Raw genomic sequence first — 72089 nt, 5'->3', positions numbered from 1 at the left:
GCCTCATACTCCGCTACTCTGCACTAATTTAACTTAGGTTGCCCTCTTCTCCTTAATTTCCCAGTCCATCATTATTTCCATTTATTTTGGATGAAAGTTGAACTATGAATCACTAAGGCCAGTCTCAATGCATAGTTTCATGACACAGTTACCAAGACTATAAACTAGGTAACTGAGCCATATGAGTTTCATGGAGATGAAACTCCTCTCTCATCTGATGAAACTTCTTCATTTAATGACCCTGCCAAGTCAGCAATTTTGCTTATGTGGCGTCCTATTTAATGTGCATGACACTCTCATAAAACATGCATTGAGACTGGCCTAAGTGACACGACAAACTTATTGTCATATTAAACAGTTTTTCTTTCCGAATAGTCCACACCACTCTATTAATTTGAGTTTATCAGCTAAAATCAGCCTTATTTTTCAAATATAAAATAATATTTTTCTCCCACGACAAATCAGAATCAGTATCAGCCAAAAAATAGCCACGTGAGGAATTTATTGGCAATCATGATTGTGACAACCAATTAACTCACCCATCTTTTTTTATGAGGAAATTAACTCACCAATCTATATAGCAGTTGCAAACACAAAAAAAAAATCGTGTGGAAGTAGCAAACACAAGTGAGGGCGAGGCAAGCATGCTCGAATCGGTGGACTGGACCTGATGATGCGTTTGTGGGCCGGAAATTATATGGAGGGGAGGAGAAGGGTAATTCGGATTCATGGGCCACAACTAGGCCAGCGACCGACGGACTGCAACTCTCGCATGCATCGCTCACAACCCATTGGTACGTCTTCGTCGTGTGATTCGTCGTCTTGCCGCGCGCGCTCTATATCAACATCCGCCATTTTTTTAGCAAAATAAGAGTATTATTCGCTTGTGTTTGCGTCTGCAAGATAAATATTCGCTTGACCTTAACAGCAATAGTGTTTTAGCAAAATAAGAGTATTATTCTCTTAAAAACAAATCAATATTAATATCAACATCGGCCATTTTTCCAACAAGCCGACCAGGGCGAATCTACTCACGGGCGGACCTACGTTATGGTCACTGGGTGCGACCGCACCCACGACAATATACGAGATCCTTGGTAGTATACGATTTTTTACCGTATACGCACCCCCCCAGCTGAAATTGCTGCACCCACAGCCCAACCTAAAAAAGCTCATGGCTGTTTCATCATTGCAAAATGGCAGCCCACACAGCCCAGCAGCTCGTGTACACAATCTGATATGCAGGCAGCCGCCGGCCGCGTAGACGCTTCCTCGACTCATCGACTGCCGCGGCGTCCCTTTGCACTTCCGCTTCCGTCTTCTCATCTTCTTTGATCTGAATCTCCATTGACGCGAGCATCCAGCCATCTAACGAAGTGACGATCGTGGTTGCCGCTAAACGTCGCAAGCAGACAAGCAGCCGTCTGCAGTCAGCAGATTGCAATTTGCATCTCGCAAGCAGAAGCAAGCAAGTAGCAGTACGTATCTCTTCTTTTCATGTCCATCTTTCAGTAAACATCTTCAAGTGATTTTAATTTGTTAATTCCTGTCTTTTTCTTTTGGATGCTAGGAAAATCATGGATAGGTTTTTGAAAAGAAAAGTACCAGATATTAATTTTGAAGAAGAGATCAAATATGATCCAGGCTTAAGGAAGGAAATTGATTCGTACCATCCAAATCATAGAGAGACTGCGAGAAGGAAATATTTGGAGAATGGACCATGCCAACCTCGCACGTGCATTTTTCCCTCTACACAGATTGGAGAAAAAGACAATCCAAGAAGGTTTCAACCAGAATGGTTTGATGAATTTGGACGTTGGCTTGAATATAGTGAATCAAAAGATTGAGCACGGATTGTATTTTGGCAACACCAACAATCTATTATTGTTATTATTGCGGGATTCGCTTAGTATATTTTGATAAATGGTAAGCACAAATATTTTTTTACCGCTACTTTATTGTTGATGTGCATCAATATTGCTTGTTTTAAACTACGTGTGAAAAATTATGGCTATGTTAACATAAAGTTGCATTATTGTTCTGTCGTTAGACAGTAAGCCGCACCCCTCTCCATAATTCTCTAGGTCCGCCACTGAATCTACTTGGGAACTCATTTGAGGGAACGAACTTGGCAAGGATTCAAGTGCGCGAGGATCCGAGTGTGTCGACTGTTGAGATCGAGAACACGGTCATCAAGCGAGCAGTCTTATTATACTCCACTCCTAAACGATCCTACATTACATATCTCAATAAGTCAAACTTTTTTAGATTTAATCAAATATATAAAAAAGATACTAAAATTTATAATGCATAAGCATTATTAGATTGATAGTAGAATAATTTTTCATAATCTAATAAGTATATTAAGTGATATAAATGTTGATGTGCAGTTATTTTAGTTTTTTAAAACAGAAAAAAAACTTCACACCTGTTAGATATTCCCTCCATCCAACAAATATTTGCAGGTTTGGGATTAAAATTTTTCCCGAAATATGTGAACACTTTAACGGACTGTAACAGACAGAAGAGCACAATATATTTGTAGACCTATGAACCAGTCGGAAACCAACGAAAGATTACATGGTACAGATGCTCTCTCGTCCACTCATTCTCCACCCCATTTTCATATACAGGCTCTCCCGATGCTTCTCATCCACTCACGGAGATGCCTCAGACCCTATTTGTTTCTGGGCGATTTTTTAAATTCTCATCACATTGAATATTTAGACATATGCATGAAGTGCTAAATATATTCTATTTATAAAACTAATAACACAACTAGAGAATAATTTGTGAGACGAACCATTTGAGCCTAATTAGTCTATGATTGGACACTAATTATCAAATAAAACGAAAATTCTACCATACCTGTTAAATTTTAACACCCCTTAGCACAACTCACACCTGTGCAATGCCCTTGTCTTGGTTTTTGTGCTCATTTCTAGAAGTGTACTCTATTCTCTATAAATAAATACACATCTCGTTTCTTGAGAGTCAAATATTTTTAAGTTTGATTAAGTGTATACAAAAATATACTAATATTTATCATAGGTAATATAGTATTATTAGATTGAGCATAAAATATAATTTCATAATTACTTATTTACAAATACAAATGTTGATATTATTTGATATATTTCTAGTCAAACTTAAAAAAGTTTGATTTTTAAAAAGCGAGACGTGTATTTATTTGTGCAGAGAGAGAGTAAATATTTGTTGGACGAAGGGAATAGACAGGTAGTGGCAGTGGGCTGTTCTCTTCCTCCTCGGAGGCTCGATCAGTCATTTTGGTGGACCTGCTAAAAAAAGTTGTTTTGGTAGACCTGGGTGACCTAGCTAGTAGGAGTACTTTGTTTCTTCACATACAAGCATCTAATGAATGGCCCAGCAAAACATTGAAACCAATTCTGCATCAAGAGATACATGGGCCTTGTTTAGTTTCCCAAAAATTTTGCAAAACTTTTCAAATTCCCCGTCACATCGAATCTTTAGACGTATGCATGGAATATTAAATATAGATGAAAATTAAAACTAATTACATAGTTTGGTCGAAATTGACGAGACAAATCTTTTGAGCCTAGTTAGTCTATAATTAGACAATATTTGTCAAATACAAACGAAAGTGCTACTATTTATATTTCGCAAAAAAATTTGGAAGTAAACAAGGCCATGGTTGGGCTCTGTTATATGGCATTTCATAATGACTATATGTGGGCCATCCATTTGCTTTAACATGAGGTAGTAGGTCAAACATATATTTATTAAGTTTTAGATATATTATAAAGTCTTTATCACAGCTAATGTGTCACTTATCTTAGAAATGTTTACAACAAGGACATGGCTAATGCATAGTCTGCTGATGCAATTAGGATGTGAAATGCACACCTTCCTCCTCGTGCGTTCACCCCTATTTTCTTCGCCCGATGCCATCGGTTAGCGCCTGCCTCAATTTTTTTCCATCGGTTCTTTCTCTACAAACTCAGTTTTCACGATCCATCTCGACTTTGTGTGTGTGTGTGTGATTGTTTGTTTATTTTTATATGTATAAGGACTCTTTTGCATATTGTATATGTACACATATTTGACTTCAACCCCTTGTGTTGATCAATAAGAGCATATTTCATCCAAACAGTCGTAAGATCAGAAAGAAGGAAGAAGATGTGACATGCTTATCGGCGATAAAGTTTCCACTAGAGGGGGTGGCAACTACTTCGCTGTCATTGCTGATGCTTTTGCTCTGCTGCACTGGACGCTCTCTCTCCATCGTTTCTCTCTCTATGCCCCCATTGGCGCCACCGGATGACACATGCCAGAGTAGCTAGCTTGGCCATCCTTGTTTACTTGAGGTGGTGAAAAGTTTTTGGTTATTATAGCATTTTTATTTTAATTGTCAACTATTGTCTAAGCATGGACTAACTAGTCTTAAAAGATTCATCTCATAAATTATACACAAACTGTGTAATTAGTTATTTTTAACTATATTTAATGTTCTATGCATGTGCCGTAAGATTTGATGTGACGGAGAACCTTAAAAAGTTTTTGGGTTTTGGGGTGAACTAAACAAGGCCCAAGTCGCAACTCACTGCATGGAACTGAAACCAAACAACTCTGCTTGACTAGAGAGCAAGCAGAGTACTCCTATGATGGTTATCTCTATTTTCCTAGTGTGCATTCTCATCATATTGCAACAGTTTAACAAAGAGAACCGCTTCATGGGTATTGACAGATATGTGGCACCAAAGATATATGATTTGCAAATATATTGAGATAGCCAAGGCCTATTATCATGAAATTCCTTGCACACATTACGATCTATGGAAGGTCATTAAAACTGACAAACAATGACACAAGTAAAATTAAATAGTATTTCACAAACAAAAACTGAATCAATAACCTTGTTCTTATGCCATATTATGATACAGTATAACATACCTACAAGTTGAGTACTTATCAGAAGGGTACATGTTTTATATTTTAGGAGTTGTCATAGTCTCTTTTGGTATTAGTATTTCAGTTTCAAGAAATCGGTATATCGATGGTTTATGCAATACTAATTTCATGCTAGTTCTTCATCTTTGCAAAGTTGTTGTTTCTTTGATTGGGAAAATAATTCAAAACCCACACGTGAATCTAGAACGAACAAAGCTTTAGCTCACTGATGTGAAGCTCTACCTTGTTTCCATACCTGATGTGCGGGGTTAACTATGATAGTGCGGTGGAATCAAGAATCATAAGACAAAGCAAATGAGAAAGAAAAGGAGGGCAACATGATTACCGATGAGAAGATGGAGGGATCGATGTTATAGGAGATTGCCAAATCATTGTCATGTCCGAGTCATGACAGCACGACAAGGGTGGACCAGTACATAAGGAGTGGGGCACATGCCCTCACTCAAATTCTTGGTTTCTAAAAAATGTCTTTTTCTAGTTGTAAAGGTCCATAGTAGGATGTTGTCGTTAAAAGTTTATGTGAGTTCCAACTATAAAGAGCTTCATGGCCTAGGACCTCACGATCCAGAACATAGCAGACCCAAAGAGTCTGCAGTCGATGGCCCTCATGTCAAAATCAACCTTCTCCATGGTCTATCAGTGCTCGATCGAGGGGTATCAGGACACCCTTGATGCTGACACCATAGACTAGATGTATCTGGAGACAAATATCCACATCACTGTTGACTTTTTGTTCGGACATGCTAGAGCCATCTCTTGGGTTGTCAGCTTATGGTTCACGGCTCCATATTCGGCGCAAGAAAGCCCAATGTGGTCACCGCACAAGGGCGTAATAACAGCTCCATATTCTGCCCAAGCAAGCCTAATGTGGTCACCGCAGGGGCGGAACAACCCCATGGACAGATTTAGGTTAACGTTCTAGAATTGTTCGATCACTATCAAAAAGTCCATAAATTGAAGTCCCTATAACCCACACAAGGAAGGGGCACATGCCCCCACTCAAAATTTGTGGTTCTAAAAGAAAATATTTCCTTTCATGTAGTTGTAGAGGTCCACTAGTAATATGTCGTCACTCAAATATTATACTAGTTCCACCCTGCTTCCGCACTGCCACTCGGGTTTGTCTTGCCCTCGACGACCGAGATTGGTGCTGACAGGAAAGGCTAAGGTAGACTAGGATATATGGAAACCGTGCGGGGTTTAACCAAATGCATGTGTTCTACTGGGCTAAGATTTTATTGAGGATGGGTGCATCCCTATGGGCCACGCGATAAGGCATTGCGTCGGGCCAACCCGAGTGGAGATCGAGAATACGATCGTCAAGTGAGCAGTCTTGTTATACTCTATGAGTCCTAAATAATCCTACCTTACATATCTCGATAAGTCAAACATTTTTAGATTTAATCAAATATATAAAAAATACTAAAATTTATAATGCATAAGCATTATTAGATTGATAGTAGAATATTTATTCGTAATTGTTGGCTATTTTAAACGCAAACAGAAAAATCCGCAAGCGCACGGATACCGATGTAGCTTGCACCCGGGAGTATTCCAGAATATCGATTTTCCACAGGGAACGCGAGTGTACTAATTAAGATCCAAGATCGCCCAAGGATAACTATATAATTATTTTTGGTGGGAAGAGAGAAAGTTTCCTGAGAGTTCTCTAGTTGATCTAAGAATCAAGAATTAATTCAAAGATTATTTATTTCGGGACATCAGAGCACTAACCACAGAAAGAGATGAGAAGGGGGCTAGAAAGGTCTGACTACGGTCCTACAGACACCGATCCGAACGAGGTGGAATACGTTGACCGTTAGGGCTGTCACTACCCTAGGGCTACCACAACAATCCGCAGGATTGGGTGCAATTCTAGGTAATTGCAAGACTAAACACCACGTCTAATCTATTAATTACTACTCTAATGTTGCAAAGATTAGAGCACTTGATGCAAGCGGGGATCCAATAAATAACTTGAATGTAAATAAAAGTAATTAAAGAACTCAGGATTATGAATTGAAGAACCTGGAGAACGATGAAGAACGAACCAGTTGCTGTAAAAGTACAATGTTGAGGAAGATCCGACAGATCCGGCTCCTCCTCCTCCGCTCTCCTCTTCTCTCTCCCTATTTTCTAGATTACAACTAGAACTAACTAGAACTAGAACTAGAAGAACTAGAACTAGAACTAGATGAACTAGAACTAGAACTAGAACTAGATGAACTAGAGGTAGAACTAGATGAACTAGAGGGATCCTCTCTACTTGGATGAAGAATTGAAAACCCTAACTTTGATTCTGTAGAAGAGGTATGATCTCCAGGGACTAGGGGGCCTTGCTTATATAGTCTTTTCAGGTGAATCTGGGCTGTCGGATCAAACCGACATTAATCGCACGGTTTTCCTTGATCCTTTAGGTCGGTGGAGCGTAATCCGCGAAACGGGTCCGAATTGGACACTGAAGGTCGGCGGGCGCCCAAAGGAGTAGGGCGGGCGCCCTGTCCCTGAGCCCTCTCGGCTTCCCGTTCGTTGCCGTGGCTTCTGGAGTCTTCTAGATGATAGAAAATTGCCCGGTACGTTAATATCTCTATGTAAACCCGACGTGTGGGCCTTTCCTCCGTATTTCCTGATAACCCCCTGCAGAAATAGACAAACACCAAAACTCGTGGAATTCTGTCAGATAAAACCGTAAGTCTGGGTGTTGGTTGCATATAGGTCCTTTTCCATAATTAATTGACGGTTAAATGTGAGCATTAAGGACCGTCAACAAGCTCCCCCAAGCTTAACCTTTGCTCGTCCCTGAGCAAAGATGAACTCAAGAGTTTCTGCAGTGGTTTCATGCCTTAAAGATATACATGCGTTCAAACAAGATCTCATCTCTGGGTTAGGGTAAACTGTTAAGATTTAAACTTACTCATATTACCTTCCACCATGGGGCTTGCAACCGTCACTTGTGTCTTGAGCAGTTAAAAGATAGAACGGTCTAGTCAAGCGCCATGTCTCTTGTTCTTCGATTAACTATAGCCCTGGAGTTTTTGCAGATTTTCAAATAAAACTCAGAGATTCCTTGTATGACTCTCTCTAGTCTCTCTTTTGTGGTATTTTTGGATCCTTACCAAGGCAGTAATGGTGTATGCCTTCTCTCAAAGTATGTGGTATTTTAGGTATGAGGCATAATGGCATTGCCTTCTCTCTCACCCTACTCTAATAAGGTTTTGATATCTGGAGCTCATAGGTGGGAGACAGCTAATACATACTTACAAGACATTTATTGCATAGTCAAACCATGGATCCAGAAGAACAAGTCAATAAGTCAAATCAAGATGTGCATGTGTGGCGAATGAAGGGTGTATGGTGATGATGGTGATAACAATGGTGAAAGTCTAATTCTACTTGTGCTCTATTGAGGGATACATACTTTTCTTGCTCTTTTGAAACTTTTTGAGGAGAATGAGATGCTCTATATTTTCTTTTTCTTTTCTCTCAGGTGGGTATCTTGTACCCCTAATTCTACTGTCGGACACTTGTTCATTTTTACCTCTCGTCTCACTTTTTATTTTCTTTCGAGGTTCCGGGCACTTGCCCCTTTTTATTTCCTCGTATCTTTTTTAGAGCACTCATCTCTTGAAATAATGTAGCAAGTGGTAGTAACCAAGATAACTTGAGCATTTATTTTACAGGGAAAAACAGAAATATTTTTGGCTATTCTCTCCCGGATTAGGAGTGAAATATTTTTGGGTGATGGATGTATATGGATGCGTACTTCCGGAGTAGAAGCAACATGTGTGAGTGAACGTGCAAGTGAATCTTGATTTAACCATATGACAAGCTCCTAAGGGTTTACACAGCTTGACCACACTCAATGCTCATAAGTAGTAAAAAGTAAATGAATGGTTCATAGTCTAATAAGCATGTATATATGGTTGTGGTAGGAATTTAAACTCTCATCATACAGGAACTCATCATGTGATATTTTAAAGAGTTTCAAAGATAAAATTCTCCAGAATTCTAGCATCTCTAGGAACAGATAAACAGCAGCTCAACCTTCCCATATCATATCCGTTAACAACTTAGACTTTAGATCAAGTACTCTTCCCACAAGTTCAGGTTTAGAGCAAATCTTAATTAATAACAATCATGCCTAAACTTGAGAGAGATTTCAATTTTGAGAACTAGTCATGGCAGAGCAACTATTCATCATTTCCATATGAGAGCTTATCACGAGGGTTCATAGCAAATTTTATTTATTTATTTATTTAGCAAACTAAGCAAATATATATATATATAAGCACAAAATCTTTATTTGAGTTTTTATGATTATGCATCTTTTTATTATTTGAGTAAAGTATAAACATGAGTAGAACACTTAGCTGGATAAATGGGGGTGCTCTCCCTCAAGCTAGATTTTGACGTAATTTCTCCTGATGTAGCTAGCAAGTGGCGGAGGTGTATTTAAATGTACTTATAGATTTTATGCCATGAGCATACTCACATGGGGCTTACTATTTTTAATATTTTTATTTTCTTTTCAAGATGATATGAACCTGATTAACTAAGCAAACTATTTTAAATAATTGAAAAGAAAAGGATAACTATCAAGTTTACCTCTTGGCAAGGCGTTCGGTGTTTTTAAGTCCTCCGAACGGGACTCTCTGTTTTCTCAGTCGTCCTGGGATTCGTTGGATGGCGTAGTCGGTGGTTCCGGCGGCCCTGCTCTTTATGTATAACTATCTTCTCTCTACACACCTGACTCGGTGCTACGGTCTCCTCAGGACAGTTCTGTTCAAGTTGTATGTCTTCAGACCTTACCACTTCTCTTTCGTAGTCTGCCCATCCGTCCTTGATGATTTGCCTCCTCTGGTTGTGGTTGCGTCGTCTTCTTCTTGTCCTGACCTGCTTAGAGTTTTCAACTATATAGTTAGGGTCAGTAAAATAGCGGCGTACCTTCTCAGAGGGGAAGTGCATGTGGACTTCTCCGGTTCTAATGTAGATGATTGCTTTAACGGTGCTGAGGAACGGTTCTTCCAAGGATGATGGGTGGATCGTACTCGTCTTCTCTCATGTCAATAACGTTCAACCTTTCGGAATATCTGATCTGCTATCTGGAGCTGAATGTATGTCGGTTTTAGGGGCATGGTTACGAACAATAGGTGACTGCGGCCATTATGTTGACGCCTGACCCGGTGTCGCAAAGCGTCTTTAGGAAGTTGTATCCATTAATGGAGCACTGGATGCTTGGCATACCTGGGTCATCCTTTTTGGTCAGAAACAGTGACTTAAGTCGACGATCTTGACCTCCTTGAACTGCAGTGACCATTTTAGCTGACTCGGTCCACATTTGCTTGTTCTTGTTCCTCCTATTGGTCCTCTTCCTTGGTTCATGTCGGGATTGCTGTGAGATTTGTGCAATCTTGTTCTTGAAGAAAAACGTTTCCTTCTTCCCCTTGATGTAGAAACTGATCTTGGCAGTACTAGCATAGATGACAGCTCCTGAGGTGTTCAGGAATGGCCTCCCTAGGATGATGGGTGCCCTCTCATCAGAACCGGTCTCTATCACCACGAAGTCTGCTGGGGCGTACAAGGTACCAACTCGGACGCAGAGGTTCTTCAATATTCCCTTTGGGAAACTTAGCGTACGATCTGCAAGCTGCAAACACATGGTTGTTTCTAGTAAAGGATGTGTAAAGAATTTTTCATAAAGTACCCTGAGCATAATGTTGACGCTGGAGCCAAAGTCGCAGAGTGCTTCTGGGAAGTTCACCATGCTGATAGAGATCGGGATAACGGGGCGTCCTGGATCGCCTCTCTTGATTTTGTTGAGGACGGTTGTAGTAGTAGTTGTTATTGTTGATGTAGTTTACGTCCTCAAGCATCTCAGGGCAGTGATTGCCTGAGTGTCCAGTATCTCCAGTGTGTTTGTACTCGTAGATCCAGGTTCTTCACTTGGTGGAGTCTGGGAGTTGTAAAACTCCTTCATATTTTGCTTCAAAGTGTACCTGCTCATAGAGACAAGGCAGAGATCAAGTGCATGGGCCCTGTTGGTGGAAAACACCAACAGAACCAAAAGTGTATTTGTTCTTCTCTAACCTTAAGCATAGTGAGCAAGACAAAGTTGATGGATAATAAGATCATGAGTGTAACATTTAAAACATTTGTCAGATCAGATTGCTCAACCTAATGGAAAGATAATCTATCTATAGTTATGTTGCTTTTTATATATATCTTCCAAAGATTGAGCGTGCAACATTTTAGCTCATAAGATTAGGAGTGTGGGATAACAAAGGTGGAAGGCCTAAACATGTTGAATTGATTGAGTTGGTTAATCTAGAGTTGTAAATCATACATGTATGTCTCTTTTATTCATGTGAACGCCAGAACCAATGAGAAGCTTATAAAAAGTGATAGTCAAGTACCTTAAGATGTTACCTTACTTGAAGAGTGATGGTACAATATCACCTTGTGGAAGCTTTCCTTTCTTAGCGGTTGTGCATCGTGTTTGTGGCACCCTCCATGGATCATCTCTTGTGTGCTATGCCTTCCTTGTGTAAATTGTTAACCTTCATGCGTCTCTCTCTTTGTCTCCAATGTGAGTTTATCTCAGGACTTCCCAGGTCGATATTGAATGTTTTCCTGTAGGGGTTAGTCCAACAAAATATCCAGTATCTACTATAGCATACTATCGGCTCAAAGATCAACCTAGACACCATGTCTAATTTGATTTAGGAGGGCATTTTAACCTAAGCATCATGCTTAATTTAAACTCCCTTGGAAGTAAGATCATCAGCCCTAAACTAAGCACCATGCTTAATTAAGAGATAAATGAAACTACTCCAAACCTAGACATATACTAAAGCAAATAAAGGTAGCATGAGAGCATTTATAGAGATCTACTCAAGTGGAGATGAAGTAGTGTGATTAGTATTTAACAAATTGAGCATGTCTCAAAGGTAGGGACAACCAACATAGCAACATGGCAAAGGATGTTTTTAATGTAAAGTACTCCCCCAAGCTTGAATTTTGCAAAATTCAAGTTTGGATGAATTTAATTCAATATTGTATGATGATTGGTTGGACATACCTTGTGCTTGTCATTCATCCGATCTTCTTGCTCCAATCCTGTAAAGGTTAGTGACAAGAATACCCGAAGGAATTTTTTTACAATTATCCTTATATGCTCAACACACAAGGTAATGTTGCAAATAATTAAAAGCTCATGTTATGATCTGATCAGTGCTTATTTTAGGACACTAAGCTTGTCCTTGGGAAACCATCAATTTATGTCGGCGAAGTGGTTTCCCCTCCAACGCTGACCTAAATCAAGATCAACTCAACGAGATCTGCAACATTTATTATAGACATATGCATCGACAACCGTCCTTTTAAAGTTTTTATAAATAGAAAGGAAGAGGGGCTTGGAGATCTCGAATGTGGTGATGTTGGAGAGACCAATGGATTGTGAAGATATTACATATGAGCATGGAGTAAATGAAGTGGCTATGAAATAAATTTCATGCTCATTAATGTTTGGAGTGAAATCCATGTGGTGTGGTGAAAGTGGTAATGTGAGTGTGGTAAAAAAAGAAAAAGAAAAAGGATACACGGGCGACTTGGTTCGAAACTAGCACAGCTACCGCTCCTCGGCAACGGCGCCAGAAAGCTTGTTGGGTATTTTAAACGCAAACAGAAAAATCCGCAAGCGCACGGATACCGATGTAGCATTCACCCGGGAGTATTCCAGAGTATCGATTTTCCACAGGGAACGTGAGTGTACTAATTAAGATCCAAGATCGCCCAAGGATAACTATATAATTATTTTTGGTGGGATGAGAGGAAGTTTCCTGAGAGTTCTCTAGTTGATCTAAGAATCAAGAATTACTTCAAAGATTATTTATTTTGGGACATCAGATCACTAACCACAGAAAGAGATGAGAAGGGGCTACGAAGGTCTGACTACGGTCCTACAGACACCGATCCGAACGAGGTGGAATACGTTTACCGTTAGGGCTGTCACTACCCTAGGGCTACCACAACAATCCGCAGGATTGGGTGCAATTCCAGGTAATTGCAAGACTAAACACCACGTCTAATCTATTAATTACTACTCTAATGTTGTAAAGATTAGAGCACTTGGTGCAAGCGGTAATCCAATAAATAACTTGAATGTAAATAAAAGTAATTAAAGAACTCAGGATTATGAATTGAAGAACCTGGAGAACGATGAAGAACGAACCAGTTGCTGCAAAAGTACAATGTTGAGGAAGATCCGACAGATCCGGCTCCTCCTCCTCCGCTCTCCTCTTCTCTCTCCCTATTTTCTAGATTACAACTAGAACTAACTAGAACTAGAACTAGAAGAACTAGAACTAGAACTAGATGAACTAGAACTAGAACTAGATGAACTAGAGTTAGAACTAGATGAACTAGAGGGATCCTCTCTACTTGGATGAAGAATTGAAACCATAACTTTGATTCTGTAGAAGAGGTATGATCTCCAGGGGCCAGGGGGCTTTGCTTATATAGTCTTTTCATGTGAATCTGGGCCGTCGGATCAAAACGACATTAATCGCATGGTTTTCCTTGATCCTTTAGGTCGGTGGAGCGTAATCCACGAAACGGGTCCGAATTGGACACTGAAGGTGGGCGGGCGCCCTGTCCCTGAGCCCTCTCGGCTTCCCGTTCGTTCCGTGGCTTCTGGAGTCTTCTAGATTATAGAAAATTGCCCAGTACGTTAATATCTCTATGTAAACCCGACGTGTGGGCCTTTCCTTCGTATTTCCTGATAACCCCCTGCAGAAATAGACAAACACCAAAACTCGTGGAATTCTGTCAGATAAAACCCTAAGTGTGGGTGTTTGTTGCATATAGGTCCTTTTCCATGATTAATTGACGGTTAAATGTGAGCATTAAGGACCGTCAACAGTAATCTAATAAGTATATTAAGTGATATAAATGTTGATGTGTAGTTATTTTAGTTTTTTTAAACAGAAAAAACTTCATAGTTGTTAGATATTCTCTCCATCCAACAAATATTTGCCTATTTAGGATTAAAAAAATCCTGAAATATGTGAATACTTTGATGGACTGCAATAGCCACAAGAGCACAATATACTTGCAAACCTGTGAACCAGCGGGAAACTAACGAAAGGTTACATGATAAAGATGCTCTCTCATCCACTCATTCTCCACCCCTTTTCATGCACAGTCTCTCGAGATGCTTCTCATCCACTCACGCAGATGCCTCAGCACAGCCCACACCTGTGCATGCCCTTGTCTTGGTTTTTGTTCTCATTTGAAGTGTACTCTCTCTCTTTTCACTAATAAATACACATCTCATTTCTCGAAGAGTCAAACATTTTTAAGTTTAACAAAGTATATACAAAAATATACTAATATTTATCATATATAATATAGTATTATTAGATTGAGCATGAAATATACTTCCATAATTACTTATTCACAAATACAAATGTTGATATTATTTGATATATTTTTAGTGAAATTTAAAAAAAATAACTTCTTAAAAAATGAGATGTGCATTTATTTGTGGACGGAGAGAGTAAATATTTCTTGCGCGAAGGGAGTAGACAGGTAGTGGCCGTGGGCTGTTCTCTTCCTCCTTGGAGGCTCGGTCAGTCGTTTTGGTGGACCTGCTAAAAAAGTCGTTTTGGTGGACTGGGCCTAAGTACTCCCTCCATCCCATGAATACTTGCTCATAAACCAAAGTGCAGTACGAAATTATTGAAATGCCCTTCTAAATATCAGCCCCGATAATTCTGCAGCTCTCTGTCCCTGGCCACCGTGGGACGTCGAGGCATCCTGCCACCATCGACGACGGCCGCAACTAGGCCCGTGTGGCGGCATGGCGAGGTCCAACCACTACGTGATGGCGGCGCTGAACCTGTGCACAGCGGCTACACCCGAGACGGCGGCGAGCTTGTGGCAACTACAGGAAGACGTGCTGCGGGCGCGGATTGATACGAAGGAATGGCTTGGCGGCTTGTGGTATCGCTGCGAATCCAACAGAAGAGACGAGAAAGCAGGCGATGTTGTATACGAGGAGATCGGGGAGTTCGACCTGGGTCCGTCAATGGCGGCGGCGGTGGGTGGTGCCATTGGAGTGGGAGAGCGGCCACACAAAGGGAAGAGGCGATGGCGGGTGTGTGTGTGTGTGCTCCTCAGTTGCTTTTACATGGTAGAGAGGGGAGGAGGGGTCGGACTGCGGAGCTCAGGCGGCCAAGATGGCACCATAGGGTTTAATGAGAGCACCAGCACCTTCGATCCAGGACTGCGGAATGAGTCGATGAGGAACATAAGCCTCGAGAACCATCCAGACTCTGGGTATATGTTTTTCTATTTTTTCTAATACTAAAAAATGGATGAATGAGTGGTCAGGAATCGTTGGGGGTATTGTGACTGTCAGTATAGTGGCCAACATTCTAGGAAACATTTTAAACTCGAGATGTGCAAATATTTACGGGACGGAGGAAGTATACGTGCGCGTGTGGCGGCATGCCGGCCTCGGCATCGGCATCGGCACCGAGGAGACGAGGTGGCGGCCATACTCGGATTCATGCCCCGCGGAAACTACTAGGATTAATTACTGGATTATTCTTGCTAAAAAACATACTGGATTGATAGAGCTGCAACAGCAAGCATGAAGCATCTTCTCATCGATGCAGATTTCGTATCTGTTTCAAACTCATGACGTTTCCTTTGAAAAAAAGGCTGCAAGCAAGTACAGCACTACAGCTGATGGGCTCCGATATAGGGGGTGACCTAGCTAGTAGGAGTACTTCGTTTCTTCACATACATGCAGGCATCTAATGCATGGCCAAACATATCATTGAAACCAATTCTGCATCAAGAGATACATGGTTGGACTCTCTTATACGGCATTTCACAATGACTATATGTGGGCCATCCATTTACTTTAACATGAGGTAGTAGGTCAAACATATATTTATTCAATTTTAGATATATTATAAAGTCTTTATCACATGTGTCACTTATTTTAGAACAGAATATTTACAACATGGACGTGGCTAATGCACGGTCTGCTGTGCAATTAGCATGTGAAATGCACACCTTCTTTCTCCTCGTGTGCCCACCCCCATTTTTCTCGCCCGCCGCAACCGGCGACTCCCTCAGTTTTCTGCGATTGGTTCTTTCTCTAACTATTGTGTGTGTTAGAGATGTGTGTTTGTATGTGTGATTGTTTGTTTATATTTATATATATAAAGACTCTTCTGCATATTGTATATGTACACATATTTGACTTCAAGTCCTTCTATTGAGTAAGAACACATTTCATCCTAACAGCCGTAAGATCAGAAAGATGAAATAAGATGTGACATGCTTATCAGTGATAGAGTTTCCACCAGAGGGGGTGGCCACTGCTTCACTGTCGTTGCTGATGCTCTGCTCTGCTGCACTGGACGCTCTCTCTCCATCGTCTCTCTCGGCCCCCATTGGCGCCACCGGATGACACATGCCAGAGCAGCTAGCTTGACCATTAATTAACTTCCAAGTCGCAACTCACTTCAAGGAACTGAAACCAAACGACTCTGCTTGCCTAGGAGAGCCTAGGAGAGCAAGCAGAGTACTCCTATACCGGTTATCTCTTCCTTTGGTGTAAATACCTAGTTGAAAATACTAGTGCATTCTCATCATATTGAAATAGTTTAACAGATACAGAACAGCTTCATAGGTATTGACAAAGATGTGGCACCAAAGATATATGATTTGCAAATATATTGAGATAGCCAGGGCGGCCTATTATCATGAAATTCCTTGCACACATTCCGATCTATGGCAGGTCCTTAAAACTGACACAGTATGACACAAGTAAAATTAAAAAAGTGTGCCACAAACAAAAACTGAATCAATAACCCTGTGCTTATGCCATATTATGATATAGTATACCATATCTACAAGTTGAGTACTTATAAGAGGGGGTACACGTTTTATACTTTAGGAGTTGTCACAGTCTATTTTGGCATTAGTATTTCAGTTTCAAGAAATCGGTATATTGATGGTTTATGCAATACTAATTTCATGTTAGTTCATCATCTTTGCAAAGTTGTTGATTAGTTGATTGGGAAAATAATTCAAAACCCACCCGTGAATCCACAACGAACAAAACTTTAGCTCACGGGTGTGAAGCACTACCTTGTTTGCATCTCCGATGTGCGGGGTTGACTGTGGTAGTGCGGTGGAATAAAAAATCACAGGACAAAGCAAACGGGAAACAAAAGGAGAGCGACGTGATTACTGGTGAGAACATGACCGGAGGGATCAACATTATAGGAAAGAGTACCAAATCATTGTCATGTCCAAGTCATGACGCCACGACAAGGGTGGACCTAGTGCATAAGGAGGGGGCACATGCCCTCACTTGAAATTTTGGTTTCTAAAGAAAATGTCTTTTTTGTAGTTGTAAAGGTCCATAGTAGGATGCTACCACTAAAATTTTATGCTAGTTCCAACTATAAATGGCTTCATGGCCTAGGATCTCACAATCCAAAACACAGCAGGCCCAGAGGGTCTGTAGGCAGTGGCCCTCATGACAAGATCAACCTTTTTCATGGTCTAGCGGTGCTCGATCGAGGGTTATCAGGGATACCCTTGATGCTGACACTGGAGACCAGATGTATCTAGAGATGGACATTGACATCACTATCGACTTTGTGTTTAGACATGCTAGGCCATCTTATTGGGTTGCCTGCTTCTGGTTCACAGCTCCATATTCGGCGCAAGCAAGCCCAACGTGATCACCACTCAGGGACACAACAACAACTTCATATTCAGTGCAAACAAGCCCAACGTGGTCACCACATAGGGGCACAACAACCCATGGGTAGATTCAAGTTAACATTCCTGAATTATTCGATCGCTATAAAAAAAGTCCATAATTGAAGCCCTTGAAACCCATTACACAAGGAAGGGGGTACGTGCCCCCACTCAAATTTGTGGTTTCTAAAGAAAATATTTCCTTTCATGTCGTCACTCGAATATTATGCTAGTTCCACCCTGTTTCAGCACCGCCACTTGGGTCTCATCTTTAGCTATGTTTTGCCCTCCACAACCACGTCTTGCCCTCCAATGCTAGGGTCGATGGTGACGGGGAAAGGCTGAAGTTGGCTAGGATATATAGAAACTATGCAGGGTGTAACCAAATGCATGTTTTCTGTTGGGCTTGGATTTTATCGAGTCTAGGTGCATCCCCGTGGGTCGGGCGATAAACCTAGCTAGGGAGGGAGGAACCAAACAAAGCATGGATGAGGCATTGCACCAGGCTAGCCCAGTGGGTCGTCACTTTGCTATGTCTTGGTTTTTGAGAAGAAGTAGCATACAAAGAGGTTGTGGGCAGCAAGCAACAAGAGCGAGGGCATAGGCGGAGACTACCGCGGTGCCGGTGGAGTCACGGGACAGGTAGCTTTCTCCAAATTGTAGGGATCCAATTCATATTTTGGTTCCTTATAGTTTTTTACCTAAGAATGTTTTGACGCTACATCATTCACAAATTGTTCTATGGAGTGATTTGCTAATTTCTCTTGAGCTCGAGGAGCAGTAGCAAAATGTTGTATTTTCATACCGCTCAACACATTGACCTCCACAACTTATATTTTTTGGCAAGTCCAATTTTAGTCTTTTCAAACAATGGCTACATTGTTGATTGCCATAGCTGATCAACTCTCTTTGGTAGTGCATCCATAAAGTCATATTGACTTTTTTATACGTAGAAACTGTTGTCATGTAATGGAAGCTATGCATTAGGAAAACTAAGTTCAACAAAACTTTATTGCTCCCTCTGTCTCTCCTTTAGAAACTACTCATAGAAATCATGGGTTGGGACTTGGGACTGCACTCGACAAGATTAGTTTTCCCTCGGTCGCCTCTCGTGCTTGCCATCGACTTGTGCGACCGAGTGAAAGGTCCAAATGGCTAGAGGGGCGGTGAATAGCCTATTTAAATTTTCTACAAACTTCAACTAGACAAGTTGATTAGTAAAACAAAGGCGAAGCTATTCTAGCACTAGCACAACTAAGCTATGCAAGCCACCTAAACAAGTCTAGTACAAGGCTAAACACTAAAGCACTACAACAAGAGAAGGCTAGTTACACTCCTAAATAAGAAGACTAAACTAAACAAGCTAAACAACTAGCAAGGTATACAAGTGAGTAAAGGAGTGGAGAGTGATTGTTATACCAACGTTGTAGAGTAGAGATATAACCAACCAATCTCTCACAATTACAAGAGAATCCTCGGCAAGAGATGACACAAGATTTTTTACCGAGGTTCACTTGCTTCCCCGCAAGCTACTCCTCGTTGTGGCGATACACCCACTTGATGGATCACGAGCTAATTGGCAATCCAAAGCCAAACCCTCAGCGGGTGCCGCACATCCACTCACAAGATGGGGATCCTCCAAGCCACGAGCAATCCACTAGAGTAGCCAATTGCGATCTCCCATGGGGAAGGCTCAAGAACCCCTCACAAAACACTTAGCGAGGCTCGAAATAATCTCCAATCACGAGCTCAACACCACCGCTGCTCCAAGCCGTTTAGGGCGTCGGGAAACACCCAAGAGTAACAAGAAATCCGCAGCAAACTCAAGAATCAAGTGCCACTAAATGCAACTCTCAAAGCAATGCACTTGAATCTCACTCAATGTCACTAGGATGAGCAATCTAGCAAGGAGATGAGTGGAGGGTGTATTCTCTAGCTCAATGTATGTCTCAAGTAATCAAATGTGCAAGAGTTAGCCTCCCAAAGCCGACCACCTTCTATTTATAAGCCCCTCAAAGAAACTAGCCGTTGGCTGTTTTCACTGGGCTGAAAACGGGGGCACCGGACGCTACTAAGTGAGCACCGGACGCTCGACCCCCTGCGTCCAGTGCACTGGAGTTGGCCACGTGTCCGTCCTGAAATTCGCGTGTCAGTTTCTAACGGCTACCTGCAACACACCGGACGCTCTGCAAGTCCACACCAGACGCGTCCGGTGCACACCGGACTCATGCACAGAGAGTTTGTCAAACTCGCGACCTCACCGGACGCTGGGCACCGGACGGTCCGGTGCTCACCGAACTCGTGCGCAGAGAGGGTTGCAAAAACCCCTCACACCGGACGCTAACCACCGGACGCTCTCAGAGTGCGTCCGGTGCTCAACCCTAGCAGGGTCAAGCACACCGGACTCTGAGGCCAGCGTCCGGTGCCTCTGCACTCAGCGTCCGGTGAGTGTTTCTCAGAGAGAAAAACACTCCCGTGACTTCTCCAAATTTCCCACTGGCGCAATAGAAAATATACACTTAATTTTCTCAAAAGCGTTGAATCCCGCCTTGCAAACTCGGCGGGAGGGAGAGAAGAACCCACACCCCTCTCAACCCTAGGAACTCCACCTCCTTTGTAAATGTGCTAACACCAACAAGTGTCCACCACCAAGGTGCAAGTGTGTTAGCTTTTCACAAACATTTTCACCAAAGGAGTTAAGTTAGCACTTTACTAGATCCTAATGCATATGCTCAAGATATGGACCTAGTAGCACTTGATTCGAGAGATGACTGTGATTTCCCTTCTTGATAGTCGGCTATCTATCCTAAACCCGGTCAATCACTTCTCTACTCATCTTAGACCGACAAAAGTAAAACCCTATGTTTATACCTTTGCCTTGATAACTTTGCTCCTCGTCTATCACCATGATCTCCACTTCATGCTTCATCCCTTTGTGATAGTGTGGCCACCTTTCCATGCCACCATGCTCCTTCATCACATGTGTTGCTATGCCTAACTCAAGTCACTTAAACACAAGGCATTAGCAACTTGGTGTCATTAATTACCAAAACCAAACTTGGGCTTTCACCGAGCGAAGAAAGACACGGTGGTTAGGGTTTGAGCACCGCCACTCCCAGTTGTGTGCGCAGCCCATCACCATCTCCCTCTATCCCACAAGTCCCTTCGTACGACACACTCCATCGATCTAGTCATCCACCGGGAAAGGAGGGTCAAAGGAGGGTCTTCAAACTCTCATCCAAGATGTGAGGATGGCAGAGGTCTCTACCCCACTTAACAATAATCCTACTCGACTTGGCAATGACCTTAAAGGCATCACTATCTTGCAGGTTTGCTGCTGATGGTGCATCCTCCGGGTATAATTTCTCCATTGAGTGATGATAAAGAAGAAAACATGGAAACCAAGGGTAGGCAAGGATGGTGTAAGGCAAAAGACAACAAGATTATTATTGATCTAAAAAGATAGGTAGATAGGAGATGACACTACCCCACTTAACACAAATTGTGCTAATCCTCAAGATGTTACTTCCAAGCGTCCTTGGAAACACAAGAACAAAGATGACACACAGGCAACACATCAAGCAAGACAAGCACTCATCACATCATCGACTCCACATGTGCTTCTTTAACAATGGTGGTCATCCTAAAGGACAGATTAGAGATGATGAAAGGCTACCAAACTTTTGAATGAGATAAGATCAGAAAACTTTTGTAAAATAATAAAAAACAAAAACCAAGGGAGTAAGAAGTAATAGCTCAAAGGAAGCTATCAAGTGGGAGATACAGCGAGACAAGGATTCAGAAATAGTCAAAATCAAAGAGTCAAGGGATAAGAAAATAGTTTTATAGTAAAATATTATTTAGAAATTGATCAGTGTTATCTAGGCATATATCCTACAGTCAACACTGCTCTGATAACATTCAAGAGTCATCATATGTGTATCCAGAAAGCCCACACATACGACAATAGAATAGAAAATATTATAAAATAATATTATAAAGCAGAATATACTTATATTAACACTTACAACTATCAGAGTATCGTGGAATGTGTAGTAAACTTGTCTTCAAGCTCCATACTTGTTAAGGACGGCTGACTGGGGCCGTATGCCAAGCAGTTTGGATAAACCTTCTAGAAACTCCACAGCATCTTCGTTCTTCTTTTGAGCAGCACTTTACTACACATTGGGGATGTGGGGAAATAGCAAGAGTGAGTTCATGTCGAACTCAACAAGTACAAGCAGAAAGTATAATGGTATGCAAGGCTTAATCAAAGAAAAAGCCGACACCATTTAACTGTATGAGCTTTTAAGTTGACAAACTTGTATTACCACTCTTTTATCAAAACAACCTATTACTAGTTATGAGTGAAGCATCCCAACCCTTAATTAGAATGTAGTTCAATTAACAAAATTATTAACCATCATCATTATTATTAGTATCATCACCGAGATAGCAACCAGTAATTACTATGAGAATAAAAACCATGCAGCAACCAGTAAAATAAAACTATATATAATAATGAAAAAACTAAATGCATCATGGCACTAGACATTGATTCAAATACGTTCTTCTACTTGAAGATGTTTTGACTTTTCTAAATATATAGACTTTGTTTATGCAATTAGATATACACTATGTTGAGATATATAGTAAAAATAATTGTATTTAGAAAAACCAAAATGTTATATAATTTAGAACGAAGGAGTAACAAGAGTCTCCATAGTTTAAGCTTGGGGTTAGAATTTAATACTAAAGGCACACACGGAAGTGTTATGCAGAGCTAAGTTTATGATAACCGGTGTATTGTTTTGGAAACATAATGAACGAGCATGAGAATACAGGATTTGTTATATTTCAGATGCCTGAAATATAATATTTTTCAGGCAATAGTAATAACTAGTAATAATATTCTCTCATGTGATCAATATAGCAACTACTACTAGCATATTTATACACTCAAGATGAATCGCCTGAATGTTCAGGCGACTGAGAGGGAGGAAACATATGAGGGGTTTGCTATATTTCAGATGCCTGATATATAATATTTTTCACGCAACAGTAATCTCAAAAAAATATTTTCTTTGGCTGCAGCCTGCAGGTACTGCACACTGATTTTTTTAATAATACTTATTAAGTCTTTTATTATTATATAAGATTTTAGCCCCTTCATGACTCATGAGGCATGAGCACACATGTTTATGGACTATGATATATAATTTACATCAAGTGTGGGCGTGTTCAACGTGACAGAGTTAGAAACGTCGTCAAGGAACAATTTTGCAAGCCTTCATCTTGTCGATCCAATTATCGAAGGATTTAGCGGTGTTCCTGAAGCCGAGGAATCCGTGCTCCTTGCTCTTGTTCATGCTGTCAAGAAACTCCCACTTGGCACAGAACAAGGCGTCGACGAACCACCAGTTGGCGACCTCATGCAGCTGCGTCGGCACGAGCTGGCTCTCCTCGACGATCTCCGCCCACACGGGCTCCTTCCCGGCCATGGCGTCCACGAGCTTGACCCGGTTCTCCTCCCCTCGATACCCAGCCCACTCCACCCCGAAACGCCCGGCGAGGATCGGCCACAGCTGCCTCCACCTGAAGACATCCCCGTTGCTGCAGTTGAAGGCCTCGTTCTTGGCCATGCCCATGGGGTGGTCGACGACGGCCGCCCATACCTGCTGCTCGGCGACGAGGTCGGCGTCGGAGGCGTTGCTGAACCCCTCCCATGCGCCGAGGGACCCCGGCCACTGCAGCGGGACGCCGTCCTTGCGGCAGATGGCGGCGTACACGCAGAGGCTGCACACCACGTTCATGGCGCTCCGCGGGGAGAAGCCGAAGACGAGGCTGGGGCGGTGCACGGACCAGGTCACGGCCCCGGCGCCGGCGGCGACCGCGTCGAGGAGGACGTCCTCTTGGTCGTAGTAGAAGTTGGGCCAGTCGAGGCGCGGCATGTCCTCGGTGTACGGCGGGTCGTGGGCGGTGGTCCGCCGCCCGAACGACGCCGGCGGGCCCATGTAGTGCTTGGTCCCGGTCTGCAGGCAGACATGGCGGAGCCTGGGGCAGTTGGGGACCACGGCGGCGAGGACACTGCGGAGCATGGCGGAGTTGGCCTCCCGGTTCTTGGCTTCGTCGACCGTGCTGGGCGCCGACAACGCGGCGTAGAAGACGTGGGTGATGTCGGTGAGCGGCGTGAGGGTCTTGGCGACGGCGGCGGAGTCGGTGAGGTCGACCTGTAGGTGGGTGACGACGGAGGAGGAGGAGGACGGCGGGTGCCGGTACTGCCACCACGGAGGGAGTGGGCGGCGGGAGAGCGCGTAGACCTTCCATGGCCCGCCGGGGGTGTCCGGGAGCGGGAGGATGTCGACGAGGGAGGCGCCCACTATGCCGGTGCAGCCGACGACGAGGGCCACGCTCTGGAACGGACGTCGCTCCGTCGTCGCCGTCGCGTGCTCGTCCTGGCGCCTCCGGGTGGCGCCGATGGCTCCCCTCCACCACCAGCTCATGCTCATCTCGATCGGCGCCGGCCGGCCGGCCTGGATAGTGTAAACGTCGTCTCCGGTTTGCTATGTGGGGAGCTTGAGAGGCTTGAGCTGGTGGCGCCCTCGGATGTCCTACCAGTCGTTGACTCCGATGGCCGCTGATGCTGACTGAGAACCTACCACTCGATCGACCCGCTGAGCAATCAGGTGAAAGAAACAAGCACGGCAAAGCGCTCAGGGTGAAGGTGAATCATTGCTCTGCTCCAACCGCAATATAGTGGCACTAGCGTCTTTGCACTGGCTTGAATCCACATCAGGCTTCCTTCCTGAGGTCTTGTTTAGTTTAAAAAATTTACAAAATAAACACTGTAGCACTTTTATTTCTATTTGATAAATATTGTCTAATCATAGACTAACTAGGATCAAAAAAATTGTCTCGCAAATTACAGGTAAAATGTGCAATTAATTATTATTTTTATCTATATTTAATGTTTTATGTATGTGGCGTAAGATTCGACGTAACGAGAATCTGAAATTTTTTGCAAAATTTGGTGGAAACTAAACAAGGCCCAAAAGTGTTACTTTCTTCATTTCAAATTATAAAATATTTTAGCCTTATTAGATACATAATTATTATATACTTAAATATATACTATATCTAAATATATAGTAAAACAGATGTATCTAAGAAAGACAAAATATTTATTATTTAGAATGAGAGAATACTATCGACCAATTTGTGAATTGTGATGTCCTTTGTTGCTTCTTGCCTGTTGAATATCCACCCATTTGCATGTGCTCCTTCCAAATGTGTCATACAATCGACGGTGGTGGTGGGGGCAGTGAACTTGCAGTCTCGGTCGGTATTTGTTCATGGTGTCGAGGACGAGCTGTAGGGTGGCACCCATGACTCCCCGAATGTGCTGGAGTCTCAGGTATAGTGGTGGTGAGGGAGGCTTGAAGTCCAAGATCTGCAACGAGATATCTTAGGCCTTGTTTAGTTCCCAAAAATTTTGCAAAATTTTTCAGATTTCCCGTCACATCGAATCTTTAGATGTATGCATGAAGTATTAAATATAGATAAAAATAAAAACTAATTGCACAGTTTGGTCGAAATTGACGAGACGAATCTTTTGAGCCTAGTTAGTCCATGATTGGACAATATTTGTCAAATACAAACGAAATTGCTACAGTGCTCATTTTGCCAAAAATTTTGGAACTAAACAAGGCCTTAGTGCGAGTAGAGAGGGGAATTGTGGACAAGAAGAAGAAGAGTAGAGCAAGAGTGGGAAGGTTGAAGATGACACTCTGGCCAGTTTTTGTATCGGAACAGTATTTCCTCTATCCTAAATTATAAGGTATATGTGTAGACATAATATTTTAGAAACAATATATAATATATAACTAGCTGTGTAATAGAATCTATAAATCTAGAAAAAAAAAACAAAGCTCTTATAATTTGATGAAACTGAGGGAGTATTTGGTAATTCGTAGATGTCGCGCTCTCTCTCAGCGTACATGTATACTTACATCACTTGGATCAGAGAATGGTGGGTTGGGCCGATGGACCCTTGCAGCCTGGCGCGGACGGGGCTCTTCACTGACGGAAGTGGGCCGTAAGTCTCGGGCAGCGGCATCAGGTCGCTGACATCGGGCCTGGAAGTGGGCCGTAAGTAGAGCCTACGAGGACTGAACTCGTGCGGGTTTGTCGGCCCAACTCGGCTTCACGCGCAGCCTCTCGCGGCCACAGCCCGCAAGAAAAAGGTCCATTTCCTTTCGCTCCTCCAGGTCCAGGCTCCCGCAGACGCTTCGCGACGGCCGCGCCGTAGCTCCTCCTGCTCTGCTGCTTCTGCTTGCGTTTCCCTCGTGTGCGGCACGCCAAGCCAGCCAGCGATCCTTCCAGAATGCTCCTCCGCTGCGGCCGCCGCGCCGCGCTCCTCCTCGCCGCAGCCGCCGCACTCTCGCGCGGCCGCGACCCCGACACGGCCGTCTACGCCTCGGTCTCCCCGCCACAGACGCTCCGCCAGGCCCTCCCAACCGCCGCCCCCGCCGCCGAGGGGCTCCGCTCCGGCGCCCGCCTCTTCTCCCCGTGGCTGCTCCCGTATCCGTACCAAGGTCCGTTTTCACCCCCACCCCCCCCCCCCCCCCCCCCCCCCCTTCTTCTTCTTCTTCTTGTACAGCCTAGGCAGTCGGTGAGACGGTCGGTCTTTTGCCTGGCCGCGTGGCGGAGTCGCGAGTCGCTGTTGCCCGTCCAATGGGTTTTGGGTTCGGGGATTTTCGAATGTCACTCGTTTGGGCCTGGGATTGCGTCTCGGCTGGCCCTCCTCCATCTGATTGTCTGGGATGGTGTGGTGAGTGTCTGGATTCAGGTACAATATACTGCGTACGGCACTATGCGCATTGGCGGGTCTTGTTAGTTCAATTCAGTAGAGGAACCTGTGGCTGGAGCTGGACACTGAACTTTTCAGCCGTACTGAACTACTGATAGTAAGTGGACCAACTTATGTCGAGACGAACAAGCTTTGCAAGGGCATGTCATGAAAAGTTGCATGTGTTTGTTGGATCATGTAGATAGGTGGCAATTTCTAATTATCATATATCAGCGTGCTTGCAGTTGCAGGGTCTTAGTTTGAGTCCGTATGATGAACTTCAATTTACCTATGTGCATCATAGTTACAGTTGACAGTTAAGGATGACTGACAAAGATATGATTGGGAATGTTTGTAGTTACAACCTTTGATATGTTCTTAATAACTCTGAAGTGCATTTTTGCTATACCTGAAACTGCAGTTGCCTTGTTAATTGTTACCTTCGTCTTGGTAAGTTAGAGCTCTGTGTGTTGAAGATCTTACTGTGTAAAAATGTGTTTCTAGGGTTTCCAATACTAAATACCTTCGCGTCTGCATCGGTTTCACCTGCTAACGACAGAGACCAAGGTTCTGACGGAAGCTCGTGTGATTCAAGATGCTGCCCAGGGTGTCTAGGCAGGAATTCGATTGCCAAGGCGGCATCTGCAGTTGGTCCTGCTGTTGTAAACATTTCTTCTATGCATGGTGAGAACACTCTTGTCTAATGGAAAACTGTTAAATTCCTCACCAGTGTTGTAGCTGTGTGCACTCACCTTTTTTGTAGATATGCATGGATGGGTGCAAGAGCAGAGCATCGGATCTGGAACTATAATAGATCCAGATGGGACGATATTGACATGTGCACATGTTGTTGCAGATTTTCAAAGCACAAAAGCAATTGTGAGGAGAAAGGTTACTAACTTGGCACTATCTTATCTGTACGTACTCCTTACATGCTGACTGTGTAAATACCATCAACCACTTATGGTTGGTCATGTGGACAATGTGAAGCGTGCATTTGGATTCTTGTTTGAAGAACCATTTGTGTCAATTTGGTAGCTCGTTCTTTGCTAAATTTCAGACACTAGTTCTGATTTCTGAAGGGTTGATTTAACTCCACATAAGTAAGTTTTGATACTTTTGTATTTATCCTTGGAGAGAAGAGTTTGGCAGTAGTGGATGCTAATACTTCTGTATTTCGTACCTAGTCAGGACAGTTTTGGTCTTTATTTGTTTCAAAATTGTCTCTTGACTTTGTAATTGAGTTAACTTAATGTCCTTAATCCTTTCACCTTTCATTTAAGCTGAGATTGACCAACAAAAGTTTATCTACTAAGTACTAGGGTGAATGTTCTAAACTTAGTGACCCAATCCTCCAAGCTACAGCAGCATGGATAATTACAAAACTTGCTACAGATCTGTCATGTGGGGACGGCAGTATAGCCGGCGCCCCAAGGGGCAGAAGGCTGCCAAAGGTCCAGAAGTATGAAAGGGCCTAATACTGTTTAGAGTATGAATGAGAGATCAAGGTGTGAATGAGAGATTGAGGTGTGAATGTGAATCAAGGGTGATCAGCCGGCTGGGCTATCTCCTATATATATGTAAGCCAGACCCTCGATTATGATTAACAAAGAATGAAGTAATCTCTAGTCTTCTCATCTAGTTCTATTCTCTAATCTCACCTTTGCTGGGCAGCCAGGCAACAATCCTGGCGCCTCCCCTACCTGGTTCTAGCTACAACCTGAGAAGCACAGGCCCTGCTGAGCTAAGCAAGGAGGCTTGTGACAACCTGGTATCGGGATTCCGGCGATCCTCCGGCCACCGATCATCTTCCTCCGCTGCCGCTCTGCCTTCTCCTCCTCCTTCACCCGCCCCCTCCACCGCATCCTCCGATTCAGCCATGTCTGAGCCTTCCAACGCAGACCTGGCCAAGATGATTGAGACGATGGCCAAGAACATGGAGACGATGCAGCAGCAGATCGTTACGCTGCAAGCCTCTCAGCAGCAGCACTCATCGTCGAGTTCTGGGCCGCACGGGTTTGCCGAGCACCACGGCGCTCGTCCCCCTCGGTTCCAGAAGATCACTGATTATGATTTCGTCACTAAACTTTTTCCTTCATCATCTTTCTCATAGAAGGTTGAATATTGTTACAGGTTAGTGTGACTTTACAAGATGGTCGTGAATTTGAAGGTGTTGTCCTTAATGCTGACCGTGTGTCCGACATCGCCGTTGTGAAGATTAAATCTGCGACCCCTTTACCGGCTGCCAGGCTTGGATCGTCATCTCGACTTCAGCCAGGTGATTGGGTTGTTGCTGTGGGCTGTCCACTTTCTCTTCAGAACACAGTTACCGCTGGTATTGTCAGGTTAAGACCTAATTATTTTTATTCAATTTACTCTCATGAGTTATCATTAATACTAGTAGTTTTTGAAAAATTGCATGCATACATTTTCTTGTTGACTAAAATTGTCTATGTTGACTTTTGATTTTCTTTGTTGTAGCTGTGTTGACCGGAAAAGCAGTGATCTGGGTCTTGGAGGATTGCGAAGGGAGTATCTGCAAACAGATTGCGCTATTAATAAGGCAAGACCGTTGGTTTTGTGTTGCTAACATGTGAAATTAGTGTAAAAGTATCTTGCATTTGCTATGAGTTTACTAGTTCTTCTTAAATGTTTTGGCCATATGACTATGCCTCATCAGTTGTCACCTCACCTCATCATGTCCCGAGAAAATGCAGAAGATTATGTAGATTCTAGTCAAAATTAACATTGAAATGTCAGTGTAGCATGCGTTTTACTTGCAATGCATATACACATTGTTTATGGTTCTCAGTTTTGTTGGATTCTGTCTTCCTTCTCAATATATATCTGTTGAATAAACTATGCAGGGAAATTCTGGAGGCCCTCTTGTGAACCTTGATGGTGAGATTATTGGAGTTAATGTGATGAAAGTTTGGAATGCTGATGGTTTGAGCTTTGCAGTACCGATTGACTCTGTCATTAAAATAGTAGAGAACTTTAAGAAAAATGGGTATGCCTTACTCTTACGCATAGCATAATACTGCTTGCAATTTATTATATCATGGTATCGCTGTCTTTTAGCTTTCTCTTTGGAATTTCTTTCTATCGTTTTGTATGATGTGTGCTCTTGGATTGAGCTAGTGATTTGAAGTTCAAAACATGTAATAAAGTACTTCTGTGAATAAAATCAAACAATAAAAAATGCAATACCATTAGTGTTTCCAAGCTTCATTTTATATGATAAAAGGATAATAATACTTCATTAGATCCTTCAATCATAAGTATATGTACATCTAGGTTTGTCCCAAGTATTTTTTTTTTTTTTGTTAAAAAATTGTGATCAACATATAAAATTTTATACAAATTGACTACTCAAGATTGACAATGTTAGATCCATTATAAAAATCCTTTCATAATCTATAATTATTTCCATTATGATACTATATTTTTTATACATATTGCTAGTCAAAGTGTCACACTGAAGGCCATATCAATGTCCTAATGGAAACTTATGTTTGTAATTGGAGAAAGCAAGTTATCTGTGGGAATAAGACTGTGTGTACCAACCTTTTTTAGTAGATTTATTTTGGATGACTTACACTATCCATGTTTGTTTACCTGCGTGTCTGGGAGCCGCTTATGCTTGTGTCCAATATACAATGCAGGAGAGTTGTAAGGCCATGGCTTGGTTTAAAGATGCTTGACCTGAATCCCATGATCATTGCACAGCTCAAAGAAAAATCAAGTACTTTTCCAGATGTAAGAAAAGGGGTGCTTGTTCCTATGGTAAGCTATTATTATTTGCACTTACGAAATAACACACCTTGTACTATGTGTTATAAGTGACTGTGTGAGTATGAGTATATGTTTGGCACATTTCACTTTTGTCATACTGATTCTGATAATACCTTCTCAATGCTGGGTCTGCTGACAGTCTGTGGGTTCTCAATCAGGTTACACCAGCATCTCCAGCTGAACAAGCAGGATTTCGTCCTGGGGATGTGGTTGTTGAATTTGGTGGCAAACCAGTTGAGAGCATCAAAGAGGTAATTAAGATAACTACTAGTGCTGTGTGCTATATGATGGTTTTAGTTGTTGGTTTGAAGTTGTATTGTGGTTTTTTGGGCCCAGTTTCCATTGGAAAAAACTGGTCCGTCACTTGCCTTTGTTTTTTCTTTGTCTAATAAAATCCACGGGAAAGCTTTTGCCATCCTTTCAAAAAAAAAAAATGTGCGCCATATGATTTAATATACTTGAAGGATTCCTTTTCTTTTCCCTGAAAGTAGTTATCATATTAAGTTGTAATATCTACTTTCAATTTCGACATGAAAAAATACCTGGTTAGAGCCAATTGCTAGTAGTGGTACATTTGTTTTTCCAATTTCAATATTCCTTTTCTTCCAAACCCTCAAATGAAGAGGAAGATTATATTCTTTTTCTTTATTTGTACAAACATGATAATAAAGTGTTCGCTGCAGATCATTGATATCATGGGGGACAAGGTCGGAGTACCATTTAAAGTTCTTGTCAAAAGAGCGAGCAATGTGACAGTGACCTTAACTGTGATACCAGAGGAGGCAGATGCCAGCAGATGACCTAAACTAATCTCTGCTGGGAAAGCTGAGCTAAATCCTAATGGTAGGATTCTCCATTGTAACTCCAATTTTCTTAAGATAATAGATGCCATGGACACCCATAGACATACTTTCTGTTGAGTTCTGTATGTAGCCAGAGGATGATAGGTGACAGGACCACCCAAAGAAAGGAACGAAAATATATGGGAAATATATATTAGCGCCATGTTCAGTCATGGTACGTGTTGGGTTTTTTTTCTGTAGCATGTATTTACAATCAATAACGGTAGGTTTTCATTTTATTTCTTTGAATTGGATAACGCCTGTCAGGTTCAAGAATACCAATTCCTTGATTTTCTTCAAAGAGGGGTTACTATGTTTTGCCATTCTATGCAATACTTATCAGCCGGAACAAGAGTTTCTCTCTCACAACAAACCAACATCAGCCGGACTCCGCATAGTAAAGTGATTGAAGCGCAAACTAGATAAGATCACAATTCCATTTCCAAACTGTAATTTTCAATCCACTGTCTATGATGTGAAGATTTTGTGGAATCTATTAGGTCAGGGAAATCTTGCACTCGACACTAAAGGAGACTTTCAACGGCCAAATGATCATCAGCGTGTATGTCTGTCTGTTTGGGGGGCAATGTTGTACGGAGTACGTCTGCTCGTTGGTCTGCTGGGATTTTCAGGTCGATCATTGCTGTGTGTGTGGTGGGCACACTACGACGGATCCGCTGTCTTGTGCAGCACCCAAAACCCTAGGTCCATTTCCATTGGTTGTTGGATGACAACATCATGGCTTTTTTTTTTTGTTGGGACGTCCCTCTCGTGCTTCATCATTGGGGAGGAAATATTGTTCTCTGGTAGACGTACGTACACTTTTGTCTACCTGTATGAGTGTATGGTGTACCAACAGCTGATCAGCTCCCGTCTGCGTCTCGCAGGGAATCTTTTCCAGACTTATTAAATACACGGTATTGAAAATATTAATATTGTGCTGTTTTTTTGAGCTAATAATGCAGTGCTATTGGTGGACCTGTGTGCGTAGTTTTATGTAGAGTTGTGGGCCCGTACTGTGTGTGCTGTACACGTAAACGAGAGATCTGTATAGTACAGAATCAGGAAGTTTATGTTGGTTTTTTGAATAATAATATGATAATAATGGGTGCATACTGTCATGCTACTAAAGCGTCTAAATCAAGCAAATTGAAAAAGAGCCTGTAGTTGAGCTCTGACATGTTGGTGTATGATTGGCAGCAATCATGGAGAGAAAATACTCTATATTTTTCCCCTGTAAGGAGAAAATTGAATACTCATCATGGTTGTAACTGAGATGAACTGACACTGGCGTTTTCCTTTTAAAAGTTTGTCCTTTTGATGAAAAATGAACTTATTTTGAGCGCATTTTCTATAGAGCAGACGCTTGAGATTTCGGCCGCTGCTCAGGCGACGTGACACCCGCCTCGCTCACACGAGGCTCCTCCTCTCTCCCCTCTAGCGGTGACAGCTCCTCCCCACTCTCCTGACGAAGCTCCACCCCACACGGCTCCTCCCTTTGTCCCCTTCGGCGGTGGCGGCGCCAACAAGGTAGCCCTCCTCCTCCTCCTTCCAGTTCTACGAGTTAGGGTACCAATGAGCTTCCCCCCCCCCCCCCCCCCCCCCCTCCTCCCCCGCCCCATCTCTCTCTCAACTCCGATGGACTTAGAAAAAGGATGTGTTTCGGGGAGGCAGGCACACCAGGTGGTGGGAACAATGGATTTTTAGGTTGTTCCGAAGCACTAATTTTGATTGCATATGTACGTAACTGCAGTGGAAACAGTGGCCAGTGGAAGCACACGACTTTGTACACATTGCGGAATGACGTGCCTAGCTAAAAAATGGACAAAAATACGTTACGAAAAGGACATGTATAAACAGTTGAGCTCTTAGCTGTGATGGAGTAGGAGTATATACAAAACTAGTAGTACGTAGACAGCTAACAGAGGGAATAGTGAAAATACCAAATATTAGCTGTATTGTTTGTTCTCCTATATCCAATAAAAGTAGGTGTTTCTGCAATTGGAGTTGGACTGTTGGAGGGGTGAATGGTTCCCATGAGTAGAAGAGCCTGCAGAAGAATTCCGGTGAAGGCAGCACGGTAGGGAGTTGGGGCCCACGTGTGTGCGAGCTAGGAAAGCGAGATGGTTTGCCGTTTGCGTATCAGCAAAAGGGGCCACCGCCTGTGCGTTTTTGGCGGCGGAACGGAACCGTCTGCCGACGCGCCGGCGGCCGGGCAAGGGCTAGCAGCACTTTCATTTTTATTTGACAAAAATTGTCTAATTATAGACTAACTATACTTAAAAAATTTGTCTCGTAAATTACAAGTAAACTGTGCAATTAGTTATCTTTTTTATCTATATTTAATGTTTCATGTATGTGTCGCAATATTTGATGTGACGAAGAATCTTGAAAAATTTTGGAAACTCAACAAGGCCCAAATGTGCAGTGTGTCCGGCGAGGAAGAAGGACACGAGGGCATCTTTCCCCTTGCTTTTTTTTTATTTTTGCAGGTAGTCGGTCTTGTTTAGTTCTTAAAAATTTTATAAAATTTTTTAGATTTTTTATCACATCAAATCTCGCGGCACATGCATAGAATATTAAATATAGATAAAAATTAATAAATTGTACAGTTTATCTGTAATTTACAAGACGTATTTTTTTAGCCTAATTAGTTTATGATTAAAAAGTATTTATCAAATATAAACAAAAATATTATAAAGTCTATTTTTAAAAAAAAATATAACTAAACACGACCATAGTAACGAAATCCATTCCAGGGAAGGAACACGGGAAAGGCCAGGGGGCGGCGGAGGAGCACAAGAAAAGGACTGGGACTGATGCGGTGGAGCTGGGGGCTGGGGACCTCTGGTCGGGATCGGGGTGAGGAGCGATGGCGACGCGGACGGACGTGCTGGGCGCTGAAACCGGCGGTGCCGGTGCGGTGCGGGAGCAGAATCTAGCATCGCACGTCACGGCCACCTAGCGCTACGCATATACCACCTGCCCCTTTCGTGCTTTGTTTAGTTTATTAGAGCATCTCCAACAATTAACAAATTTTGTTTGTCAAATTTCGAGTTATAGCAACTTGGTAAATAATTTGTCAAGTAGGAAAAAATAACCAATTGTTTGCCATTTGGGCTTGCTAAATTAAAAAAAAGACCCACATCCTAACTAAATTTTCCAACTACCCTGAGCCGGCGCCTGGTCCCTTTCTCCGTTGCGTACGTTCGCTACTGAAGCCGCCGCCATCCAATCATCCAACAACGCGTTGAGTTGCCTGAAGCCGCCGCCGTTTGTTTCATCAATTGCGGCAAGGGTGGAACCCCATCGCATCCATCATCCTGTATGGTGAACAAGGTAAAATCTGCACTTCTTTCCCTCCTTGGTCTATCGAGTATGTAGCAACACCTTTCGTCCCTTCAACATGTCATCTGTGCATGTGTTCCTGACTATGGAGTTTTTTTTATAAACCTTGTCCATTAGGAATCATGCCTAGAAAGAGATCCCGAGTGCAAAGACAGTTGGATGATTCATCATCCGATGATGATGCTAGTCTTATAGTATCGGCTGCTCAAATTCTTCTGACTGCTAGCAATGAAAAAGGACCACATGGTGGCTCAGTCAAAGGTCATCGAGTTGTTTTTCGTGACAGACAAGGCGGTCATGATAGGATGTATCAAGATTATTTGGCTGAGAATCCAACATACGGTCCCGAATTATTCCGTAGAAGGTTCTTGCACTTCAATTTCAGATTAGTTGTTTTTTAATCAAATATTATTTGTGTTTCCAAACTTTTTTTTTTGTTCAGGTACAGGATGTCTAGGAATCTTTTCTTACGCATAATGAACGCTGTTGAAGAGCATGATGAGTATTTTGTCCAAAAACGAAATGCTGCGAATGTACTTGGCTTGAGTTGCTTCCAAAAAGTCACTGCCGCAATGCGTATGCTGAGTTATGGAATAGCTGCTGATATGACAGATGAGTACGTACACATTGCTGAAAGTACAACGCTCGATAGCGTGCGTCACTTTGTTCGTGCAGTTGTTGAAGTGTTTGGAGATGAATACCTCCGACATCCCAATGAGGCGGACACAGCACGCTTGCTTGCAATGGGTGCGAAAAAAGGATTTCCAGGAATGCTAGGGTCCATTGATTGTATGCATTGGGCGTGGAAGAATTGTCCATATGACAAACAGGGTCAGTACAAGGGTCATGTGGATAAGCCCACTATCATTTTGGAAGCTGTAGCTTCGGATGACCTTTGGATATGGCATGCTTTCTTTGGAATGTCCGGCTCTCATAATGACATTAATGTTCTTCATAGATCTCCTTTGTTTGACAATCTCGTGGAAGGTAGAGCTCCAGCAGTGAACTTTTCTGTAAATGGCCACGACTACAACATGGGTTATTATCTTTCAGATGGCATCTACCCCCCTTGGGCTACTTTCATCCAGTCTATCAGTCGGCCTGTGGGCAACAAGAGGCAATACTTTGCCAAAGCGCAAGAAGCAGCACGGAAGATGGTGGAGAGGGCTTTCTGCGTTCTACAATCTAGGTTCGCCATTGTTCGTGGTGGGGCACGGTTTTGGGACATTGATACATTAGCAGTAATCATGAGGGCTTGTGTTATCATGCATAATATGATCGTCGAAGATGAAGGATTCGTGGTAGACCATAACGAGGAATTTGAAAATCAGGGTGACAATGTGGAGATAGGTCGTGGCCGGCGAACTCGCACGCTTGATGAATATATTCAAGCACATCAGCAGATCAGAAACAAAGACACACATATGCAGTTGAAAGAAGATCTCATCGAACACCTTTGGAACCATCACCCAGATTTATATTCGTACAATATTTGAATATTATTATGATTTTATTTGCTGTCAATTTATTTTGGAACCATAGCCTGATTTTACTTGCACCTCTTCTGGACTGTACTGCGTTTCTTGTTGAGTCATTGGACTGGTCAAGTCATTGAAACTTTGAACATGGTCATCATCTCCATTGAAAAGAATCCCAGACAAGAACTCCTCTCTCTGATTCTCCATTGAGTCTAACAAAAATGAAAAACCACCAGTGGTCAGACAAACTGGAATTAACCTGGAATTAAAATTAAACTAGAATTAATAAAAAGCTAGAATTAACCTGGAATTAAAATTAAACTAACTGAAACTAAACAACAATGGTACTGTCAACATTGAATAAATTTCTGATTGAATGGGACTTCTTCTAAACCTCATAGCACCAGTGGTCAGAGCATGTATTGTTCTTAAATGGGGCTGTAGCATGCCAAAAATAGGATACCAACCAAAAAACTGAGAAGAAGCACTGCAAAATTCTTCAGTGTAAACTCAAAATATCTGGCAGATGTAAATTGCTGATTGTATACTCCTTACAAATAGAAAATATGCACATTTTATCAGGCTTGCTATGCTACTTCCCGACCTATCATCAAAATTTTTACTGCATGTTTCAGAATTGTGGAAAATGAACTTTTCAAGCAAGATTGGCAATCAAGAAAGAAGAAGCAGATATTCCAGTATATTGTTCTCAAATGGTCCTTGGTTCTTCTTACTGGCTTGTGTACTGGACTTGTTGGCTTCTTCAATAACCTTGCAGTTGAAAACATTGCTGGGTTCAAACTGTTGCTTACAAGTGTTCAGGCCACCCAGTAAAATTATAAACTTAGGTTCTTTCGTTTTATACTTTGTTTCTCTTGAATCGGTAATATGTGCTATTCAGATACCCATCACCATACTTCAATGAAAATTGCAGGCATAGACCCATGTATTCATCCCATGTCGGAATACCAGCTAATGTAGATCCAATTTTTGTGGCCTCTGTTGAGCCACTCTTACTCAAGTACCAGGTAAGAAATCACACTTGAAAACTGAAACTTAACTACATCAGGCTGGTATGAAAAGAAATGGCCAGCTGATCTGAATATGCTAACCATAGTATCATGTGCAGTGATTCTGTGGGTTGTAGTAGCACAAACAAATTCAGAATGCCACCAGCTGCAGGCTCAGACGAGACATCATTTGTGATCTATGGTGATATGGGGAAGGCTCCGCTGGACCCATCAGTGGAACACTACATTCAGGTAGACCAAAATGTTGCCTTGAAAAACAGAATCGCTTAACTCTGGGTTTTGTGTTCAGTAGTAACTCTCACGGCAAGCGTTTTGCAGCCTGGATCGATTTCTTTGGCCAAGGCAGTGGCTAAAGAAATTCAGACAGGAAAGGTCGATTCAGTCTTCCACATAGGAGACATAAGCTATTGGTACTCACGAAAGGGTCGCCAGAAGCCCCCTGCCCAGCGCCTCGCCCCCTGCCCAGCTCCCTCCGCCTGCTTTGGGGTCGCCAGAACCGCCACGCCCACATCATCGGCCGCGCCGGGGTCGCAGGGGCAGCTGGGGCCTCCGCCCGCACCGGGATGCCCGGGACCAGAGCGAGCGGGGCCGCCGTGCCTGTGCTGGGTTCCAGGGGCCTCGCTGGTGGCTGGCGCCCGTGCCGACGCTCGCTCGGCGGACGAGCCCGAGAAGGTTCCTGAGGTTTCGGTTTGAGAAAGAAGCCGCCGCATCCGTCGATCTCGTCGGAGGCGGCAACGGCGAAGAAGGCGAGCAGGAGGGAGAAGACGAAGGGAAGACGGTGGAGATGAATCCCTCGACGAAATCCCCTGCCCAGCGCCCCGCCCCCTACCCAGCTCCCTCCGTCGAAGCTCCATCCCTCGACGAAGCCGCCGCATCCGTCGATCCCGCACGGCGCCTCCTGCCCCCTCCCCTCCATCCCCACGGCGCCTCCTGCCCCCTCCTCCTCCCCCGATTCCGCCCCTAGCTACGCCCCCAGACTGAGACTTGGAAGATTTTAGGGACATACCAGCGTCGACGGAGCCCTGCCGGAGACGGAGCGACGAGATCGACGAAGCAGGGATATTTCCGACCCACGCGGGAACGAAACGAGAAATTGCCGCGAGCGCCGATGGCGAAGGCTTTCCGCGCGCGGAAAGCTACACGCGCGGCTCCACAATTTGGCAAACGCCCAGATTTAGCAAATCCATATAGCAAACTGTTGGAGATTGTTTTGTTGTAATTTTTGCCAAATTTTTAGGATGGCAAGTCATTTGGCCAATCGTTGGAGATGCTCTTACTCCAAAAACCAAATTTTTTTTTAAGATTTCTCGTATAAAGCATTAGATATAGATAAAAAAACTTTGTAAGACGAATTTTTTAAACCTAATTACTTTATAATTGAACAATGTTTGTCAAATAAAAACAAAAGTGCTACAGTGTCAAAATCAAAAAAAATTACATCTAAACAAGGCCTTTTGAAGAAAGTTTGAGCGGAACGGATTTTACAATGAAATACTCCCTCCGGTCCTAAATAATTATCATTTATGTTTTTCGAGAAACAACTTTAATTATATATATATATATATATATTAAAAATTGAATATTTATGGTATATAATTAGTATTATTAAAAAGATCTTTGAATCTAGTTTTTTAATAAATTTATTCAAAAATATAAATGTTGTACGTATTTTCAACAAATCGAGTTAAATTTGTGGCACACATACCCAAAATCCAAAAACTTTTCAAAACTTCTCGTCACATCTAATCTTACAGTAGAGCATTAAATACAAATAAAAAATAACTAATTATATATTTTTTTAATTTGCGAGATGAATCTTTTAAGCCTAATTAGTCTATGATTGGACAATAATTAGCAAATATGAATGAATATGCTACAATACTTAAGGTGTGTTTGGTTGGAGGTGTTAAAGTTTAACGGTATTATAGCATTTTCATTTTATTTAATAATTAATGTTTAACTATGGACTAATTAAGCTTAAAAGATTTTTCTCGTAAAGTACTCTCTAGCTATGTTTTAGTTTTATAAATAGTCAATGGACGTGTTTAGATCCAAAATCTTTTTGGATTTTGATACTGTAGTACTTTCATTTGTATTTGACAAACATTGTCTAATCATAGATTAATTAAGTTTAAAAGATTCGTCTCGCAATTTATAGGTAAATCGTGCAATTAGTTATTTTTTAATATATATTTAATGTTCTATGCATATGCCACAAGATTCGATGTGACGGTTTAAAATTTTTTAGGTTTTTGAGTGTATCTAAACAAGCTCTATATTTAGTATTTTATGCATGTGTCTAAATATTTGATATGATAGGAGTTAAAATTTAATAAAGATAACCAAATGGAACCTTAAATCAAAAACATTTGGATCTACACAAGGCCTCACCAGTGGCTGTGCCTGTGTGATTTTTTTATTCCCTCCATCTCCACGGCAAGGATTGGACAGCTCCACAAGTTCATCATGCCATCCAAGCCTATATGTTCCAGAACGAACAAAATCCTCCTCGGACATCGCCTCAGTTTGCTCAATCTCTAGGTAATCACCTTTCAGTTTTGCAGACTCACCTCCAACAGCCACCAGGGCACTTCTGTCCCTACCCTGCAGGCCTCCAAGGCTCAAGATGTTATGTTGATGCTGCGGTGGTTTCCGATAACCAGAACACAAACACTAACATTGCAGGTCTAGGCATCTTTATCCTAAACTTTCAGGTTTAGCCACTTCAAGCCATCTATGTCAAAGCGCAACTACAAGATTGCCATCCGTTCTCATGGGTGAAGCGGCAGCCCTAGCGTTTGGAGCAACTATTGTCAAAGCTCTACAAATTCAATACTGCAATTTTCTTTCAGATTCCCAACAGCTGGTGCATTTCCTCTATCAGGAGCATCAACAGAACCCACCCCAGTGGAGAATCAAACCTTTTACGTAGGTTTTCTCCAACATTGCAGCCACTCGAACTCAAAATACAACAGCTGACACTTTAGCAAAACAAGCCAGAAACTCCATGCTCACAGTTCAAAACTGTAATTGTACCGGGCCTCTCTGTGGCCCCTTTTGCATTTTGTTTCAGGCTCTACTTCAAGTAGACCTCAACTCTGTATCCATTTTTGCAGCATCTTGCTGCGGGCAATAAATTTTCTTGTATTGTAAAAAAAAAAATCTCCACGCGAAGCGGAACTGGATTCTGCGAACCCAACATATGATGAAGAGACCGTACGAGAGTATTGAGTACCCGCTGCCACGTTTGCCGTTTGTCAGGGTCGCTTTAAATTATGCCTTGGCATCCAGTGGCACAGGCAGGCGGGCCCCTTGCGATGTTATTAGCCGATGGCATCTATCTATGCCTATGACGATGTCACGGGATACGTGCAGTTTAAATATTTTTTTCTTTAACTAGATTTATAAAAAATACAGATAATATTTATATCTTTAAATAAATTTATTATGACAGTATATTTAACTATCTATTTAATAATACTAATTATATATTATAAATATTAGTATTTTTTATACATAGTTCATCAAAGTTAAAAAAAACTGATTTTAAAAAAAGCAAGAATAACTTCTATTTTGGGATAGAGGTAGTATAACTGAGGCCTTTGTTTAATTTGTGGATGACATTTTTTTGATGTCACAATGTTTCATGTGATGTTGGAAAGGGTGTTCAGATACTAAATAAAAAATTAATTACATAACTCATCTGGAAACCACAAGACGAATTTATTAAGTCTAATTAATCTATTATTAACATATGTGTATTACTATAACAATTATGGATTAGACTTAAAAGATTCGCCTCGCGGTTTCTATGCAAACTGTATAATTAGTTATTTTTTATATATATTTAATGCTTCATATATGTGTCAAAATATTTTATCAGACGGGATGAAAATTTTTTAGGTGCAAACTAAACACGCCCTGAGATATGTTTCCGGGCTGCCGTTGCAAATTTCACGATAAATTCAGATAAAATTTACTTTGTTCTTAAGAGCATGTGTTCGCACTCTCTCATATATTAAATTCACATTAAAAATAAGCAAATACATACTCTCTATGATTATCTAAATTATCGTTGTTGGTGTGCGTACCACAAATTTGACTCGATTTGTAGAAAATACGTGCAACATTATATCTTTAAATAAATTTGTTAAAAAACTAAATTTAAATATATTTTTAATGATACTAATTATGTATTATAAATATTAATAATTTTTAATATATAATTACTGGTAGTTATTTTTTAGAAGCGTAAATAACAATTAAAAAAAAGAGGAGAGAGTATCTCAATTCCAAACTGGGCCTGGTTTAGTTCACCCTGAAAACCAAAAAAATTTTAATATTCCCCGTCACATCGAATCTTGTGGCACATGTATGAAACATTAAATATAGACGAAAATAAAAACTAATTACACAGTTTAGCTGTAAATCACGAGACGAATCTTTTGATCCTAGTTAGTCCATGATTAGATAATATTTGTTACAAACAAACGAAAGTGCTACAGTACTAAAAAAACTTTTCAGAACTAAACAAGGCCTGGTTCGCGGCTGCAGATCCGCGCTTGGAGCAGGACCAAACAAAAGCTGCCGAATCCTCTGCGGCGCCCGTGTGCCGCTGCCTGCCCACTCTGTGTCTGTGCCCAGTGGTGTGTCATGTGTGGTCACCCTCCCTCCTCCCGTCCTGTGTTGGCAACGTTGGTGTGTTTTTTTTTTTAGCAACTTGCCGCCGCGTCACCACCTTTCGCACCGCACGGGAGTCCGGTGTGGACAGTTGGGGAAATACGCATACGTGTGGAAGTGCTCTTGCGAGAGAAAAGTAGTAACAACTGTGTTGATAGTGAAAGTGAGAAAATATTGGAAACGTGGAACTGTTTGTTGCGTTGAGGGCAGTTGTAAGAGACATTTTAGGGTGTCTCAGAGTTAATTTCCTTGGGGGAAATAAGCATCTTGTTTGTTCATGTTGTACCAACTTTTTTTTTCTCTTTCCTTCTTTCAAGGTTTTTATTCAAAAGATCGTGTCGTGACATCTCTGCCATGGAATTTCATGCTTTTTATTTATAAGATATAAGATAAGAAGATAAAAAAGTACTTGGAAAAATCAAGATAACTTGCAATTTGAAAGGGAGAGAGTAGCATTTGTGGGTCTATTTTTTAGTTTTCATGATAAGCAACTTTCTTTAGGGAAAAGTGATATTTTTATTGACAAAATTAACTTTCTAGAAAAATTATATATACAGTCTCTCACCAACATTGTTCAAAGTGAGCAGGCCTATACATTAGGCAGCGCAACTGGAGTAGCTAGACCAGGCCCCAATAAATTAGGGCCCCCAACTATTGAGCTTTAACTTGGCCTATCATATGTAGTGATCCTCTATTATCCATGGACGTGGAACAGTCCCAATCCTCCTTCGAGTAGCACTGCATGCCTACGACAAGTGAGGTAGTATGTAGTCGACTAGTCAAGAGGTGTGGAGATAGATAGAGATAGCAGATTGCACATACATCGACGATGATGAAAGCAGATTAGTAAGAATTCTAAACTCATATTGCAGTTCTTTGAATGCAAAATAACATGTACTTGTTACTTATATGCCGGAATACAACTATATATCGATTTTTTTGTATTTCACTAGTGTATTCCTCCATTTCTTGGTTTGCTCCGGGGCCTCAAAATCTTTGGCACGTTGGAGCTAGTTGGAGCTCGTATCTCTTCCTTCTTCTTCTTCTTCTTCTTCTTCTTCTTCTTCTTCTTCTTCTTCTTCTTCTTCTTCTTCTTCTTCTTCTTCTTCTTCTTCTTCCTCCTCCTCCTCCTCCTCCTCATCACCCAATCACGGCGTGGTTGGAGCTTCGCGGCCATGGAGCTCTGACGAGACCCTATCGTCTGCCTGTGGCGTACAATAACCTACGTCTTCTCCTTCTCCTTCCACTGCCGCCATGGCCATGGCCATGGCCGCTTCCGTCCCAACTTGGCTCGGCCGCCTTCTACATCAACAGAACTCTAATCGCTGCCCTCCTGTCGTTCCCATCGCCTGGTTGGCCTGCGAGCCTCTTCTAATTCTACGAGTTAGAAAAAGATGAAAGAAAGAGGAAGAGAAGATAGAAAATAATGAGTGTTTGATAGCATTTCTCATCTCGAAATATTTGCAGCATGCTGCTATTAGTGGGTGTTTGGTTGGTGGTGTTAAAGTTTAACATGTACTGTAGCATTTTTGTTTTATTTATCAATTATTGTTCAATTATGGACTAATTAGGCTTAAAAGGTTCGTCTCGCAAATTACTGTCTAGCTATGTTTTTAGTTTCATAAATAGTCTATATTTAATACTACATGTATATATCAAAATATTCGATGTGGAAAAGTTAAAATTTAATTCCCCACACCAAACAGGACCTTAGTTGTCGAAACCTTCCATAATTTGGGCCTTCTTTAGTTCAAAAAAATTTGGAAAATCGACATTGTAGCACTTTCATTTGTATTTGACAAATATTGTCCACTTATGGACTACCTTGGTTCAAAAGATTCGTCTCGTAAATTCCGACGAAACTGTATAATTAGTTTTTATTTTTATCTATATTTAATATTCTATGCATGTGTCTAAAGATTTGATGTGACGAGAAATCTGAAAAATTTTGTAAAATTTTTTGGAACTAAACAATGCTTTACTGCCACACTTCGATTTCATATGAATCTAGGTTGCGCCATCTCAATTAGCTCGGCCGGCCGTAGACCACATGACAACTCTGAAGGGAAGGCAGTGTAATTATTGGGGTGGGCCCGCGGGGAACCTAAAGAAAAGGCATGGCCCCACATGGGAGAAGGACATGTGTTTGGTGCTGCCTGTGATAGGATGCGACTCTCGCTTTCTTGAGCCCAACTGATGAGTAGGATCAAAACGTATCGGATACGAACGGATATCACTAATATCATATTTGTTTTTATATTTGTGGTCGGATTCGGATCCGAATACGGATAATGTCAATCATGTCGGATAAGATACAATTGGATGTCGACACCATAAATATACGATTTAAATATTCGGATACGGATTCGGTATCGGACGTTGAATATTCGGACTCGGATACGGACAGATCTAAACGTCTCTAAACGAATTCGGTCTCGAATACGATCGGAAAATATCCGTACCGTTTTCATCCCTACTGATGAGAGTGAAATAAAGCATGAAAACGCCTCCTCCAATTTGCACATATTAAGAATAATAAATAAATAAATAAATAAATAAAATAGATATTCCAATTCCGGATCCATCCATCACTGTGTCGCCAAAGAAATTGCAAACAGAAACTGATGATGGACACACATCAAATCACCCGCTCGATCACTCACAGCCCCCCGTACGTGTTATTATGCCATTCGACGCTATTGACAATAATACTTTACGAGATTCGTATATTTAACCACGATATTAAAAGTGATGGCCACACCAGATTTGATGATTTGATGCCTGTTTTAGTTTTTTTTCTTCAGAGAAAATGTTCGGTAGATTCGACGAAGGAGATACGAAATCGCAATTATCTATTTTTTTTTCTTGTAACCTTGGTTTTATCCTCTATTTTTGGGTAGACATCGACAACATTTAGAAAAAATAAATTACTGCAACTAATGCTTTATGCATTGATGATGATCATAACGGAGTATCAACCAAATAGGGAAACATGACATGTTTGGCCAATTGCTCTGTATATATATGCAACCTAGGTCCTAGGATTGCGATAGATGTCGTTCTAAAGTACTACGTACTTAATTAACAATCGATTAGTATAGCAGCTGCACTAAGAAAAACCTTATTATAGTACCAAATGGTGACATACTAACATACGTAGAACAGAGGATCATGGAAAAAAATGAACTATTCCTACTTACAGCAAAAAACCAAAAAGAAAAGGACAAGATCGAGTATATATGCTCCTATAATAATAGAATGAATTTAACAGAGTGCTAGCCCTCCATGTTGTAATAAACAAATTTGTTGTGACTGTCAATGAACAGATAGTGTCTGAGTAACAACAATTAAGGATACTCTACCTACTAGGGAAAAAGATTCCGCAGTATGGAATACAATTCTTCGAACTATAATAATGAAAGTTAGAAACTAATATTTTTGTTGAAGTGTTAGTGTACATGATTAATTAAATAAGTTATAAGAAAGGCATAAATAAAAAAGTTCCCTCTTACAGTCAGCTGTGGTTACAAGCAATAGAAAATACGTTATGAACCTTTTTCATCCATTGTTTTTTTGGCCCATAGATAACTTGGATTGCCATGGATATATGGCACTGAGAAGAATGATTATTGATAGCATGTTTAGCCAGACAATAGAATTTTAGTATGCTCAACCTAGCGATTTATAAATAGTAGCCAGATAACTTGCATTGCCATCTATGTTTCAAAAAGTATATTATTGTGAGACTACTTTTTGAAACATAGCGATTTATATTATTTTCAAGTATCCAAATCCACCCATATAATGCTACATGTGATTAGAAATTTTGAAAGAAACGTCACTTATGTGATTAGTGGCATTACCTTTGAAATGGATGCATGCTCAACCTAGTATTTAGTTCACTGTCACAATTAGGGGGTGAAAGTGGCGCAAATAATTCCCGATCAAAATTAAAATCTAAACTGTTAGAAAATAGAGAAGAACTTTTAATACCCATGCAGATATAGATAATCCAGATCTGATTATATGTAGGCAGGTGGTTAGGATATGAAATCAGTAAACGTAGATTATCCGACGTTTAAAATAGAATACTCAGTAGTTCTTATATATAATTTTCTACGTATGCACGTATTACTCGGCTATTTAAGTTTACATTCGATTCAATTCCGCTTTATCTTCGTACAATTCTCGACATGTGTGTATTATCCGCTTCAATCCAAACCTAAGAAAGAAAAATACATTAAGATATGGAAGTGACATTATCCGTTCCGATACAATCTGTTTTCGTCATCTCTAGACACAACCAATTTTACACCTTTCAAGAAGTCTAAATAGCAGCAATAATGCCTAGTTCAGCAGATCTTCAGCTTTAACTTTTCACAGCTCCTTGCAACGAGCCTTGCTAATGATCATATAAAAAATGGCTTCTTGCAAGGAGCCCGATTGACACGTAGCCATTTTTGTACTATGGAGCTGGAGTCGAACTGAATTGATTCTCCTAGCTCCTCCTCACAAGCCTAAATACAAATTATTACAAAACTGTTACCGGAGCCGTCTTTTGCCAAAATTTTCCAAATTAAAAGGCTTCGAGAAGATGCTCCATATGAGGCGACAGAACTGAAGCCCTTTTAGAAGCAGACAAAGTCGTGCTAAATAGGTTCAAAATTGTAGGATAGACTTTGATCAGAAGTGCTAGACCTTGATTAGTTATCCACTCAATTTTTTTACCCATGCCATCGAATCTTTAGATATATGTATGGAACATTAAATGTTGATAAAAAAAACTAATTCCACAGTTTGGTTGTAAATCACGTGACAAATCTAATTAATTCATGATTAGCCATAATTGCTACAATAATCAACATGTGCTAATGATATATTAATTAGGTTTAATAAATTCGTCTCGCAGTTTCTAAGCGAGCTATATACTAATTATTTTTTTAATTAGTCTATGTTTAATATTTCAAATGTACGCCGACATATATGATGTGACATGAAAAAAATTTCTTCTTCCCAACAAAACAAGTCCCTACTCCGATTGTTGCTTCTTGCTACTATGCAACTTTTTTTTTTTTTTGAAAATGCTACTATGCAACTTATGGTTGCTCTCTGGCTTGGTTGTGTTTGCTAGGGTATAGCAGCAAGAACAACCGATTAGGACAATAAAATGTATGGTTATTAGCCACTCAATTTTTAAGGGAGTCTTGTGCACTTTCTTCTAATAAAGACTTTTGTACATTCATTTTTGTAATTAAGGTTAACAAAAAAATTACACTAAGAATAGGGGTTTTACCTCTATTTATAATTAAACGAGCTTTCAACTATCTACAACTAGAAAAGCACTCAACTTTCCAGTGGGTTTTATTAAAAAGTTTAAACCGGACCTGCAATCTCGCACACATATTTTTTCCTTTTTTTTTTGTCAGAGGCCTTGTTTAGTTCACTCTGAAAACCAAAAAGTTTTCAAGATTCCTCGTCACATCGAATCTTGTGGCACATGCATGAAACATTAAATATAGACGAAACAAAAACTAATTACACAGTTTAGCTGTAAATCACGAGACGAATCTTTTGATCCTAGTTAGTCCATGATTGGATAATATTTGTCATAAACAAACGAAAGTGCTACAGTGCCGAAAACTTTTCACTTTTCGGAACTAAATAAGGCCAGAGTCTAGCCGAATCCAACACCCCTAAAAAAAGCTGAAAGAAAAGTGAGGGAGAGAGAGAGCGCGCGCGCGAGCGAGAGTGGTGGGTGGTGTGTGCGCGAGGCCGCGAGCGCAACAGAGAGGGAGAGGGGAGAGAGAGTGAGCGTATTTCTTCTTCCTCCTCCCCGTCAAGGAGAGAGAGAGGGCAGCTCCGGAGCCGCACGGGCGCGGGCGAGGCAGGCAGGCAGGCAGTGGCTCCTCCTCCCCCTGCTTTCGAAATCAGCTCATCAATTCGACCTATCACACAGCTATCATCATCGTCATCATCCCCTACCACTCCTCTTTCTCTCCTATGCTGCTCTAATTCATTGGGGAAAAAGAAAACAAAAAAAAAAAGAGTCCTTGTATCGATTTCTGGTATGGTTACGAATCCGCGCGCCTTGTTTTGGATTTCGGTTCTTCCCCTTTTGGTTGCCCGTCAGGCGGCCGATTCCTGCCGCTCCTAATTCGTTTGATTTCGATCTGTTCTTGCAGGTGGCGACTGTTGCTGGGGTTTCCTTGTCTGGTTCTTGATTTGCGCCAGGACGGATTTGCCGTCCACTCGGGTTCCGCCGTGCGGTGTGGTGCTGAATCCTCCTCTGTTCCCTTATTAGGTGGGTTCGATCTGTTTCGTGCCTCATTTATTGGCTCCGGTTCCTCGATCCATTTATGTGACTTTTTGAAGAAATTTTTCTCAGGTTTGGATCGGGGGTAGGGATGGAAGTGGACAGAAGGAAGAATTTGCAGGTGAGTAGCGATTCGATTTATATGTAGAGATTTGTGTTGGCTTATCTTTTTCTTCAGTTCCCCCCAAAAAATTTCATTTCGAAACCTAATGGGTGGCTCCTTTATTGCGAGAAGATTGGATCCAAGGGGAAGGAGGAGGTTCAGAGCAAGAATCAGAGGCGGGAGGAGCCGCTGGCATCGTCGGAGGTGGACATGGATGAGCCAGAGGCTGCCGAGAGCGGCGACATGGTTGTTGATGGCAACAATGGCAGCTCCAAAGAGAGCCCCGTGCCACCCATGGATTCCAAGAACTCCAAGGGCTGTGCGGCCAAGAAGCGGAGATCCGTGAGCGCCGACTTTGGGGCGGAGCTGGACTTGGACCTTGGCAATGGGGAGGAGAGTGGGGCACAGCAGGAGGAGAGGAAGCTCTCTAGGCAGGACCGGGTTGAGCTTTGCAGGTCGTTCCAGCACGCAGTCAGCTCCCATGATTGGGAGAGCGCAGAGGGGCTGGTAGGAATGGCCGATGCACAAGGGCTCAACGATGTGCTCTGCGTGGCTGTGGATGCGATTTGGTTCTTGAGTGACAAGGACGAGCTCCTTGCTATTGTGGGGTTGATCAGGAGGATTGTGTCTGAGGGCGCAAAGGATTTTACCCGTGCTGCGCTCCGGACATCATTCCTCGCATCGTGCGTATCAGCATGTAGGGGACGGTCGACTAGCCTTGCTGATGCAGTGAGCTTCATGGGTCAGAAGTAAGTTTGTTGGAAACAGCTCCAATGGTTACATGTTCACAACTCACAAGTATTGCATGCTTTATAATTCCAGGAGTTTTAACGAATCCAATAAGTCCACTTGAATAACATATTTGGGCAACTGTTCTGTATGTTTCAGATTGCATGAACGACTCCAAGAATCCCAAGGTGATGAGGTATTGAAAGCAGAAGCAAGTGCAAAGGTGCACAGGTTTACAGAATGGGCTCTAAAGTGTATCGGGCTGCATTCGCGTGTTCGAGAGAATAGGGGCAAAGGAAACCATGACACTGTCATCGAGGTTCAACTTCAGTTGTCTGCTTTCAAGACATTTCTTGATCTTGCTGATAATGAGCTTACTGGGAAGGATTTTACGGAGGCTTTTGATGCTGCATGCTTCCCTCTTACACTCTTTTCAACCACCTTCGACCAAGGATGGGCGTCAGGAATATCAGCAGCTGCAGTACAAGGGCTTTTAGAGTTGTTGGTAGAGGGTGGTGCAGACAATGTAAACCAATGCTTTCTTGAAGCTGCACGCTATGGCAGCACTGAGCTTGTCCGGATCTTACTTCAGGTAACCTTATAGTCTACTCATGCAATTTGGTTTAATACAAGTTCTTGGTGCAAATATAAGTCATTTTAGGATGTGCACTGAGCTTTTTATTTGACCATAAATAAATAGCAAACTATGTAGATTAAGAATGCAAAATCGATATTACTATATTCATCACTAACAGACTTTTTTCACAATGTATTGTTTTTTTATTTGAGATAATATGATTTCATAGATTTTACAAGTCACAATGTTATATTGGATACCATGTCAATGTCCTGAATGACTTCTGCGACCATATGATTATTCCCTGTTGGGCAGGTAGTGTATATGCATGCAGCAATAATAAATGGTTCTTGATTGCTAGCCCCACACAGTGGTCCCTGATAGTCATCAGATTCAGATCATAGTTAGATGAATACAAAACCTTCTGCAGTGCATTATTTACTCTTTGCTATGCAATTTTTCTTTCCTTTGATATTGGATGGAAATGTGACCTTTTCTTTTTGGGCCATTGCAGTATTGAGTTAATAATATATTGGTACAGGACATGCTTCTGTTTCATGTCATGTGTTACTGTTATCTATTCTGAACTATGAAACTTCCAGAACTGTGTATAGATCCATGGTCCTTGCGGATTAGTCGGTATGATGCTTAATAACCTGATCCATACTCTTGGTGACAAATAGTAGGTTGGTAATGGTAGTGGCAGTTAAGGTGCAAGATCTCATGCTTACATCAGAGAAGTATAAGTCAGCTTTGTGAGTTTAATGAGATCAAATCCCATTCCCTTAAATATTAGCTCAAGATATTGTCATTTCACTCGGTAATCTTCTCATGTGATGTGATATCTGCAATAACCAAATTTCTCGTGTATAAGCATATTGGAGTCATGAACCCATGATGGAACGTGTTCCTGTCTTCCTAAATTAAACCAACCTGCATTGCCTGTTGATATGGCATTTGTATCAAACATATTATAGTTATAGTACCAGATTAAGATAGCTAACATATAAGTGAAGTATCATTGCAATTCATATTACTCGATGTAGGCCAAATCTAATAGAGATGCATGTGCATCTTTGTAAAATCCAATAAAGTTTTGCGGTGCAGTTATTGTGGTTAGGCCATTTCTGAATGAAAAAACTTTATAAACTGGGTGATGGGTTCTTTTCCTTTCTTGTGCAAACATTTTGGATGTCTTCATTATGAGGTTGACAGGTTGTCCAGTTTTATCCTGTGTTTAGTGAGTTTTGCACTATTTTATCTCTTGGTGCAAATTTATATCTTAAACAAATGGCAGTTGAAAGCATTTGAATACATTTCATTATTTGTACTTCTGTTCAGATTGCTCAAAGGAACAGCTTGGACATTGATGTGGATCTAGCCCTTGGCTTTGCTGCTCACTATGGGAAGATAGAAACCATGGGATGCTTGGTTGAAGAAGGTAATGCTGTTGGCTTTCTTGGCCCTTTGATGCGTGCTGCTGAACGTGGATGCCTCCAAGTTGTGGAATGGTTTGTCAACCACGGGTGTCGAGAAATGGAGCTTTGTCTAGCTCTTACTGCTGCCACCTCTAGTAGCCAGATTGCAGTTGCTGCTTATCTTCTTCCTCTTGTCCCGCAACATGTTCTTGCCCCCCTCAGCATCGAGATTATCAAGGCTGCTGGTGAGAGGAGTACAGGTTCCCTGCATGGTGTCGATTTTCTTCTCCGTTCAGATTTCCTCAATGACCCAGCTGCCACATATGCTGTGGCAGACAGTATTGCAAGATGTACCGATGAAGCTGTGGATGCAAAGCTTAGGTCTTTCATGAATGAGCATTGGAGCGAGGCAGCTTTTTCTGCAGGATTTGAATCTGCACAACAGCACTTTGTTAATTTCATGAGGATAATGGAAAGGGGGGAATCACCAATCCGCCTAGGGGACCTACCTCTTGAGCTGGTAATTGCCATGGCCTACCTGCCACTCTATAAGGAATGTATGAATTCCATTGGGCGACTTTTGCCTCAAAGGCTTAGAGGTCAGCTTGTGGAGGCTGCAAGCAGGCTCGAGGATCGGCAAGTGGAAAGGGATAGCCAAAGCAGAGAACTCTTGGCCATCTTGGAGCACCACATCCCACGATTCATGACCCAAACTTGAAGGTAGGCAGGCATCCTCTCTGAACCACTGCTGTCAATGCAAGCAAAAAGCAACTTAGAAGGGCAATGCACCGTCTTCAGTGCCGCCACCATGTCCCTGCTTGGGGACATCCCCAAAACGATAGCATCTTGAGTTGGCTCTCCTGGAGGCGATGATCTTCGGAGAGTATATAATTTTGGGGAATGGTGTGTGTGTGTGGCCTTGTCGAGGCATGTGTCGGAGTGTTTTACTGGGATCATAATCTTCCATGAAAAATGATATAAGCCTTCAGCATGTAATCTGAGTTTTCGGTGTAATTCAACACTAGTCTTGTGACAACATGTCGCTAGCTATGGCTAGTGACTTTTTTGATCATGGACTGGCCATCTGTCCTGGCTTCATAAACATAAACGAAGAGACAGAGTATATTCATACTGTGGAGGTTGCCTTGATCGTGAGATGTGACATGGTTCTGACGAGGCACAAGTATGAGCAAGTCTGATAGCTTCGAATGCTTTTTTAGGATGCATTCTATTTTCTTGTCAGATTGATAAAAATGATTTTTGAGAAGCCAAATGATTTTAAGATTGATAAAAATCTATACATGTGGGTGTGTTTAGTTTCTCATAGAATGTAAAATCCCAACTACTTTGAAATGATGAAATGTAAAATGTCAAAATATTTAGTGTTATGTTTAGTTTTATCCAAAATATAGAATTTAGGCCTTGTTTAGTTTCCAAAAATTTTCAAGATTCTTCGTTACATCAAATCTTGTCACACATGCATGGAGCATTAAATATAGATAAAAATGATAACTAATTACACAGTTTAACTGTAATTTACGAGACGAATCTTTTGAGCATAATTAGTTCATGATTGGACAATATTTGTCAAATAAAAACGAAAGTGCTAGAGTAAATTTTTGCGAACTAAACAAAACCTTATTGTCCTCGTTACGGCCTCTTGAGGTATTTTTGGGCTTTTTTTTTGGCCAAAATGGAGAATAGTCATCTTTTTGCTAAAAAAAATTACAGTGTTTAGTTCTATTATGTAAAATGATAGATCAAAAACCTAATTTTTTTTACGATAAAAGAGGAACTAAACACCCCTATTACTATAGTACTTACATTTATGATTAGATTAAAAATTAATATATTTTTATAGTATATGAATTTGTTAAAAAAATTCTATAAATTTAGGTAATTTAACGAAGTTGAGTCAATCTAAATCTAGAATTTCATTTTTTTTTGGACGGAGATAGTAAATCAGATTGATAGATGCTTAAAAAACTGAATTAGACTGGCCTTAGCATGGCTAGTTGAGGAACCAAACCAAAGAAAACAGGTTTATAGAGTACAAGGCTGCCATACGTTTGTTGAATACATATCTTGACAGAGCACAATATAAATCAGCATCACAGCCGGAACCATCTTTAAATTTAAAAAACAATGATTAAGGATGGACCTCGATTATGGATGAACACCTAAGACTGGTATTATTCTGTAACTGCTAAATCCAGCTTCGCAGAAAATCTTGCTCATCTCGTTCCATGCCATTGATGAGCATGATATAGACATCGAAAATGGCCTGCATCTCTTTGTGCTTCAAGTCTGATGACGGTCTAGCTCCAATTACCATGTTTATTATTATTATTATCACCTTCCCACCGGCCTCTCTCGGAGGAATAGCTTTTTTTTTTTAATTTGCAGTTCTTCAGTATCTACACGCAGGCATCGTGGTCCCAATCATGCAAAACCGTGAAACAAAGTAAATATTCCACTCAAACATTGGTTGTATTTTTGCAATATAAAACAATAGAAAAATACTTAAAGGCCATACAACCAGAATTTTCTTTTCTCCTAATGATGTGGGCTTCTCCTACTGTTTTACCATTCAAATTTAGTATAAACTTTCCCTAAGTGAGAAAAACATTAGGAGAAGGTAGTGCCACTTTGATACTGATTACTGTTGCTATCTGATACATTTTTACTGAATAATTAAATATATCCCAACTACTGTGCTTCATTTGTACTACAGATGTATATATTTCACAACAAACTTTATATACTCCCTGTTTTCATTTTTTAGTTTCTTTTCACTCTTAGGCCTATCAATAACTATATATCTATGACTGCATGCTATATGTTTGTGATTTATCTTCATAAATAGTACGGTTCTAGTATGTTGTGTAATTTTTATATAGCTAACCTTGATAACTTAAACAAATTACTTGCAAAGCAAAAAAAAATTTTTCACACATATTATTGGGCGAGTATATCACAGTAAATAAGGAAACAACTATCTCATTGGCAAATGAAAGTACATGTAAAATGTGATCCATGTTGCTGAATAAAGTTGAGTTAGTAACACCACTACAAAAATAATTCAAAGACAATGGAGTTGAGAAAAATGATCACAAAAGAAAATGGAGTTGACTTACAAATGCAGACCTTTGATTTACCACCTCCACAAATTATCTAGTAGTCAAATGGACAAAGCCCACATTAGCAAATTTCCTTACAGAGGTGGACCTCAGACAACTTATATAAATAAGGGATACAGAGGGATTCCTCTTTAGAGAACCACCTCTAAAAAGCCAAAGACACATAAAACCCCATAACACAACCGCTCACCCCACTCCCACTCCCACTCCTAACCCTAACCCCCCTCGGGTCGTAACCCCAGTCACCACTCTTCCCTCTGGCAGTGTGTGCTCCTCTCTCTGTCTCCACATCCCGTAGCCAGACTCCTCTTCTCGATTTGTGGTGCATGAAGGAGGCAAATGACTCGTTGAATAAATGGACCACGGTTCATGGAAGATGTGCCCAGCCTACCACCCCGAGAGTAGCTAGGCATCCTAGTGGATGAGGCATGCACACAGGCCATGCATTGGTTGATTGCGGTGCTCATAGGAGTTTCAAACTAGTGTGGCTTGTGCGTGGATCCAGAAGAGGCAAATCCCAGACCTAGGAGGCGGCATGTAGCCCCCGCCACTGTCACTGGGAACATGGTATGGTGCTATGTTCAACATCCAGAGAACGTGCATTCTATTTTTGGGAATGCGGGATTAGTTTCATTCCTATAGTGGAAAACCATTTCTCAAGGAGCATACCATTTTCCTCGGTTCTCGTTCCACGACCCAATCAATTCTGAGAACTTTGTGACTATGGTCCCTACTCCCATCCCCTTCCTCCTTAGGATGCATGTCACTAGCGAGAGGAGTCTTGGAGCTCTATCCTACATCCCCTTCCTCTCTATGACGTAGGTCATTGGTGGGAGGTGGATCTAGCCTTGGTCGGGCCAAGTCTCATCATGATGATGTTGCACATCTCGAAGCACACATCTCGGAGTGTGATAAGGCAAGTCTCACCAAATTCTCATCTCCTCCACTACAGCTAGCGCGAGATCCACATGAGTTGCATCGCCTTTCCTGCACCACCACCCCTTGTCTCCTCTCTTTCTCACTCTCTCCTCCTCTCATCATATAGGTAGCGACAATGATGGTGGCTCTGTGAAGGGTCGAGATGGCGGACTATAGGGGGGGTGAATAGTCCTTACTAAAACTTATCACGCCGGCTAACCGAAACAAATGCGGAATTAAAAGTATCGGTCTAGCTAAGACTACACCCCTCTATCTAAGATCTCTAGCACCATGTAAAAAGATCCTAAGTGAGCTAACAAGGTGCTACCTTAGCTAGAGCTCACCTAACCAATTCTAGGAGCAAGGTCACACAAACCTATGCAACTAGTACTTTGCAAACTGGGGGAGCTCCGACACGAACTAGTGAGGCAAAGTGCACAAAGCCTAAGCTCACTAGCAAGCTCAATAACAAGGCAACTAATGCCAAATTAGAGAGCGCAACTTACTTAGCTACACAAACTAAGCAATGTGACTAACAAGGTTACACAAACCTAATTAGCCACGCAAGGGAACTACTTCTAGCTACACAAGCAAGAAGGTAACTAGCAAGCTACACAAGCTAAACTAATTACAAGAGCAACTACACAATAACAAGTATATTGAATGTAAATACAAGCTTGTGTAAGACGAATGCAAACCACCGAGAAGAGTAGACAATGTTGACATGGTGATTTTTACCAAGGTTCACTTGGTTTCCACCAAGCTATGTCCTCGTTGTGCCGATCCACCCACTTGATGGATCACGAGCTTGTTGGGTATTCTTAACATATTAGTGATGCGAATGATAACTCAAACATCTATATCCATTCCTGATTAGTAATCAACCTTCCCCGGCAACGGCGCCAAAAATACTTGTTGGGTATTCTTGACATCATTACCAAAAGTAGACTTAGTTTTCTAATTCTAGTAACGGTGCCAAAAATGCCAAACCTATCCCTCATAACACTTAAGCCAAGTTGTCATCCCCGGCATGACATGAGAGACGCGGTATTGAAATATGCAATTGCTCTTCTAAATAAATAATGAATGAGATCCGCAAGCGCACAGATTAATACCGATGTAGCATTTTAACCGGGAAGTATTCCAGGTATCGTTATTTATATTTTTACCACTGGGAAGGGATTAGCAATCATCAATATTGATTATGGAATAGAATATGAGATTGAGTATCTATCATTGCATGTATAATTGAGAACATTGTATCTAATTCTTTCATACATGGGTAAGTGTCACATAAAAGATATATGAAGTAATGAATAGTGACAAAGATAATTAATCAGATCAGCATAACTTAGCCACATAATAAATATGATAAGCACCTCAATTAGATATTCTAGCAAGTCATTAGCATGGAATTAGAACGAACTACAAGAATATTTCCTAAGTTATTCTCAACTATACAGTCTAGCATTATCATAGTTAGTGCAAGTATACTTAGCAATCATTGTGAGACAAGACTATGCCCATGCATAGTGATATTATCAAGGTAAATGAGAAACATAGCAATCACTCCCCTATAATAATATTGCTCTGCCAGCCCAATACATGAGAGGGGGACTATATAAGAATCAATGAAGCTATCACTATCACGAACTACCCCACGATCTGGCATATTAGGTACAATCGCAGATAAATACGGTATAAGCACCACGCCTACACAATATCTATCATTTACCCATGGATCCGATGGATAAACGCTATACGATCCTAAACATGTATATAGATCCAATCTAACTAAGCCAAGTACATAACTATGATAAACTAAGAACAATATAATCTTGAATATAAGCAAGTAGAGCAAAGTCATAAGCAATATATTGAAGTAGAACAAAGTCACATTCATAATATTGAAGAACAAAGATGATTAGAAGAACAATTAGAAGCACAATTAGAGAATTACCAAGAATCCTCTTGACAGATCCGGAAACCAATCGAAGATTGACTCCTTCTAGTTCTAATCCTATGTAGCTATGCTAATCTAGATGTCTAATTGATGTGGTAGCTCTAATCTTGATCAGGGGCTTCTTCTCCCTTGAGGAATAATGAATTAGGGTTGAGAGGCTCTCTCCTCCAGGGGCCAGGGGGTATGGTTTTATAGTCCCTTCAAGTGAATATGGGCCGTTGGATCAAACCGACATTGATTGAACGGTTATCCTTGATCCTTTAGGTCGGTGGAGATTGATCCCGAAAGAGAGTCCTGTTTGGACTCCAACAGGGGGCGGGCGCCCAGGGCAACTGGGCGGGCGCCCAGTGCCTGGCCCCGTTCGGCCTCCGCTTCCTTCCCGTGGCTTCTGGAGTCTTCTAGATGTAAGATAATTGCGCGGCACGTTGATATCTCTATGTAATCCCGACGTGTGGGCCTTTCTTCCGTATTTTCTGATAACCCCCTATAGAAATAGACAAACACCAAAAAGTCGTGGAATTCTGTCAGATAAAACCCTAAGTCTAGATGTTGATTTCATTTAGATCCTTTTCTTTGTTTATTTGATAATTAAATTTGATACTTAAGGACCGTCAAAAAACTCCCCCAAGCTTACCTCTTGCTCGTCCCTGAGCAAGGATAGACTTAGTGATGGATCAGAAGTTGCTGCAATGCTTTTAAAAATTGACGGTACACATGCTTTTAAATAAGATCTTATCTCTGAGTTAGAGTAAACTGTCAATACTTAAAACTTACTTACTTTACCTGTCACCATGGGACTTGTAACCGTCACTTCTGTCTTGAGTAGTTAAAAGATAGAACGGTCTAGCCAAGTGCCATGTCTCTTGTTCTTGATCAGCTATAGCTCTGGAGTTTTTGTAGATTTTCAAATAAAACTCAGAGATTCCTTGTATGACTCTCTCAGCTCTTTTGTGGTATTTCTGGATCCTTACCAAGGCAGTGATGGTATATGCCTTCTCTCAAAATATGTAGTATTTGTGGTATAAGGCATAGTGACATTGCCTTTTCTCTCACCCTACTCTAATAAGGTTTGATATCTGGAGCTCATAGGTGGGAGGTAAAATATACATACTCACAAGACATTTATTGCATAGTCAAACCATGGATCCAAAGAAACAAGTCAATAAGTCAAATCAAGATGTGCATGTGTGGCGAATGAATGATGTATGGTGATGATGGTCATAATAATGATGAATGTCTAATTCTACTTTTGCTCTTTTGAGGGGATACATACCTTTCTTGCTCTTTTGAAACTTTTTGTGGAGAATGAGATGCTCTTCTTCTTTTTTTTTCTCAGGTGGGTATCTTGTACCCCTAATTCTACTGTCGGACACTTGTCCATTTTTACCTCTCGTCTCACTTTTTTCTTTCGAGGTTCCAGGCACTTGCCCCTTTTTATTTCCTCATTTTTTCTCTTCTTCTCTTTTTTTTAGAGCACTCATCTCTTGAGATAATATTGCAAGTGGTAGTAACAAGATAACTTGAGCATTTATTTCATAGGGAAAAACAGAAATATTTTTGGTTATTCTCTCCCGGATTAGGAGTAGAATATTTTTTGGGTGATTCTGGAGATGGAAATGAGTGGATATATGTGGATGGTACTTCCGGAGTAGAAGTAGCATGTATGAGTGAACGTGCAAGTGAATCTTGATTTAACCACATGACAAGCTCCTAGGGGTCTACACAGCTTGACCACACTCAATGCTTATAAGCAGTAAAAAGTAAATGCGTGGCTCAAAGTCTAGCAAGCATGTGTATATGGTTGTGGTAGGAATTTAAACTCTCATCATACAGGAACTCATCATGTGTTATTTTAAAGATTTTCAAAGATAAAATTCTCCAGAATTATAGCATCTCTAGGAACAGATAAACAGCAGCTCAACCTTCCCATATCGTATCCGTTAACAACTTAGACTTCAGATCAAGTTTTCATCCCACAAGTTTAGGTTTAGAGTAAGCTTTAAATTATAACAGTTATATCTAAACTAGTGAGAGAACTTCAAATTTGCAAATTAGGCAGAGCAACTATTCATCGTATCCATGCTAGAGTTTTATTTATTAGAATCCAGTTTAGCATAGCCACTTTATTTATTAAACACACTAAGCGAAAGACATATATTTATATAGGCACAAAATCTTTATTTGTTTTTTCCTAGTTTATGTATATTTATATTCTAATATAATATAAGTGTAAAGATAGATAGAAATACTTATCGGGATAAATGGGGGTGCTCTCTCCCAAGCTAAATTTTGACGTAATTTCTCTTGATGTAGCTAGCAGGTGGCAGAGGTGTATTTGAAAGTCAGCAGTATTCTGACAGCGATTAGAATGTCCTCCGTCTGCTAGTCTTCTTAAATTCTGTGGAGCTCAAATAGACAACAAAGCTTTGTGGAACTGATTAGGTGTTAGCATAAATATCTAGCCTTTATCATGTTGAGTCTCCTCAATATTACTCTCTATTTTTATATTTTCGTTTTATAAAGCAAAAAAGAAATATTTATTTTATTTTTATGCCACCACAGTGAATGTACTTATGGGTTTCATGTCACTCGTATACTCACATGGGGCTTACTATTTTTTAACATTTTTATTTTCTTTTTAGGATAGTATGAACATAATTAACTAAGTGAACTATTTTAAATAATTGAAAGGAAAAAGGATAACTACCAAGTTTACCTCTTGGCAAGGCGTTCGGTGTTTTTAAGTCCTCCGAACAGGACTCTCTGTTTTCTCAATTGTCCTGAGATTCGTTGGGTGGCGGAGTCGGTACTTTCGGCGGTGCCTCCTCTTCGTGTATGGTTATCTTCTCTCTCCATACCTGACTCGGTGCTTCGGTCTCCTCAGGATAGTTCTGTTTAAACTGTACGTCTTCTGACCTTACCACTTCTCATTCATAGTCTGCCCATCCGTCCTTGATAATTTCCCTCCTCTGGTTGCGGTTGCGTCGTTTTCTGATCTGCTTAGAGTCTTCAACGATATAGTTAGGGTCAGTAAAATAGCGGCGTACCTTCTCTGAGGGGAAGTGCATATGGACTTCTCTAGTTCCAATGTAGATGATTGCTTTAACGGTGCTGAGGAATGGTCTTCCAAGGATGATGGGTGGATCGTATTCGTCTTCTCCCATGTCAATAACCTAAAAGTCTGTGTAAACAAAATGATCGTCTATTTTGACTGGGACATCAGTTACTGTTCCTTTAACTTCTCAAAATGTCTGATCTGCCATCTGGAGCTGAATGTATGTCGGTTTTAGGGGCATGGTTCCGAATAAGAGCCGATAGGTGACTGCGGCCATTATGTTGACGCCCGATCCGGTGTCACAAGTCGTCTTGTAGAAGTTGTATCCATTTATGGAGCAATAGATGCTTGGCATTCCTGGGTCGTCCTTCTTGGTCAGAAACGGTGATTTAAGTTGATGGTCTTGACCTCCATGAACTGCAGTGACCATCTTAGCTGACTTGGTCCACACTTGCTTGTTCCTGTTCCTCCTGTTGGTCCTCTTCCTCGATTTTTGTTGGGATTGCTCTGGGATTTGTGTAGTCTTGTTCTTGAAGGAAAACGTCTCCTTTCTCTCTTTGATGTAGAAACTGATCTTGGCAGCACTAGCGTAGATGACAGCTCCCGAGGTGTTTAAGAATAGCCTCCCTAAGATGATGGGTGCCCTCTCATCATTACCGGTCTCTATCACCACGAAGTCTGCTAGGGCATATAAGGTACCAACTCGGACACAAAGATTCTTCAATATTCCTTTTGGAAAACTTAACGCCTGATCTGCAAACTGCAAACACATGGTTGTTTCTAATAAAGGATATGTAAAGAATTTTTCATAGAGTACCCTGGGTATAATGTTGACACTAGAGCCAAAGTCGCAGAGTGCTTCTGGAACGTCCACCATGCCGATGGAGATCGAGATGACGGGGCGTCCTGGATCGCCTCTCTTGACCGGCAGAAGGTCAGTAGTAACTTCAGTGACGGGGTTACTCCAGTTATTACCTGCATCAAACATGTCTACAAGATTTGCAGATTCTAATCCTTCCGGTTGTGATGGTATACCGGGGTTAGTAGTAGGAACAGCAGCAGCTATTTGATTTAACTGGGATTCAATCATTTTATTAAAGCTAATTTGATTCTTGATGGCAGTAGAGAAATTATCCATTCTATTATTTATATTTTCTAACATTTTATCATTAGATGCCAATTTCTTAGATAGGTTATCCATTAGCTTTCCTTGATTAGACACTAACTCTCTGAGAGGTGGAAAATTATTATTATTGTTGTAAGAACTGTTACCTTGATAATATACCTGAGTAGTTAGGCCTCTGTTGATTCTAACCTTGATTTTGTTGAGGACGGTTGTAGTAGTAGTTGTTGTTATTGTTGATGTAGTTCACATCCTCAAGCATCTCAAGGCAGTGATTGCCTGAGTGTCCAGTATCTCCACACTCCTCACAAGTCATGTGAGAGTCATAGATGTGCATAACTTCTTTCTTATCTCCAGCTCTATCATCGAGCTTCTTCATGAGCAGGTCTAGCTTAGCAGACAGCATGTCTACCTCCTTGAGCTGATGCATACCTCCACCTTTCTTGCGTGTCTGGGTCCTCTCTTTATTCCAGCCTTGGTTGGATGCCATCTTCTCCACAAGAGCTGTGGCTTGTGGTATGGTGAGTGAAAGGAATGCTCCTCCAGCTGCAGCATCCATGGTCTCTCGGGCACTGTTGCCGAGCCCATGATAAAACGTCTGCATTAGTAGCCAGCTCTCCATTCCATGATGGGGACATTCTAGGATGTAGTCTTGGAAGCGCTCCCATGCTTGTGGAACAGATTCGTCATGTTGTTGCTGAAAACTTGTAATCTTCCCACGGAGAGCATTGGTCTTGCCCATGGGAAAGAATTTAGCCAGAAAGTTTGTTGAACAGAGTGCCCACGTAGTATTCTTCTCCTTTGTTGCATAGAACCACTGCTTCGCTCTTCCTATCAGTGAGAATGGGAAGAGGCGAAGTAGTATAACATCTCTGGGGATTCCTGATATGGTGAATGTGCTGCATATCTCTAGAAAGTGTTGGAGATAAGCACTAGCATCTTCGTGTGCCTTCCCACAGAACTGGTTGGATTGCACCATGTTGATAAGTCCAGGCTTGAGCTCAAAGTTGCCATCGATCTCTGCAGCAGGTCCAGTGCGGATGTTGTCCGTAGTGGGAGCTGAGAACTCGCGTATTGATTTGTTCGCCATGGCTTCGAATTTTGAAGACAAGTTCCGGTGATCTTTTTGATTGGATGAAGCTTCTTGCTGAAGTGTTGATGATGTCTTCTTGAGCTTGGCTCTAGTTTTTCTGAATAATGCTTCGGGATTGTCAACAAAATTTCCTGGAAGATGTCTTCTATTCATACATTCCCCTGCACAAGATAAAAATAGAAAAATATCGGGGTAAAACTGTATGAGAGAATAGATAAGCTCAATCATATTAGTGATGCAAATGATAACTCAAAAATCTATATCCATTCCTGATTAGTAATCAACCTTCCCCGGCAACGGCGCCAAAAATGCTTGTTGGGTATTCTTAACATCATTACCAAAAGTAGACTTAGTTTTCTAATTCTAGTAATGGTGCCAAAAATGCCAAACCTATCCCTCATACCACTTAAACCAAGTTGTCATCCCCAGCATGACATGGGAGACGCGGTATTGAAATATGCAATTGCTCTTCTAAATAAATAATGAATGAGATCCGCAAGCGCACAGATTAATACCGATGTAGCATTTTAACCGGGAAGTATTTCAGGTATCGTTATTTATATTTTTACCACTGGGAAGAGATTAGCAATCATCAATATTGATTATGGAATAGAATATGAGATTGAGTATCTATCATTGCATGTATAATTGAGAACATTGTATCTAATTCTTTCATTCAGGGGTAAGTGTCACATAAAAGATATATGAAGTAATGAATAGTGATAAAGATAATTAATCTGATCAGCATAACTTAGCCACATAATAAATATGATAAGCAGCTCAATTAGATATTCTAGCAAGTCATTAGCATGGAATTAGAACGAACTACAAGAATATTTCCTAAGTTATTCTCAACTATACAGTCTAGCATTATCATAGTTAGTGCAAGTATACTTAGCAATCATTGTGAGACAAGACTATGCCCATGCACAGTGATATTATCAAGGTAAATGAGAAACATAGCAATCACTCCCCTGTAATAATATTGCTCTGCCAGCCCAATACATGAGAGGGGGACTATATAAGAATCAATGAAGCTGTCACTATCACGAACTACCCCACGATCTGACATATTGGGTACAATCGCAGATAAATACGGTATAAGCACCACGCCTACACAATATCTATCATTTACCCATGGATCCGATGGATAAACGCTATACGATCCTAAACATGTATATAGATCCAATCTAACTAAGCCAAGTACATAACTATGATAAACTAAGAACAATATAATCTTGAATATAAACAAGTAGAGCAAAGTCATAAGCAATATATTGAAGTAGAACAAAGTCATATTCATAATATTGAAGAACAAAGATGATTAGAAGAACAATTAGAAGCACAATTAGAGAATTACCAAGAATCCTCTTGACAGACCCGAAAACCAATCGAAGATTGACTCCTTCTAGTTCTAATCCTATGTAGCTATGCTAATCTAGATGTCTAATTGATGTGGTGGCTCTAATCTTGATCAGGGGCTTCTTCTCCCTTGAGGAATAATGAATTAGGGTTGAGAGGCTCTCTCCTCCAGGGGCCAAGGGGTCTGGTTTTATAGTCCCTTCAAGTGAATATGGGCCGTTGGATCAAACCGACATTGATTGAACGGTTATCCTTGATCCTTTAGGTCGGTGGAGATTGATCCCGAAAGAGAGTCCTGTTTGGACTCCAACAGGGGCGGGCGCCCAGGGCAACTGGGCGGGCGCCCAGTGCCTGGTCCCGTTCGGCCTCCGCTTCCTTCCCGTGGCTTCTGGAGTCTTCTAGATGTAAGATAATTGCGCGGCACGTTGATATCTCTATGTAATCCCAACGTGTGGGCCTTTCTTCCGTATTTCCTGATAACCCCCTACAGAAATAGACAAACACCAAAACTCGTGGAATTCTGTCAGATAAAACCCTAAGTCTAGATGTTGATTTCATTTAGATCCTTTTCTTTGTTTATTTGATAATTAAATTTGATACTTAAGGACCGTCAACAGAGCTAATTGGCATTCCAATGCCAAACCCTCAACGGGTGCCACACATCCACTCTCAAGATGGGGATCCTCAAAGCCACAAGCAATCCACTAGAGTTGCTCTTCACGATCCCCGTGGGGTGAGCATCGTACCCCTCACAATATCTTCTCCGAAGCACCGCACAATCTCCTTGCGTGCTTCGATGGAGTCACAAGACACCAAGCCATCTAGGAGGTGGTAACCTCCAAGAGTAACAAGCACCACTGGCTAGCAACACGAACACCTAGTGCCACTCGATGCAATCTCTCAATGCAACGCACTAGAATCGCTCACTCACACAATCGGATGATCACTATCAATCATATGTGAGTTAGAGGCTTCACTAGCATTCCCCAAGCATGGACACTAAGTCCCAAGGGTGCTCAGCACCAGCCAAGGCCGGCCACCACTTCTATTTATAGCCCCAAGGCCTAAACTAGCCATTGCCTCTTCACTGGGCGAAACTTGTGCACACCGGACCCACTGTAGGGAGCCACCGGATGCTCAACCCCTAGCGTCCGGTGCTTAGGCGTCAGCCACGTGTCACTAGCCGTTTGAACTCGACCGTTGCCACCAACGGCTACCACGCGTGCGTGCCTGCACCAGCCACACCGGACGCTCTGCTGCTCACACCGGATGCGTCCGGTGCACACCGGACCCATGCGCAGAGAGCACCACAAACTCGTAGGGTCACCGGACGCGAGCCACCGGACGCACCCTAAGCGTCCGGTGCTCTTCAGTCAGAAACACTCACTGACGTCACGCACCACCGGACACGCGGACAGTGTCCTGTCCACGTCCGGTGCCAGTGTCCGGTGCGCACTCTACGCCTGTGCCACTAGCTGACAGCGCATCGGACGCTATGGTCCAGCGTCCAGTGCTGCCAACACCAGCGTCCGATGAGTGCTCCCGCGACTTCTCCAAACTTCTCACCGGCGCAATAGAAAATATGCACTTAATTTTCTTAAAAGCGCCGAATCTAAACCCCTCTCAACCCTAGGAACTCCACCTCCTTTGCAAATGTGCCAACACCACCAAGTGTACACCACCATGTGCATGTGTGTTAGCATTTCACTAACATTTTTCCAAAGGAGTTAGCCTCTCAAACTTGCCGCGCCACTCGATCCTAACACGTATGCAAAGTTAGATCGCTCAAGTGGCACTAGATGATCAATATGCAAACAAGTTTGCCCCTCTTGATAGTACGGCCATCTATCCTAAATCCGATCATAAACTTCTCTACACACCTATGACTAGTGAAATAGAAATGCCCTAGGTTATACCTTTGCCTTGCGCTTTCCATTCCATCTCCTCCAATGTTGATGCAACACATGCACCAACCAATCACCAAATGATATGATCCACTTCATATCATCACGTGACCGTATTGGTTCATCGATCTTGACCTCACTTGCTCTTCACCGTTGCCTCGATCCATCGGTGCCAAGTCTTGCTCGAGCTTCACCGTCACACGCGGTCCCTCGCTTCAAAGCCTCTAACTTGCCCTTCACTCTTTCAACCGGTCCATCGAGCCAAGCCTCATCTTGATCTTCTCTACCTTGGTCACATGACTCCATGTCATGTCTCATATGCAATGAGCTCCTTCATCGTCACATAATCACCTGTGGACTAATCTCCTATGTATCTCACATAAACACTATTAGTCCACCTAAGTTGTACTCAATTACCAAAACCAAACAAGGACCTTTCACTCTGGCATGCGCTCAATCTTTGGCGGCTCTGGCACAGAATGGCAGCAATGGCTCCTCAACCCACATTTTCTGCCACTATCATGCTTGCCGCCTCCTCCCCTCCATTGTTGCTGGCTTGCTCCACTAGTGCTTGCTGTCACCGCATAGGCCTGTTGTGGCGTGGGTGTGAGCTATAGTGGCAGCTACAATATTGGGCTATGCCTTTTTTATTTTCTATGAATCATCTCCAAAGATGGACATCACAACCTCTTGTGAAAACTCTCAGTTAACAGAGATGGAGGTGCTATGCATCTCTAAAAAGTTGTTTTGGCCATCTCAGAAGTTAGGAGTGTAAGGGTACTCCCAAGACTACATGGTTTCCATGTTCATTAATTAAGGTGCCAACTAAGTTAAAAAGAGGATGTGACAATGCAATTAAAGGAGAGAGAGAGAGGAGGAGGAGGAAGAGGAGGAGGAGGAAGAGGAGGAGGAGGAGAAGGAGGAAAGGGTTTTCTAATAGGAAACCATGTATATACAGGAACCAAGACATTAAGAGATATGATAAGTAAATGATTGAGGGAGAGGTGGACAAAAGATAATTATGTAAAAACTATTAATTGGGAGCATAGTTTCTATGTTTAGCATGTACACAAATTAAATCGATATAGAAACTACCTATAGTTTTTAGCATTGCAACTGCCCAAACTATGTTTATCAATGCACGGTTTGTAACAATAACCGATTGTTGATAATAGTTACGCACACGAAAGAATCAAAGAGAAACAATCCACAAGTGCACGGATATCGGTGAGCACTTCACCCAGGAGATAAGTCCAGAGTATCATATTTATTTTTTTACCACTAGGAGAAAGCGTGCAAAAGACTAACCTTTTATCTTACCTACCACCCATGGGTTGCAAGACAAGATAGTGAGATATAAGCAATATAGAGAGAACTCTTTCTTTAGTCTTCTTCTAACCTATGGTAAGTGTGTAGATATTGTTCTAAGGGGAGTAACTAGAGAAAAGAGACACCTCAGAAAGTGCTTAACCCTAGTACCATATAACCTACCTTACCTCCTGATGGGACGTGGATTATAGAGACCCGAGAGGATTGTCATTTGCCCCCAAAGCTACCACAAATCCAGCCAAACAGGAGTATCTACTTGTATTCCTAGCCCAAGCACCACGCTTACGCTATGAATAATTACTCTATTCCCTACGCGAAGCGAATAAAGTAAACTCTTAAACCAAAGAACAATAAGAACAATGACTTACTAGTATTAGAAGTCGAATTGCCGAACGATTCTAGAACCAATCCTCGGGTTAGGAGCCTTCATCCTGAAGACACAAAGAAGAAGGCACCGATAGGCTGGGCTTCCTCAACTCCTATCTTCACCCTATACTCTCTCAATCTCTCTTGTTGCTGTCACCTTATAGAGACAGATCCATTTGAGGGACCCCTCTCGGTCTAACTCTCTCTGGAAAATATGAATTAGGGTTTTAGAATTAGATACAAGGGGGGTTAGGGTCTTATTTATAGCCCCCTAGGAATCACCATAGCCCTTGGATCAAACTAACTTAAACGTGCGCTTAAGATTAATCCTCAAAGTCGGTGGAGGTAGGATCCACGAGGTTCACTCCGATTGGTGGAGAGCCTCGGGCGGCCGCCCCACCTAGCAGGGGCGCTCGCCCCTGGGTGGCTTCCAAGTGGGCCCAGGTTTCAGGTGGTGGCTCCTTGATTGTTCCTGAGTTAACGTTCCAGTCTTCTCTCTATGTAAATCTGACATGTGGGCCTTCTTTTGTTATTATTCTAGTAACCCCCTGCAGAAATAGACAATCACCAAAACTCGTGGAATTCTGTTAGTGATAACCCTATATCTACTGAGTGCTTGCAAATAGGTCCTTTTTCATATTTAGTTGACGGTTAAAACTAGGAGTTATCTACCGTCAACAAACTCCCCCACACTTATCTTTTACTCGTCCTCGAGGAAAAAGGATAGATCATTTTAATCATAATCTCAAGCCAAGACATCACCAAATTTATTCCAAGTTATACCTGTAGTATTGGATTCAAAGTGTCTACCATAAAACTTTGGGAAGTTGAGGATGGAACAGTACAAAATAGAGTTCTCTTTTCCTTTAGCTTGTCAAATGGAGTTTTATTATATTTTTGCAAAGTAAAACTTAGCTTACCCTTCTCCATTATGTAGCACACTCGAATCACTCATTATAGGTAGTATTTGTGGAACTCACCAAAGCATGCATATGGATCATATGTATCCTACTCTATATAGGCTTATATGAAGTTAAAGGTAATTCAAGGAAATAACATACTTACCTTGCATATTTTGCTAAGTCAAAACTCAGATCCATGGAGGGGAATAGCATACTCTTAGATCAAGAAGTGCATGTGTGTGGAATATATAGTGGCTAATCCTAATTCTACATTGCTCTTTTGAAAATGTCTTTCTTTGTCTTTAGCACTGATGGTCTTTGTACAGGATGGTATGGGCTATCTTTTATTTTCTTTCTTTTTTCTAGGACACTTGTCCCTTTTCTTTTTTCAATACTTTTATTTTGCATAGCCCCATACCTCCTTCTGTAACCAGAAAATATCGAGAAAGACTTTTTAAAGAACTTAGAGCAATTATTCCTACTAAGACTCTTTTTTGTGTTTCCTCCCAATGTAGGAGTGAAACATTTTTAGTGGATGGAAAGGCATGTTTGTGCGCATCCCCAGTGTAGAAATGATAGATATATGTGTGTGTACATGATCTTGATCTAAGGAGCATGATAATCCTCTCGACATAGGTCAATAAGGTTTGACAAAACTCAATACAAAACAAGTAGCTTATGAGCTAGCTTATAACTATCATGCATGGCTCTAGTAGGATATTAATTGTTGCTACAGAGGAGAAATATAGCTAATAATTTTAAGATTTTTGAAAAGTAAAATTCTCCAAATGACTAGACATTAGATATCAAGTTCTCATATTCATACTATCTCTCTTTCCACAACAACTTAAGTAATACGGGGTCCCTATATTAAAGTTCCCAACAACAACAGGAATTTTGTCATGGTGTAAGTCTATCTTGTGGTCATGAATAAAACATCTTTTAAATATTTATTCATAGGGTGATTTAACTAATGATATTTTATTCTGAATTGAAACAGCAACAATAATAACAATTTATAACATAGGGAAATCATACCTGACCGTGGTTCGAAGCGGAGACCAGGGGGCTCCACCCCTTGGGCAGGCGCCCAAGGATGAGTGCCGCCCTTGGCTAGTGGCCCTTCGGGGCTAGCTTCATCGAGCGTGGTCTTCATGTCATGTCTTCTCCAATATTGTTATCGTTTTGCGAGAATTCGTTCGTTTCGATTGTCGGGTCCCTCCTCCACACTGGCTTCCTATTATCCTTCATTCACAACATTGTGGAGACAAAATAGAGATAAGACATATAATAATCATTTAATTCATCTTCATGTAGGGCTTATTATTACAATAACAAACTTTAAAAATCAAACACACTTTTAATAAAACTAACACTCACCCTATTGGATGCTAAGACAAATCGACCCTACTTCTTAGGGTGCTCTAGGGCTTTCACCCTCTCCTTTAGAGTGGTGGAATCATGCTCTAGCTTCAACACTCTCATATCGCTGTAAGTGACGTATCTACTTTGGACATGCTGACAAGCTTCTAGAGAGGTCATCTTGCGGCGTTTCCGCGTTTCTGCGGAGTGTGCCATCATCTTGCGGCGTTTCTACGGAGTCTCAGCTGTGGCCATGGTGGTCTTCGGAGCTTCTTTTGGGGGAATGAATTTGACTTTAGTCTGATGAGTGCGAACCCCTTCAAAGTAGGTATGATCGCCAATGGTGTATTTGGCATAAACGACCTCCCCCTTTCTGTTGGTCTTCACTCCTAACAACTTCTCATTATGCTTCAGTGGCAGGATATTAGTTCCTGCCGGTAAGGCAATGATGGGACCCTTCGATGGACCTCCTTCCAAGAGGAGAGGCTTGGTGCGAATGGGCTAAGCAAAATAAGAGCGTCCATAGCAGCGTGGTTGTGGTGGAATGGTGGCTAGCGGGACAGGCTCATCTATGGGAATGATAGCTTTATACTCAGGCTCTTCTCTTGGGATGGTGTTGAGATCAATCCCAAAGGGGATCATTCTCCTCTCTAAATTTTTCCTTAGCCATTGCTGAGTAGAGAGGTGTTGCTAGCTTCTAAGCTAGAGGAGAGAAGAGCTATGATGGGATGCGATTAGACCATAGGCATGGGTTGCTTATATAGGTGTCTAGAAAAGTATTTTTAGGTGGTGGCTCGTGGAGTCTTCTGGATTGTTCCTAAGTTGACGTTCCGGTCTTCTCTCTATGTAAACCTAACATGTGGACCTTGTTTTGTTATTATTCTGGTAACCCCCTGCAGAAATAGACAATCACCAAAATTCGTGGAATTCTGTTAGTGATAACCCTATATCTACTGAGTGCTTGCAAATGGGTCCTTTTTCATGTTTAGTTGACGGTTAAAATTAGGAATTATCTATTGTCAACACTGGTCTAGCTAGCTTTTTTGTAACTATGCGTTTGTCAATTGTACTCTCAATCATATAAGAATGAACACCAAATTTTCCTGGAGACTGAATCACTGGATTATAATACTAGAAGAGTATGTACCTCCAACACTATAGCATCTGTCGGTGGAATGCTCTCAAACATGTCGCCGGTGACAAATTGCACGTCCGCCTAGGTTGGAGCCTTGGCAACAACATGGGCAAGATTGAGCATGCTACACTTAACGTGTGGGAACACCTTTGAGATGGCCTGGGCTGCTGCACTAATGCCCCTGACAACGTCGACGAGTGAGCTAATCCCCTCGAAGACATGTGCGCCCTGCTTGATGGCAAGGTCCATGATGAACTGGCTATTAGAAGCCAACCCATCATTGACTAGTGTATCTAAGGTCATGTCATGTTTGGTCATCTCCTAGATGGCTTGGCCGTGCATGTGCTTGAAGATGCACGGGTCTGGGAGCTCATGCTGGAACCATGTGCCGAGCTCAAAGAAGGGGGATACAATGGTTGGATCGAGCATCAGGGCTAACAATGGAGTCTAGGCCTACTGCGACTGTGAGCCAATATGGAGGGGAGTGAGAGTGTAGATAGGGTCAGTGACTAGTGTTGTCACTGCCACCAGCCAGTGGTGCGGCTACTAGGTGTTGAAGACATTGGTGGTTGTTAGCGCATGCATCAGGTGACGAGTGGAGATGGACCTAGTATCTGGGGTAGGGTGGCGACACTACTTTGGGTGGGAGGTGGATGGCATCAACAATGTGGAGGTCTACGACGGACGCCATATGGACTTTATGAACGCGAAGGTGTTGTGCCAAAGCTCTAGCTGTGCATCAAGCAAGCACTGCTTCATGCTGTAATTGGCGGTGAGCTCCATCATACACTGATGATACTAATACTTTCTATACATGGCCAAACGGAACACCTAGACATGGCAGGGCACTAACGCAGCCAAACACGACACGATGGTGCTGGCGTGCCGTGCAACATAGTGCCACTGTGCGGACATTCCAGCCTAGACACGACACTATAGGCTATTAGCCATGCCGTGCTGCTTAGCCCATGTGTGCCCATGTTGCCCTTGGCCCACCATGGTGAGGCCATTGCACCGTCGTTCTCTCATCGATGCCATTGCACCACCGCTTCCTTGCCAAGGCTATCGCGCCACATGTCAAGGCCTCTAGCTTATTGTTAAAACTAGATCATCAATCACAAGCAAGAACACACGATGGCTAATCCTAGGATCAAATCACGCAACAACACATATGAACATGATGAGATACGCTAGGCAACCGCTAGGGTGACGATGCCCCTTTTCACCTTCAATAATATATTGTGCAAACACAATTACAAATGTCTCAAGGCGCTAACCCACACCTTAAACTCCACACTACTTATACCAACATCTTAAAACACACACTTACAATACCAAAAGAAACATAGCAACTCGATACATACTGACAGAAATAAACTGCTGACAGACAGACATAGTCGTGGGCGCGGTCACCCCGTGCCACACCCCTCACCAACTATTCCTACCGAAGTCTTTATTTGAATTATACTGCAGCTCCTGCCTAACCAGCTACACCATAGTGTGTCCACCATTAGTGAACACATCATGCTTGCAACA

The 72089-nt window shown here is 41.7% G+C and overlaps 3 protein-coding genes and 1 pseudogene across 5 annotated transcripts; 2 read left to right on the top strand and 2 right to left on the bottom strand.

Moving 5' to 3' along the window:
• On the bottom strand, positions 22748 to 24652 carry LOC8057144 (3-oxo-Delta(4,5)-steroid 5-beta-reductase). The gene has a single exon (XM_002449218.2). The coding sequence runs from the start codon at positions 24246 to 24248 to the stop codon at positions 23007 to 23009; it is 1242 nt and encodes a 413-aa protein (XP_002449263.1). The 5' UTR covers positions 24249 to 24652; the 3' UTR covers positions 22748 to 23006.
• On the top strand, positions 26008 to 31525 carry LOC8057143 (putative protease Do-like 14). Of its 3 annotated transcripts, XM_021461711.1 has the most exons (10): positions 26008 to 26333; positions 27092 to 27271; positions 27351 to 27478; positions 28721 to 28932; positions 29069 to 29150; positions 29455 to 29597; positions 30253 to 30373; positions 30541 to 30633; positions 31066 to 31225; positions 31316 to 31525. In XM_021461711.1, the coding sequence occupies exons 1-9, from the start codon at positions 26123 to 26125 to the stop codon at positions 31180 to 31182; spliced, it is 1287 nt and encodes a 428-aa protein (XP_021317386.1). In that variant the 5' UTR covers positions 26008 to 26122; the 3' UTR covers positions 31183 to 31225; positions 31316 to 31525. The 3 variants fall into 3 exon arrangements, with proteins under 3 accessions (XP_021317386.1, XP_002450554.1, XP_021317387.1); XM_002450509.2 differs by having other exon boundaries at positions 31066 to 31525; XM_021461712.1 differs by having other exon boundaries at positions 26026 to 26333; positions 27444 to 27478; positions 31066 to 31525.
• On the top strand, positions 47486 to 52033 carry LOC8076908 (ankyrin repeat protein SKIP35). The gene is made up of 6 exons (XM_002450508.2): positions 47486 to 47826; positions 47944 to 48062; positions 48147 to 48195; positions 48310 to 48926; positions 49066 to 49498; positions 50825 to 52033. The coding sequence occupies exons 3-6, from the start codon at positions 48166 to 48168 to the stop codon at positions 51617 to 51619; spliced, it is 1875 nt and encodes a 624-aa protein (XP_002450553.1). The 5' UTR covers positions 47486 to 47826; positions 47944 to 48062; positions 48147 to 48165; the 3' UTR covers positions 51620 to 52033.
• Positions 53001 to 70982, bottom strand: LOC110435826 (annotated as a pseudogene).

This window comes from Sorghum bicolor, chromosome 5 (assembly GCF_000003195.3).
Source record: "Sorghum bicolor cultivar BTx623 chromosome 5, Sorghum_bicolor_NCBIv3, whole genome shotgun sequence".
Classification (NCBI taxonomy): Eukaryota; Viridiplantae; Streptophyta; class Magnoliopsida; order Poales; family Poaceae; genus Sorghum; species Sorghum bicolor.
This window is presented reverse-complemented; position numbering and strand designations above follow the sequence as displayed.

What these genes read in the sequence shown, in the direction of transcription:
- LOC8057144 (XM_002449218.2), bottom strand. Translation starts at nt 24,248, where the DNA reads ATGAGCATGAGCTGGTGGTGGAGGGGAGCCATCGGCGCCACCCGGAGG.
- LOC8076908 (XM_002450508.2), top strand. Translation starts at nt 48,166, where the DNA reads ATGGAAGTGGACAGAAGGAAGAATTTGCAG. An exon ending in ACAGAAGGAAGAATTTGCAG is followed by an intron (nt 48,196 to 48,309) that starts GTGAGTAGCGAT and finishes TATTGCGAGAAG; the next exon opens with ATTGGATCCAAGGGGAAGGA. An exon ending in TTGTCCGGATCTTACTTCAG is followed by an intron (nt 49,499 to 50,824) that starts GTAACCTTATAG and finishes ACTTCTGTTCAG; the next exon opens with ATTGCTCAAAGGAACAGCTT.
- LOC8057143 (XM_021461711.1), top strand. Translation starts at nt 26,123, where the DNA reads ATGCTCCTCCGCTGCGGCCGCCGCGCCGCGCTCCTCCTCGCCGCAGCC. An exon ending in CAGATTGCGCTATTAATAAG is followed by an intron (nt 29,151 to 29,454) that starts GCAAGACCGTTG and finishes TAAACTATGCAG; the next exon opens with GGAAATTCTGGAGGCCCTCT. An exon ending in GAGAACTTTAAGAAAAATGG is followed by an intron (nt 29,598 to 30,252) that starts GTATGCCTTACT and finishes TATACAATGCAG; the next exon opens with GAGAGTTGTAAGGCCATGGC.